This window comes from Boleophthalmus pectinirostris, unplaced genomic scaffold, assembly GCF_026225935.1.
Source record: "Boleophthalmus pectinirostris isolate CB_2022bp ecotype Guang Dong unplaced genomic scaffold, ASM2622593v1 HiC_scaffold_5, whole genome shotgun sequence".
NCBI classification, from domain to species: domain Eukaryota; kingdom Metazoa; phylum Chordata; class Actinopteri; order Gobiiformes; family Gobiidae; genus Boleophthalmus; species Boleophthalmus pectinirostris.
The window spans coordinates 37,077,424-37,144,912 of NW_026571404.1; the positions used below are offsets into that span (position 1 = coordinate 37,077,424).

Genomic DNA, 67,489 nt, shown 5'->3' on the forward strand with positions numbered 1-67,489 from the left:
GGGGGGACGCCGGGACAGTAACATGAGCCAGCAGCAGTCATACTCCCGGAGGTGTGACGTGGATATAAAGAGGCTCGCTCACGTTAGTGGAGCAGACGCAGACTCAGGGGACGAGGGAGAGGATAGAGACAGCGGGCAGAGCCTTGGCAAAGGAACCGAAAAAGAAAGAAAGAAAGACAGAGAGCATCCGGCGCCTGGGACGATGGGACTGCACAGCGTGGAAGAGCTGGTAAGACACGAGAGAATGAAAGAGCATCTGGAGCGGACGGGCAGTTGGACGGGCACATGTCATTGTCTTTATTTAGAGCAGATCTGTTTATTCCTGGTTGAAGCGGCGTCAGCTCAAGTTTGCTTTAATATTTTATTTATAATTTACTGCATGACATAAAATGATGGATAGTTTAATTTGGTTCATCAAGTACATATAAAATTTAAACAAGATCTCTTCTTACACTTAATAATCATGATTAATGGGCGACAGTAGCTCAGTTGGTAAGAGCCACTTGAGTAGAAGGTCCAGCTCCCACGGATGAATGTTGTCATTTTGTCCTTGGGCAAGACACTTAACTCACCTTGCCCCCAGTGTCTGTGTAGACTGGTGTGTGACTGTGTGAAGCGCTTTGAGCCTTGAAGGTGGAACAACGCAACATTTTTGTGGGTTGTGAATTTGGTTTAATCCAAATTTAGAGTTACTCTAACCTTTTGACGCACTTATAAGGTATAAGACTTTTGATAACAATTTTATATATATATATATATATATATACATCTATTAGGGTACAAACGGTACAAAAATCAGTTTGGTACGTACTTCGGTTTTGAGGTCACGGTTCGGTTCATTTTCAGTAAAGTATGGGAACAAAAGGCAAAACCATTTAAACCAACAATTTATTTTAACATTATACAAACGGGAAAATAAATGCAAAGTGCTGCTTCGTAATACTAATAAGTTAAATAAAATATTCTCAAATAAGCAAATAAACAAATGTATGAAATGTTATAAAAAACTTAAAATCCTTTCAAAACGTAAAGCGCAGCACTAACAGTTCCAGCAGGAAGTTTTACTCAGTCTTCAGATTTCTTCAGATTTCTGGCCAGAAAAAAACAACTTGTCCAACTATAACTATAAAGTACTGCGGGAAACACTGCCCCCCCAATCACGGATGAGCCGAGTCTTCCATGTAGCTGCACATGTAGTGGCAGAAAGTAAACACACACGAATTGAAACAGTTCGACATGAATACATGAACCGATTCACCTCTAACATCTTTACATTTCTAGATGCACAGTGAATTAACAACAGTGTTCAAGTAGGATTAAGAATACAAATATAAGCATAAATAAATGAGGGTGAATGTGGTTAGAGCGCTTGTTCACCAAGTTCTGTTGTTGTGTCCTTGGGCGTCACACTTCACCCACTTTGCTTAGTTTGAACCAATACTTAGCCATAGAAGTTATTTATTCGACCTTCTGCAGTTCGTCTCTCACCTTATTACATAAAAAAGGCAAAAAATCGCCTCACTATTGTAAAGAAATTGTAAACAAAATAAATAGTGAGCACCATATAGTGAACGATAAGATGATATTGTAATAACCGTGACAGGCCTGTGCCCCAGGGCAGCTGTGGCTACAGTAGAATCTTACACCAAATATGGAGAGAATCAATCCTGACGACAGTGAACCTGCACAGCCCATTATAAGAACCAAACATTCTTGTGACGTGTCAGGTGTGACCCTGGCACTGAGCAGAGACCCTGACAATAACCCACACTTCACTGGAACTCAGACTCAGATGGATGGACAGAGAGAGAAAGAGAGAGAGAGAGAGATGTAGGGCTGTAGAGATAGAGAAATAGGTAGAGAGAAAGAGAGACAGAGAGTGATAAAGCTAGATATATATATATAGAGAGAGAGATCGAGAGTTAGAGAGATTGAGAGAGACAGAAAGAGAGATAGATAGACAGAGAGATGGAGATAGAGATAGAATGAGTGATAGATAGAGAGATCGAGAGACAGACAGAGACAGATAGAGAGATCAAGAGAGAGAGAGATAGATAGGTAGATAGAGAGAGATAAATAGAGTTAAACAGAGATAGATACTTGAGTGATACTGAAGGAAACTGAGTAACAAGTGTAGATCCAGTAGAACTTGTAGGTGAACGTTAGACCCTCATCATCAGAAGACCCACTAGTCAGAAAATCACTCCCTCTTCTATTGGTTTGTCAGCAACATTTCTCTTGAACAATTGAATGTATATTTGATGAAAGCAACAGGGAATAACCCCTGGATATCAGGGAAGAATTAGTAAACTTTTGGATGTTTACCAATTAAAAATGGCTGCAACATCAACATTTTTAGAGATATTGACAGGAAAACACATAATCATGCATCAGCATTAGCTAAGGCCAGAATTACTTAATTAGTTGGTTTACAAACCCACCAATGCTATATTAAAAGAAAAAGATTTAACATAAAATTGAAATGAAGGTTGTAGAGCTCGAATTACTGAACATTTTGCAAGTTGTTGCCTGAAAATCAGACAATTCTTAACCCTGTTCCACTTAAGATGCCATTTCCACACAAATCATTATTTCCTCAAACATTTTTGCTGTATTTTAAGGGTTTAATATATTTATAACTTTTAATATTCACTTTTTAAAATATTTAAAACTTGAAATACAATTTCATTTGTAACAATTTGTAACAAACATGGATTTTCTGACTAGAGGCTCTTCTGATGATAAGGCTGACCCCAGGTGAACACACAAGTCATGTTACAGTCACTTCCTGTCACATGGTCTCCTGATGGGCGGAGCTCTGAGTGAGGAGAGCAGGAGGAGGTCAGGGTAATAAGATAAATCCACTGAATATGTTTAATGCAATACTGTGGAACCTTCCAGACAAAGCAGTAACATCTCCATGGAGAAAAGCAAAAGTGACATAGTGCACTGGAGTCTTATCCTGGTTCTGACAGTATACTGGATTGTGAACTCAGGCTTTTTAACAGGCTTCTAACAACAAAAAACACATATTTACTTATATTCAAGTAAGAACATGAGCCTGTGGAGCTCTGTCACAGCTTCAGTGAAAGGCGTTATTAATCAAAACATGACGGAGTTTCTTATTTTTTTGTTTTCCCTCTCACCCTTACCCTCTTACGTCTCTTCTGTTTTATTACTTACCTACACACACACACACACACACGTGCGCACACACACACACACACACACACTTGCCCTCTCGTATAAGAAAAACAGAAGCCATTCTTATCGTCTCATCACCCCTTCATACTTTGATGTACGCACTCAAATCAAAATATCTAATGTTTTTACTGTTTGTTCTGTCTGTAATATCATAAGGGAAAATAATAATAATAATAATAATAATAATAATACGACAGTCTCACAGTGTCAAATTTAGTTTAAGAGCAACACAAACAGCCACAGAGGTGCACAGCTTTATTTTATTTCTACCAGGTATCCCCAGGTTTGACTACCCCAAATTTAAGACCGTTTTAAGACCACTTGAACAAAAATTAAGACCAACATCGCACCCATTCTGCGGATGAAAAACACCAGAACGAATTCAAATAATGACCATTACTCACTGCTTTAAATCACAAAAAATAATTTTATTTTAAAACCTCATTCAGAACTCATTTATAGTAGTATGCGTTGCTTGTAAAATGACCAAAAAATCATTTGGGTCAAGTGGTAACGGAGGGAAACAGGGGCAGATTTTTGACATTCAAATGTCTCTTATTCAGAAACTAGAGGGACTATTGAAATAAGTAAAGTATCAGAATGTAGGAAAGAGTTACACTCCAACAGGGTCAAGTTAAACCTGTGATATTCTTTCAAGATGTTGACAAAAAATTTAAAAACTCATGTCGGTAACGGAGGAAATGAAATATGCAGCACTTTTTGGGCAATAAATCCAAACAGTGATAACTCTTGGTTCTCACTTCCATATCCTTAACAAACTGGTTTGAATATTTGCTTCATATAGTTTTCTACCATATGGTACAAGATTAGGTGGAAAAACCTCTTACTTTTTGAGTCATGAGATTTTTGATTAAGAAAGGTCATGGTAACGGAGGGAAAAGTAACGGAGGGAAAATTGTGCAAACAAGTAGAAGGTGCAGGATTTTACATCATTTGTCGCTTTTTTCTTCCGAATACTTGGAATGGAATAACACAAGATATGATGAAATACATCCATTTATTTACATGATTTGCAGGTCTTTGAAATTTGGGAAATCATTTTTGTTCCATGTTTCATACATGGTCTGTTTAAAATGTATGGAACTTTAGAACCAAAAATGGTACAGAAAAAGGTCAACAGTTTCATAAACTAGAGTACATATGTATCTGTTCAATACATTTTTATATCAGATGTATTAACTTGAAGTTTTGGCCTTGCTGTTTACTTCTGCTTGACTTGGCCCTTTTATAACATTCTGACAAGACAAACAAAGTATTGTTTGTTCATACTCCAAATTAGACGTTGATTCCCGGTACAAGATTTCATGTTGTTCTTTTTTTTCCTCCCTTCATTTATCATTGAACTGCAGCCCGGATGAGTTTACAAAAAAATAGGCTAATGAAATTTAAGACCTTGACAACATAATTTAAGACCTTAATTTAGGAACATGAAATTTAAGACCTTTTGAAGACTTTGAAGACTTTGCGGCTTCTCTGTTATAGATATAAACATTATTACTTAAATATCTTGGTAGAATTTGAGTCGTTTTGAGGAAGTTGACACTCTTACTAGATCTGTCACTTGAGTTCACACAGGCTCAGTAAGACCTCTGCGGTGAGAAATCAGGATACTGCATCTACAGGCCTCAGAATCCTGGACAGAATCAGAAAACGCCCAGTGAGAGTCTTCTGGTTTCTCATAACCGTGATAACTCGCTTTTCCGGGAGACTGAAACCAGAACACTGCGTCTACACGGACACGCACATAACCAGGATAGTCCAAAAACCTGATCATAACGGGGATAGTGGAGCACATGGTTACACGCTCATTATCTCCATCATCAGTGTCTCGTTATAAAGCCGCTAATCCGAGCTCTCGTTGTGGTAGAGGAGTGTTTTGGTGTTGCTGGCAGGATCCGTGCTCATAAAACCAGATTAAGGTTTATTGCCTTGGGAGAGTTGTTAAACAGGAGTTTGTTGGTGATTAGTGTCAGTGAGAGTGAATGATGGGCGAGGCTGCGTGCAGATCGGGCACGAGGCAGCTGTCAGGCCCCTGCTGTGCTAATGCGGGAGCTGTTAGTCTGTGTACATTCTCCACACGGCTCCTCATCGCAGCTCGTGGTCAAACGTCAAGACCCCCTCACCGCCATCTCAGCTCGAACTGGAGAGTTTGCTGTTTTTATTTAAACTGTACACAGCAAAAACTGGAGGGTTAAAACTTCAGGGTAAAATATTTCACTCAGTGTTTCAATCTAGCTAAGTTAAGATGACTTGAATTGTTGAAAAGTTGAAGATTTATCATGATTTGAGTAAAATGATCTGCCAGTGGAATAAGACGTTTTGTACTTAAGATATGAAAATGCATCTTGTTACACTTAAAATAAGAAAAACAACAACTTTTTGCACTTAAAATAAGACAAACAAAAAAAAAATGTTGCTTGAACAATAATAATAATTTTTAAAAAAAACACACATTTATTATTCTTTATTATTTTTTTGGTAGATCATTTTGCTTTTCAAGTTGAATCGACTCAAATAAAGTCAAACGTTCTTAATTTAAGTCATTTTAACTTACCTAGATATTGTTTTTTTCCAGTGCTCAGAGTTGTTTTTAACACAAAAAGTGTTATTTTATATTTTATTTGAAAGTTAAATGAGGGTTCAAGTTGCGGTTATTTGTTATTTCTGACTTGATATGGTTGAAGTTCCCCTAGTGTTCTCCTATTGTTCTCTCAACTCCCATTAGTGTTAATTTGGCTCCTCCCACCCACCACTTCAAACTCCCGTGAGAGAAGACCAATTTGAACCAGTTTTGTTCATAATTTCATCTTAAATTAACTAAAATAAAGTGTAAAAATAAAACACCTCTGTGTGTTGTTTAGTTAAATTAGGATAACCCCACAAGGTGTTATCCATTTACTCTCAAAACATTAATATAACTCTTCATTTCGGGGTTAAACAGGAAATATGGTCCCGTGTTACTTAATTAACATTTCCAAAAAATGTGAAATTAACTCTAGAACAGATTGGACTCATATAAACCCTGAGAAAATGTTCAAATTTATCCCGTGAGAGTCAATTTTAACACTCCACTTTTTGCCGTGATATTCACAAAGATTACGTGAAGGTGCGTTGTGTGACTTTTCTGGTGGAGGATCTGTCAAATTGTCTGGAATGTTTCACAGTATGGCGTTAATCCTTTCTATCTTCACTGAGACCAAACCAGAGCAAGTCACAGGTCAGATCTGTGGAGAGGCGACCCCGCTCACAGTCAGAACGCCTGATTTCCTTGGCATTTTTGAGCTGTAAAACCACCTGTAACTGAATAAATGTAAGGTAGAGCTGTTTAATGCCATACTGTGGAACATTCTAAACAGAGTAATGACATCTCCATGGAAACAAGAAGGCGACAGACCCCCATCTAAAAGGTTATCTTGCATTTCCTCAAGAGCACGAGTTTGTATTTACTTAAAAACGTGCAGAACTCTTAGTATGAGTTTGCTCGCCTCTCCGCAAATCTGATATGTAACTTGGCACTGTGGCGTCGCCCGCTGTCTCCGTAGAGATAAAAACATGTAATGCCATACTGTGGGACATTTCAGGCAACATCTCTACGAAGAGAAGCAGGTGGCGGACCCTCCATCAGGGCGCCACAGTCATAACTTCATGGTGTCATTTTCAGTTTTAAAGAGTATTTATTTTTATTTGTTTGTAATTATGTTATTTGAATTCACTTTTTTTGTCATTTTCCAATAACAAGGGCATCATATTTGGGATCAAAACAATAACTTTTTATTCACATTGGTGGTTTCCCTTTGTGAGTTTTGAAGTCCACACATGAACCGGAGCCAAACTCGGGCTGTTCAGGAGAATAAAACAGTGTGCACCACCGCCATCTAGTGACCACAATCATACAACGCAGTTTCAACTAAATCTAAATCGGAATCATTGCTTTAACCACAATCAAGCTTTTAAAGGGGCTGTACGTGATTTTTACTTCTTAAAAATGTGAAAAACAAATGTAAATGTGCACCGGGGACTCGATTTGATTGTTTTATGGGAGTGTCAGATGATAAAGTCGATCTGGGATGTAGTGTGTCTCTGTTGTGGGCGGACCTCATCTCCCAGTCCACTGCTTTGTCTTCTGGGGCTACTTGTAAATCTGAAAGCTCTCAGAGATGTCATCCAATTTCTCCTGATGCTGGCTGGAAAAACTATAATGTCAAAATGAGTTGGGAATGATGCCGCTTCTGTCCAAATGCGGAAGAATTTCAGATCTGAGACGGTGACTTTAGAACAGTTAAGATATTGTCTTAGTAAATACATTCTTTTTAAAAAATTGGAAATGCTCTGGACTGTTTGAAAATGAAAAGGATAGTGGTATAATATTTATAAAATTATTATTAAGTTAAAATTGAGTCTCACAGAATCAGTTTGAACATTTTCTCAGGGTTTATATGAGTCCAATCTGTTCTAGAGTTAATTTAACGTTTTTTGGAAATGTTAATCAAGTAACACTGGACCAAAGTGCCTGTTTAACCCCAAAATCAAGAGTTATATTAATATTTTGAGAGTAAACAGATAACACTTGCAGAGTTATTCTGATTTATCTAAACAACACACAGAGGTGTTTTAGTTTTACACTTTATTTTAGTTTAATTAAGATGAAATTATGAACAAAACTGGTTCAAACTGTTCTTCTCTCGCAGGAGTTTGAAGTGGTGGGCAGGAGAAGCCAAATTAACACTAAGGGAAGTTGAATTAACACTAAGAGAAGTTGAATTAACTTCAACCAGATTAACTCTGCCTTTTGTGTTAAAAACAACTCAAATATTTCACCCTGACATTTTATCCCTTCAGTTTTTGCTGTGTAGTTGGTGCATTTGATCTGTCATTTATTTCATCGAATGATTATGCTCTTCATCATGTGCTGTTTCTATAAATACATAATGCACAATAAATATTAAAAAAAGAAAAGTGCTGTGGTGCAAAAACTCAACTCTAGTCAAGTTAAAATGACTTGAATTAAGAACATATCTTTCACTTGATAAATAAAATGATCCACCAATGGGACAAGACTTTTTGTAGTTAAAATATGAAAACACATCTTGCTTCACTTAAGATAAACAACAACTCTTTGCTCTTCAAATAAGACAAAAAAATCCAATATTGCTTGAATTAAGAAGAACACACTTATTCCACTGGTAGATCATCTGACTTGTCAAGTTGAATTTACTCACATCAAGTCAAATGTTCTTAATTTAAGTAATTTTTACTTCCTTATATATTTCTTCTTGCAGTTTATGCATTGGGGCCGTCCTAATAGGCTCTTTTCACTCTTAAGTCTCAAAACGGCCAGACTTTTGGAAACATGCAGATGACGACTTCTTTTGGGCTCTGTTGGTTCTGATAAAATCTGTTAAAACTGAGAAAATGGCCTGGTTTTCTTCATCTAGATGTCTTTTATTCTTTTTTTTTTTCCTTTTATAAATTGTTTATTCATTTGTGTATTCTAATTTGTCTTCAGACTTCATTGTAGCGTTCCGTTATGTTCGGCAGATCAACAGTTACAACCAGCTTAGGGTGATCAGATTTTCAAAATCAAAAACTGGGACAGAACTGGCTTAACTGGAACTACAAAAGGAGAGCTGACTTGTAGTTTTAAAGTCACTCACACATAAAACTCTCATGATTCTGCTCCTGAAAATGTTCTGTTTAAATCCGTTTTGTATTTTTTCTTGAGTTTTCAGACCATCTTAGAACTTTTTTGTCTGTGCGTGTTAACGTTTGCATTGTGTCACGGAAACTGAACATTCCACCAATAGAAATACGCATTATTAGGGTGACCAGACATCTCTATTTACTCGGGACAGTCCCAGGTTTGAGTCCTGTGTCCCCTGTCCCAGCAGATTTATGTAAAACCAGTGATTTGTTTCAGTTTTATACGAAAAATGTCCCTGGTGTCCCTTTTTTTGACCAATTTGACACCTGCCAACGAAAATATGACTTTACTGACTCATGTTATCGTGAATAAGTCATGAATGGGTCAAGTGCAGAACAATTTTCTTGATGTTGAAGATCTGGTCACCCTGTGCTGTAAAGATCACACGCCAAAGTATCCATATCTAACGTAAACATACTGGTGAGACACATGTGGGTGATGTACGGCGCCGTTTTCTCAGCTGGTCACATTCATTTATGGCTGTCGCTCTTCTGTCTCTCTCTGCGCCGGCTCAGGTGACCGGGAAGAGGTCAGAGGGCAAGGAGGCGGAGAACTTCCCGGGAGGCGTGTACGAGGCGGCCGTCAATCAAGAGAAGCAGGATGATCGGAAGTCGCACGGTCCCCTGATGGGCGGGGCTCTGTGCGAGGAGAGTGACAGCGGCGGCGAGCAGGAGGAGGTCAGCGTGGCCGCACTCAATGTAAGAACCACATCTGATCAGAATACAAAATATGTTTTAAAGAGACGATATTTCAACATTTTTTATCCAGGTCATAATGTTGTTTCTTCCACCGACTGTTTTTCTCCATTTGACAGTGATTTTAAATTTGACAAACTAATCAATGCCGTTTTAAAATCTTTTATCCAAAGCTGTGCACATTTTTATTTCATTTTTATTTCATCCTGTAACGCAAAGTGTTTTTAAACTCCATACACCTTCACTAGATTTACTGCCTGACTTGGTGCACCAGCGGATATTAGAGACTTTTTCTTCATTATCTCAACTGAACAAATGGTAAAACAGACATTTGTAAAAAATAAAAAGTAAGAGTAAAAAAGTACCGAAGAGTAAAACTGCACTAGAGGAGACCAAGACGTGTCCAAGACCACAGGGTCCCGAGACCAGGACAAGACCAAGAGCTCTGAGGGCCGAGACCGAGATAAGACCAAGACTTTTAAAGGTCGAGACAGAGACAAGATCAAGACTTTTAAAGACCGAGACCAAGACAAGACCGAGATTTTGAAAGACCTTAGGCCGAGACTTTTAAAGATCAAGCCAAGACCATGACTTTTATAGGTTGAGACTGATACAAGGTTAAAACTTTTAAAGACCGAGACAAGACCAAGATTTTTAAAGACCGAGACCAAGAAAAAGCAAGAGGTTTAAAGACTGAGACAAGATCAAGACTTTAAAAGACCGAGACAAGACTGAGACCACGGCCCATTGAGACCAAATCAATTTTAGATTAGAATTTTAGAAATCTATCTCCATTTTATCTGATTAATGTTAATTTAAGCTTAAAATAAGCCAAGCAAACTGCACTGCACTGAAACACTCTGTGCCCCTTTTTTGGACCCACACTTTGAGAATCCCTCCTTTAATCCCACTTCCATAAGCATTTCACAGAAAACGACTTCAAAGTGAATCAAGTGGGGTTTTTTTTCAAGTTCATAACATTTACAGTTACATATTCTTACTGGTTTTGCAGTGATATTGAGCCTCTGCACATTTACTCACCATAATGAAATATGATCGCACTCGTCGAGTGTCAGACCTCGAGTCCAACACAAGACCAAGAACAAGCACCATCAAGACTGAGACAAGACTGAGTCCAAATATGCTCGAGTCTGAAACGAGAGTAAACACAAGACCAAAACTATAATAAAGACTGGTTGACAAGACCAATTGAGACCAGTTGACAGTAAAAGCTTCCAGTAAATGACATCACGAGGTGGAACAGAGCATCTTGAGCTTTAGAAATGTAGACAGACTAATGTGTGAATGAAACAAAACACAACTCCAAGTCTGTTTTTGAGGAGGAAACAACATTCTAACATGTCTAAAAGTTCACACAAGTCTATTCGGTGTAATACAGGACCTTTAAAAACAGGATTATTACACAATTTTTTGTGTTGCTGTCTAATGATCCATGATCTCAAATACGTGTTTTTTTTAGGATTTAGAAAAGTGCACAATGTACCTTTCACTTTTATTCATGCAAATATCACTGCTTTCTTATTATGCTTTTTATTTTACTGCTCAAAAACACCTTGGAACAACATTAAAAACTGGTTTGTCTCATACTGTGGAGCATTCCAGAAAAAACAATAATGTCTCTGTGGAGAAAATCAGTTGGCGATGTAGAAAAGTTACACAACGCAACATTAAATATCTACTTTTCTATTTCTTTTGTTAATTACAGTATATTTTTAGCAATAGACAAGCTTTAAGTGGATTTAAGTGGGTTAAGTTTCGGTCTATCACGGCCCGGCGTCTGGTTTTAACCTCTTGTGTCTCTATTCCGTCAGACTGATAAAACGGGTCGGCTCAGGCTGGACACTGTGGACGACCTGTTCAACATTCTACAGCTGAGGAAGAGGAGGAGGGAGAGGAAGGCCCCCACCAAGAAGAGGCCACAGCCCGCCGCCGAGACTCTGGTCAGAACTCTACTACTGCTACAGTATTAAAGATTTGCCTTTTTGACTGACAATGCTCCGTCACCTGCTTGTTTCTATGGATACGTCATTGCTCTACCTGGAATTTAGGATTACAGTTGTCATCAGTAAAATCTAGATTTGACCGGAGTCTGTTTTCTTCTTGCAGCCCGTGTATGTGGATGAAGACATGTTTCTGAACGCAGCCATGGAGAACAAACTGCCCGTCGTGGAGAAGTACCTGTCTGATGGAGGAGACCCGAACGTCACTGACAATGTGAGTTTACACTGACCTGTAACTTGGTCAGGTTTGGTCTCCGTGCAGATTGAAAGGTTTAATACAATACCGTGAAACATTCCAGACAAAGTTTACACAATGCACCTTTAATATACAGTGTGAAAAACCTGTGACGCCTTTTGTTCCTCTTAGTTCCAAAGAAGCGCTCTGCACAAAGCCTCCTTCAAAGGTCACACAGAGGTCATGAAGAGGCTGCTGGACGCCGGGGCTGCTCTGGAGAACACAGACAAGGTACTAGTGTCAATCTGAAACAGCCGTGTTTTTATATGTTATTAGTTTCCTTTTCAGACCTAGAGTTTTGTTTCATACCTGACAGTTTCGACTGCTCTAAAACTCTAGGTGTGAAAAAAGAAACTAATAACATAAAATATCTAAAGACCAAATGAATCTCATTGGACTATTACATGTTTTTATATAGTTGAGTTTACTGGTGCCAGAAGGGGGCGCCAAAGGCTGATCATTATCAAGCAACAACTCAAACAAGGCACATACTTTTAAGTTAAACAATGTTAAATATAAGTGTCCAAATATATTTTAAAGAACAAAATACAAACTTGGAGCCTCACTGTGCAAGATTTCAACCAAATAAATCAACTCAAATGTTTTCTCTTCCATAAATACATTTAGTTGGATCTACTTTATTGACTAAATCTGTTCACAGGACGGAGTAAATGGTCACATTTTTCTATAGCACTTTTCCACCTTCCAGGCACTTTACAACAAGGAACCACTCACCCATTCACACACCAGTGTACACAGACACTAGGGGCAAGGTGGGTTAAGTGTCTTGCCCAAGGACACAACGACAGCCTTCATCTGTGGGAGCTGGAATCACACCAGCCAACCTGTGGGTCAGTGGATCTGACCGCTCACCCAATGATGTTTATGTCAAGAGTGGGATTTGAACCACTAACCTTCAGATCAGTGGACACACGCTCTACCAACTGAGCTACTGCTGCCCCTATGTATGACTTAGTGTTTCTGCTCTCAGCTGGATGCCACGGCCGTGCACTGGGCGTGCAGAGGGGGCAGTCTCCCCGCTCTGCAGCTCCTCCTCGACCAGGGCGCCAAGTTCACCTCCAGAGACAAGGTACCACCAGGAGAACACTCACTGGACACAAGCACCATACTGGCCCCTATAACACACACACACACACACACACACACACACACACACACACACACACACACACACACACACACACACACACACACACACACACACACACACACACACACACACACACACACACACACACACACACACACAAACACACACACACACACACACAACACACACACACACACACAACACACACACACACACACAACACACACACACACACACACACACACACAAACACACACACACACACACACACACACACACACACACACACACACACACACACACACACACACACACACACACACACACACACACACACACACACACACACACACACACACACACACACAACACACACACACACACACAACACACACACACACACACACACACACAAACACACACACACACACACACACACACACACACACACACACACACACACACACACACACACACACACACACACACACACACACACACACACACACACACACACACACACACACACACACACACACACACACACACACACACACACACACACAACACACAACACACACACACACACACACACACACACAACACACACACACAACAACACACACACACAAACACACACAAACACACACACACACACACACAAACACAAACACACACACAGGCAGTTTATACAGATTTTATGGGACAGTGCACATCAATTAATCTGTGTTATAAACTTGTAGTCAACTTTGTACTAGCAGAGTTTTTTCTTCTACAAAAAAAATCAGTATCAGTTACTATGAAATAACATGTAATACTGAATGCCATTAAAGGTTGAGTAAAGTACACTGCATGAAGAGTACAGGGGAATAAAGTCACATTTAGGTTAAGTAACATTAATATTATAAATATTGTGAGACTAAGATTTATACTTTTTGATATTTAACAGGTGTTGTGTTCCTTTAATAATTTGCATATTTTCACAGACTAAAAGTAGAAATATCTATGAGTGTATCTGAGTGTTTGTCCTCGTGTTTGTGTCCAGCTGCTCAGTTCTCCTCTGCACGTGGCCGTCAGGACTGGACACAGTGAGTGCGCCGAGCATCTCATCCACTGTGGAGCCGACGTCAACGCCAGAGACAGGGTCAGGACACAACTACTGCAATTCACTGTAGATAGAAATATATATAAATATATACATATGTACATATATGTGCTAAGATGAGTCGGATAAAGAATATCAAACTTAATTAGAGTTGTTTTCACTTGGATAGAGAAAACCTCCTGAATCCTGAGCTTTTACACAATATTATTCTTTAATATATAGTATAAAGGTATGAGGAAACTGCTTTTAAAATAAAAAATATTTTCTTTTTCATTTGATTCACAAGATTTTTAGTATAGATCAAATACTGTAAATGAACCAAAACTCGGAAAAACTATTCAAATCAAAATACATTCTGCATTCAAGTCATTTTCATTTGTTTGGTGACATAATGATGATGATGATGATGATGATGAAGTTTAGATGTCATGTGTGTGTTGTGTGCAGGATGGAGACACGCCCATGCACGACGCCGTGAGGATCAACAGGTTTAAAATGATCAAACTGCTCATGATGTACGGAGCCAGTCTCAACACCAAAAACAGCGTAAGTGTCTGAATGCTCCAAGCTGGAGGCTTTAATGTGACGTCACGTGTCATAGTCTGTGGTTAAACACTGCTGCGTTTCACATCGCTACATTTTATAGGTCAGTATTATTTCATACAGATGAGGGCATCTGAAATGAATATTGTTCAGCTGCAGATTTTTGTTATAATACAGCCTGGTCTTGGGTTTAGTCAATAATAGAAATGATCAGGTTCAATATTAGGAATTTACCTTTCTGTAATTTCATTCAGTCTGTATTGAAAATCCATTCTGTATTTTTTCTTGAGCTTTCAGACTATCTTAAACTTTTTTAGACAATGCTTATGGGTCCGGTCAAGCAGTAACGGAGGGAAACAGAGGCAGATTTTTGACATTCAAATGTCTCTTATTCAGAAACTAGAGGGACTGTTGAAATAAGTAAAGTATCAGAATGTAGGAAAGAGTTACACTCCAACAGGGTCAAGTTAAACCTGTGATATTCTTTCAAGATGTTGACAAAAAATTTAAAAACTCATGTCGGTAACGGAGGGAATGAAATATGCAGCACTTTTTGGGCAATAAATCCAAACAGTGATAACTCTTGGTTCTCACTTCCATATCCTGAACAAACTGGTTTGAATATTTGCTTCATATAGTTTTCTACCATATGGTACAAGATTAGGTTGAAAAACCTTTGACTTTTTGACTCATGAGATTTTTTATTAAGAAAGGTCATGGTAACAGAGGGAAAAGTAACGGAGGGAAAATTGTGCAAACAAGTAGAAGGTGCAGGATTTTACATCATTTGTCAGTTTTTTTTCTTCTGAATACTTAAATATTACTTCAAAATGAAAGGAAACTATTTCTATAAAACATGTCAGTCCTTCCAAGCAAATTTTTATCATTTTAAATACCTTTTTTTTTTTTTAAATCATGTACCTTCATCAACAGTTCAAAGATGGAATAACACAAGATATGATGAAATTCATCCATTTATTGACATGATTTTCAGGTCTTTGAAATTTGGGAAATAATTTTTGTTCCGTGTTTCATACATGGTCTGTTTAAAATGTAACTTTAGAACCAAAAATGGTACAGAAAAAAGGTCAACAGTTTCATAAACTAGAGTACATATGTATCTGTTCAATACATTTTTATATCAGATGCATGAACTTGAATTTTTGGCCTTGTTGTTTACTTCTGCTTGACCGGGCCCTTATGCTAATCTGAGCATTGTGTCTCCATGGTAACTACATGCACAACACCCCCAGCACAATGTCACAGCAAAGTATCAGTTGGAGGTTTTCAGATTGTACAATGACATAGTTAAGCTCACCTCAGTGTTGTGATCCGTGTACTGACTGAGCTGTTGTGATCCCGCAGGACGGAAAAACTCCACTGGAGACGCTTTACTCTTGGCAGAATGGAGCCAAGAGCCTTTTATGCAACGAAGAGAAGCCCAGCGCCTGGATCTGAGCCAGGATCAGAGCCGGAGCTGGAGCGTGCGGGGCCTCCTCACAATCACACAGAATCAACACGTCTTTCTGAAGCCTCGGGTCCGTTCTGTTGTGCTCTCGAGCGCCGCAGAGTCGGGTGAGCCACTTTTATCTGACCAGAGACACTTTTACCAGACCTTTTTTTTTTGTTCAGCGGGGTTAGATCTGTCGCTGTAGGTGAAGCCGACAGCAAAGTGGAGTCAAACAGTGCGTAGAAAACAGTTTTGATTCATAAACGGGAGAAACGACCGACAATTTCACGTGTTCGAGTTCGTTCGCGTCAGTGTGAGGACGTGGGAACTCCAGTGATCTGCTTTATGGAGGTTGTATTTTGACACATGTTTAATGACTAACGGATTAAGGCATGCACATTTTAGTTTGAAAGAATTGTGTCAAAACATTTTTTTAAAATTGTCAGAATTGTCATTGAATATTGCAGCCCAACTTTAACCCCAACTTTAATATCTGGGGAAATGGCAATAACAGTGATTCTTAACCTAAGGGCCACCCAAGAGTTTAATAAATTTAATATGAGACTGGGCCCCAAGTTACTTTTTACAGAAAAAAGTCAGGCCCCAGGGTTAAAATTGTTAAAGAAGCCCTGATTTAGAACATGTGTGTATTATCAGGGCTGAGAACATAAAAGACTGAATCAATATTTAGATCTTTTTCTAGGCATTTATAGAAAGGCTGTGTTCTGTCTGTATTTGCTGAAATCTTATCACACAAAGGACCAGACCAGACCTCAGAGAAGTTGATTTTTCTAAGCACAGATCCATCTTAATTCTGGTACACGTTGCTGGATAATGAACCTTTTCTTTATTTATTTGAAGCTGAGATTAGTCAGCGGTGTTGCTTGACACATTGTCAGATGCCCTCACAGGTTGGATTAAGTGATTCCATGGATTTTTTTTTTTTTCTTAGATTTTAATTTATTTTGTTTATTCGTCAATGATAGACTTATACATTTACAGGGCAATGTCATGTGTTTCATTACCAATGTTTTATTTGATGACCGTGCGTTGTTCTTATATGTTAAGAAATGAAAGAAAGGACAAAGCAAGTTGTATTCTGAATGTTTCTTTTCTTTAAAAAGTCAAGCCAAATTATTTACTCATGATTTTAAAGATACAGTATGTAACATTTACCTAAAAAGACTCAAGTAGAAGCATGAGAATCCAGCGTACTTACTTTGAGCTGGCTTGCATCTCCACAAACCTGATTTGTTTCCATGGAAATGTTGTTCTTTTAGCTGTATGTTCCCCAATATGGTTTTAAAATGTCTGTTTCCATGGAATCAAGCAGGTGACGCACCACCTTCAGAAAGTGACTTACTGTATCTTTAACTGCTTTTAAAAGTCTATATATAGAAGAAACAACAGTTCAAACTAAAAGATGAGCTTGTTGGCTTTGCTGTTAAACACCAAACACTGACAAACACAAATGGGTTGTGTCGATTTATAATAAATAGAGATGAGACAATATCTGAGATCTTGTGAGACAAAAGTGTCTCAAGATTGTGGACATGTGAGAAAAATGATCTTGTGACATTTTTCCACTGTTTTTACATTTGGATTGGACAAAAAGAGTTACGTGTTGCTGAGTTCCATCTCTTTTAGTTACGAACGGCCATACTGGGATGACAACAAAAATATTCCGTCAAATACATCAAAAAATGTAAAATCCCAAAAATGAAAGTGAACCAATCATCTAAATATTTATACAGTATATTAGGTTATATATTGTGTAAAAATCTCTTCTTGTCTCGTTCTCGTGGACACAGTCTCGTATCTCGTCCACAGACTGTAGAAAGAAGTGGACTAAGGGAGTGTGACGTCATCCACTGCGTCCAGCTTCAGTCAAATGAAGCTCAAGAACGTTGGCAGTTATGTGGAGAATTTGGAGCCGAGTTCCAGATCAGAAATAGGGATTTATTTACAGATAAAACTGCAAAATATAAACCACAGGATCATGTAGAGCGGGTTAATACGAACGTTTTAAGACCAAAATATGGAGGCTCGCTGCAGCAGTTACAGAGTTGAGCCGGAAGCACGTCCTTTCCTCAGACTATACGTGACCTTCTGGTTTTTCTGGCTGGTGGTGCACTACGTAACTTTTTGGTTGGGGGTCCGGCACCTGCTTGTTTCTGTGGATATGTCACTGTTCTGCTTGGAATGTTCCACAGTGTGACATGAAACAAAAAATACCCTCCACAAAAAAAGTTAGAAGTTAATGGCAGGATCTCTTTTTCATGGGAATCCAGCTGCCTGACACGATCCCAGACCCGTGATTCTCTGTTATGGTGCAAGTTATAAACATTCGGGAGAAAATAGAGAATTCCGAGGAAAGAAAGGGGTCAGAGTTTAATATCACAGTAGAGACTGAGAAGGCAGAGCTAAAAGTTCAAGCCGTTAAAAAAAGGGAAAAAGAAGCAACTGATGATTTGTGGGTTTAGAGCATGTTTAAAATGGTGGATATTTCAATTGAATTTGTATATCTTCCAATCGATCATTTCTACTTGTATTGTTTAAATGTCATTGTTTATTGTATTCAATGGATTGCTACAATAAATTCAATTTAAACCAGTTTTCATGACTTATGCATATTTATTTAGAATATATTAAAAAGAAAGAAGAAATGGTTACAATAACTTCTGGATGTCGTATATTAAAGATGGACAAAAAATAATTACAGCATTATAAGTCAATCCAGACACATGAGGTACATACATGACTTGAAGTTATAGATTCATGTAAATCAGGGGGGTCAAACTCATTTTGGTCCAGGGGCCGTATCCAACCTACTTTGATCCCAAAGGAGCCGGATCAGAAAACTCAAAAATAACAATAAGTTCAAATATTTGTGCAGAGAAACACAAATCTATTACAGAAATCTTTCTTACTTGATGAACTCTTTCTTTTACAAAATATTATAATTAGTGCTGTCATGCGATTAAAAAAATTGAGAGATTAATTAATTATGATCTGTAATTAATTAATCTAATTAATCTCATTTTAATCTCACCTAAAAATTGCTGAGAAAAGTCTTCAATTTGAGGTATTTTCATTTAAATTCATTATTACATTATTGTGGCAGATCAAAAGACTCATATAGAACCAAAAAAGTGACTTTATAAAGTCATTTATTGTTTAACAAATCTCTCCAAATTGGCTGTTGAGCCCAAGTCTCCATGAATAAGAAACTGTTTGCTGTAAAGTAGCAAAGACGAGGAAATCTGAACATAATAACTTTTGTCTACTTAAAGACAATAAAAAGTCCAGTCTTTCCTTAACCATATTAAAAATATTATCGATAGAGAAATGCTTTATATATGAGATCACTGGTTTTAGTCCTGGTTTTAGTCCTGGTTTAGACCTGCTTTAGTCCTACTTTAGTCCTAGTTTAGTCCTGGAATGGATTAATCCTGGTTTTAGTTCTGGTTTAGTCCTGGTTTAGTTCTGGTTTTAGTTCTAGTTTTAGTTCTGGTTTAGACCTGGTTTAGTCCTGGTTTAAGTCTTGGTGTTAGTTCTGGTTTAGAGGCTCACAGGAGGAAGCGTGGTTTACGCCGTGTACGCGAGAAAACACGATCCACATGCGGCTCACGGGAACACGTCGGTGTCCACGCAGTAACTACGGAAGGAAACGTGGTCCGCGGGTTCTCAGGTTAATGAGGATGATGAAGGTGTGTGTTTGTGTGTGTTTGTGTTTGTGTGTGTTTGTGTTTGTGTGTGTGTTTGTGTGCGTGTCCCCTCATGTGGCAGGTCACTATAGGACAGTAGTGCAGACATCATGAGTCTATGCAGGTTGTTTTCACCAGTGACATTTAAGTTGTAGGCGATATTATATTAGTTATTTTCTTTTATATTTCACGTCGGGAGAAGAATTTCCAAGACACGAATGTGTTTTTACCTGTGCACTGCTGCTCTGTTCTACTGGCTCTTCGACCTCGTCCACTGTGCGACTGACACCGCCAGTGTTAACATGACGTTTACATCGCTCTTACTGCGCGCGTTTTGTGTGGGTTTCCGGCAATGAGAGGAATTACCGAAATAAAAAAATGTATAAATGTGGTTTTTGTGTGTGTGTGTGTGTTATTGTCCCAACAACACATAAAAACAGGTTTTATAATAAAGCAACTCGCATACAGAAACACTAAAGTTAGAGATTAAAAATGAGATTAAAGCGATTAAAAAACATAACGCGCTAAATATGACAGTAATTAATTAATCGCAATTAACGCGATAATTTGACACCCCTAATTATAATATTATGAACAACCTGAAACTTTAAGAAAAATACAATTTCAGCACAATGTTTTAACATGAACTTGTATGTAAATAGGAATAAATAAATTTTTCTTGGAAAATCCTGCACTCGGCTCCACTTTTCTCATGTTGGACATTTTTCTGATGAGGGTGTCACAGTCAACAGTCAAAACGATCGTCCTTTAAGAGCGTTTGGAAAGAGACAAGTCTTCATTTGTGCTGCTCTGGTGGGAGGAGCCACGTACAGAGACGCTGGAGACGCTGCTGTGATAAACACCACAGAAAATTACCAATATTTTAATAGAAAATATAATTAAAATATTTTAGTAGAAAATCAGCCGAGGGCCACATTAAAGGTCTTGGAGGGCCGGATCTGGCCCCCGGGCCTTATGTTTGACACCTGTGAAATAAATGGATGTATTTCATCATATCTTGTGTTATTCAGTCTTTGAACTGTTGATGAAGGTACTTGATTTTTCAAAAAAAAAAAAGTTATTTAAAATGATAAAAATTTGCTTGGAAGGACTGACATATTTTATAGAAATAGTTTCCTTTCATTTTGAAGTAATATTAAAGTATTCAGAAGAAAAAAACTGACAAATGATGTAAAATCCTGCACCTTCTACTTGTTTGCACAATTTTCCCTCCGTTACTTTTTCCTCTGTTACCATGACCTTTCTTAATCAAAAATCTCATGAGTCAAAAAGTAAGAGGTTTTTCAACCTAATCTTGTACCATATGGTAGAAAACTATATGAAGCAAATATTCAAACCAGTTTGTTAAGGATATGGAAGTGAGAACCAAGAGTTATCACCAAAAAGTGCTGCATATTTCATTCCCTCTGTTACTGACATGAGTTTTTCAATTTTTTGTCAACAACTTGAAAGAATATCACAGGTTTAACTTGACCCTGTTGGAGTGTAACTCTTTCCTACATTCTGATACTTTACTTATTTCAATAGTCCCTCTAGTTTCTGAATAAGAGACATTTGAATGTCAAAAATCTGCCCCTGTTTCCCTCCGTTACCACTTGACCAGACTCAGCTGCCTGACACGATCCCAGACACATGATTCTCTGTCATGGTGCAAGTTATAAATAAAAGAGAGAATTCCAAGGAAAGAACTGTGTCAAGGGCCGTTCACACCAAAGCATCAAAAAACGCCATGACGCCTCTATTTGGACGCCTTTGCATTTGAGTTTAGACACCCCCGACCCGCGTCTTTGACGCCGTGGACTAACGGGAGAAAAATACTTGACGCGTGACCTTTGCCCTGGAAACAAGTGCCCGGTCCCAGTCTTTTCCCGAAACAATGTCAGACCAGACTGAAAGAGACTGTGTTTAGTGTTTTTATGACATAAAACATCAGCGGAGGAGATCAGGTCAACAAATGGGGCGTATATATATATATTTATACTCCGCTAATGACACTGGATCAGTCCTGGTTTAGTCCCGGTCTAGTCCTGGTCTAATACCGGTCCGGTGTCATGGTGCAAGTTATAAATAGTCAGGAGAAAACAGAGAATTCCGAGGAAAGAAAGGGGTCAGAGTTTAATATCACAGTAGAGACTGAGAAGGCAGAGCTAAAAGTTCAAGTCCTTAAAAAAAAGGGAAAAAGAAGCAACTGATGATTTGTGGGTTTAGAGCATGTTTAAAATGGTGGATATTTCAATTGAATTTGTATATCTTCCAATCGATCATTTCTACTTGTATTGTTTAAATGTCATTGTTTATTGTATTCAATGGATTGCTACAATAAATTCAATTTAAACCAGTTTTCATGACTTATGCATATTTATTCAGAATATATTAAAAAGAAAGAAGAAATGGTTACAATAACTTCTGGATGTCGTATATTAAAGATGGACAAAAAATAATTACAGCATTATAAGTCAGTCCAGACACATGAGGTACATACATGACTTGAAGTTATAGATTCATGTAAATCAGGGGGGTCAAACTCATTTTGGTCCAGGAGCCGTATCCAACCTACTTTGATCCCAAAGGAGCCGGATCAGAAAACTCAAAAATAACAATAAGTTCAAATATTTGTGCAGAGAAACACAAATCTATTACAGAAATCTTTTTTTAATTGATGAACTCTTTCTTTTACAAAATATTATAATATTATGAACAACCTGAAACTTTAAGAAAAAGACAATTTCAACACAATGTTTTAACATGAACTTGTATGTAAATAGGAATAAATAAATTTTTCTTGGAAAATCCTGCACTCGGCTCCACTTTTCTCATGTTGGACATTTTGTTGATGAGGGTGTCACGGTCAACAGTCAAAACGATCGTCCTTTAAGAGCGTTTGGAAAGAGACAAGTCTTCATTTGTGCTGCTCTGGTGGGAGGGGCCACGTACAGAGACACTGGAGACGCTGCTGTGATAAACACCACAGAAAATTAACAAGATTTTAATAGAAAATATAATTAAAATATTTTAGTAGAAAATCAGCTGAGGGCCACATTAAAGGTCTTGGAGGGCCGGCTCTGGCCCCCGGGCCGTATGTGTGACACCTGTGAAATAAATGGATGTATTTCATCATATCTTGTGTTATTCAATCTTTGAACTGTTGATGAAGGTACTTGATTTTTCAAAAAAAATGTATTTAAAATGATAAAAATTTGCTTGGAAGGACTGACATATTTTATAGAAATAGTTTCCTTTCATTTTGAAGTAATATTAAAGTATTCAGAAGAAAAAAGCGACAAATTATGTAAAATCATGCACCTTCTACTTGCTTGTACAATTTTCCCTCCGTTACTTTTCCCTCCGTTACCATGACCTTTCTTAATCAAAAATCTCATGACTCATGACTTGAAGTTATAGATTAAAGTAAAGGATTAAAATCAATTTGAATCAAATCAGCTCAGATAATTGGAGTACAGGGACAAAATACTACGATTTTTGATACACATTTGAGGCCAGAACGTACTAGTTTGAAACAGAGTTTTAGGGAAATGAAAACTGAGTAGCAGGACCGTCTTTGTTCAATAATCAGAGAACAAGACAGGACACGAGCTCTGTGGATCTGACACAAGAATGTCATCTGCATTCTACAACTGTGTCCTTGTCAATCATCGGTTATTTGAGCTCCTTTCCAAATAGCAACTGCCAACGGTTCAACAGAAAAGACAAAAAGAAGGGGAACAGTGGGGACCCCTGATGAGTTCCTCTCACTAATTCAAATAATGAGTCACTTATACCTTTTGTGAAACTGAAGCTTTTGGGTGTTTGTATCCAGCTGATTAAATCACTAATAGTAATAATATTCCGGGGTTTGACTAACCCAAATTTAAGACTTTTAAAGACCTTTTTAAGACCACTTAAATGAAAATTAAGACCAACATTGCACCCATTATGCTGGTGAAAAACACCAGATTCAATTCTAATAATGATCAACCAACTACCGGTACTATATCTAGAATCTAAGAGCCACTGTGGGTTAAACCGACACGTCCCCATGATCCATCCAACATCTTTCTCCACTCTACTGATTGTTCACTCACCAGTGCCAGAAACCAAAGTATGGTTTGCGCATGTTCCGTGATTTCACTTTTTTTTTTTCCCCTCCATTTAAAACAGCACTGCAGCCTGGTTGAGTTTACAAAAAATAGGCTCATGAAATTTAAGATTTTTAAGACCCAGTGCCTACCCTGATAAAGCATTCTTTTATACACTCTATGTTAGTAACCCCTCCTTGAACCGTCACCTTATCGTGGTGGAGGGGTTTGAGTGCCCGAATGATCTCGGGAGCTATGTTGTCGGGGGCTTCATGCCCCTGGTAGGGTCACCCAAGGCAAACAGGTCCGGGGGGACGGGTCAGACGAAGAATGGTTCAGAAGTCCCATATGATGAGTCACACACAGAGGCCAGTTACGTCGCCCGGATTGGCGTCACCGGGGCCTCACCCTGGAGCCAGGCCTGGGGTGGGAGCTCACCAGCGAGCGCCTGGTGGCCGGGCCTTCCCCCACGGGGCCCGGCCGGGCTCAGCCCGAAGTAGTGACGTGGGGCCGTCCTCACGTGGGCCCACCACCCGCGGGAGGAGCCATATGGGGCTGGTGCAGAGAGATCTGGGCAGCAGTCGAAGGCGGGGGTCTCGACGACCGGATCTCCGGACATGGAGACTAGCTCTGGGGACATGGAATGTCACCTCGCTGGGGGGGAAGGAGCCTGAGCTTGTGCGGGAGGTTGAGCGTTACCGACTAGATATAGTCGGCCTCACCTCCATGCACAGTTTGGGCTCTGGAACCGAACTCCTTGAGAGGGGCTGGACTCTCCATTTCTTTGGCGTTGGCCGCGGGGAGCGGCGGTGAGCTGGTGTGGGCTCATTGCCCACAATCAGCTACTAGTTTTTGTATTGAGTAATGTCTAGTTTTTGATACTTCTGACTTTTAACTTTTAACTTCGTCATCACCTGTACAAATATTTACAGTTTTGCTTGAACGTACTTGCCATTTTTAATTCCTGGATTGCAACAGTTTAGGTATCAAGTCGTAAATTGATTTGGGATAAACAAACTCACTTCAAACATGCAGCATTCTTTCAGTGTTTAAGAAGTAGACCAGGACTAAACCAGAACTAAACCAGAACTAAACCAGGACTAAACCAGAACTAAACCAGAACTAAACCAGACTAAACCAGAACTAAACCAGAACTAAACCAGGACTAAACCAGAACTAAACCAAGACTAAACCAGGACTAAACCAGAACTAAACCAGGACTAAACCAGAACTAAACCAAGACTAAACCAGAACTAAACCAAGAACTAAACCAGAACTAAACCAGGACTAAACCAGAACTAAACCAGAACTAAACCAGGACTAAACCAAGACTAAACCAGAACTAAACCAAGACTAAACCAGGACTAAACCAAGACTAAACCAGAACTAAACCAGACTAAACCAGGACTAAACCAGAACTAAACCAGGACTAAACCAGAACTAAACCAGGACTAAACCAGGACTAAACCAGAAACTAAACAGGACTAAACTGGGACTAAACCAGAACTAAACGAGAACTAAACCAGGACTAAACTAGGAATAAACCAGGATTAAACAAGAACTAAATCAGAACTTAACCAGGACTAAACTAGGACTGAACCAAGACTAAACCAGGACTAAACCAGAACTGAACCAGGACTAAACCAGAACTAAACCAAGACTAAACCAGAACTAACCCAGGACTAAACTAGGACTAAACCAGGACTAAACAAGAACTAAACCAGGACTAAAAAAGAACTAAACCAGGACTAAACTAGAACTAAACCAAGACTAAACCAGGACTAAACTAGGACTGAACCAGGATTAAACCAGGACTAAACCAGAACTAAACCAGGACTAAACAAGAACTAAACCAGAACTAAACCAGGACTAAACCAGAACTAAACCAGGACTAAACAAGAACTAAACCAAGACTAAACAAGAACTAAACCAGGACTAAACCAGGATCCAAAAGAGCACAAACCCTGTCTAAACCAAGTTTAAATCTGGTAAAAACAAAACAAACAAAAATACCAGGTCAAAACTAGGATAAAAGCAACCCAACCAAGAACTCTCCTAAAACTATGTCTAAAGCATTTATATTATGTCTTAAATAGACAAATGTAGGGTGACCAGACGTTCCCTGTGTCAGCAGATTTATCCAAAACCACTGATTTGTCCAAGTTTTGTACAAAAAATGTCCCAGGCTTCCCTTTGATCACTTTAATACCCACCGAGACAGAAATATATTGTCATTTTTTAATCAAAAATACGAAAAATTTAGCTTGAAAATAACCATAAGAAAAAAAAAAAAAGATGATGATGACCCACAAAATACATTGAAGATTTTACATGCTCTTTTCCACATTTTTTATTTTTTTTATACCAACCATCCCAACCTGGATGCATCCCAGTTTTGAGTTTTGAAAATCCGGTCACCCACAAATGCATCATTTAAAAGTAAAATCAAATCAAATGTAGTTTAGTCCTGGTTTAGTGGTTAAAGTCTGTGCTACAACTCAAATAAAACAATACAGTCAAACAGAATGGATTTGGTGGAGCCTCTGTCTCCATGGAGATGTCATGTGTGGTGCTTGTGTCCATGGAGATAGTTTATCAGTTTAATGCCATACTGTGGAACATTCCAGGCACAGCAATAACATTTCAAATAGAAAAGCAGATGGTGGACCAGAAAATGTTTATATTGAAGCTGTGTGAAGCGAACTGAAAGCACTACTCTGTTACTCAAGTTAGACTTTATTCTGAGCTTTATTTTAACACAGTCTAATGAGAAAAGGCTGACTTGGTTGGAACTAAAACAGGTGAGGTTGTGCAGTTAAACAAGTTCCTCTGACTATGAACCGCACTTTGGATTACTTTGTGTACGAACTGTGATCAACTTGCCCTGACTTGCCTCTCAAATAAAATTACAGTCACAATCTAGGTAATCTAATTAATCTTTTCAATCTTTTTCACCTTTTTGTTGGAAATCAAACACCTAAACAGGATCATGAACGCTCGGACTGATCACAGGCTCATGAAAATATGTTGTTTAAATTCATTTGTGTTTTTCCTTGAGTTTTCAGACGATCTTAAAACTTTTTTGTTTGTGTCTGCTAGTGTGTGTATCGTGTTACCATCGAAACTGCAGAACATTCCACCAATAGAAATATGCATCGTAGAACACCCTCAGCCTGATGACACAGCAGAGTATCAGATAGATAGAGAGATAAACAGATACTGTAGATAGATTAATACTTTATTTATCCTGAAGGTAATTCATTTTTCCCGAAGGAAGTTCATACCGTAAAATAACAAATAATAGCCGGATTTGAGTTAACTGCCAGCTCCTCTTTAAACACTTGGTGCAGATGTATATTTTGATAAATAACCAGGACTAAAATCAGGTTTAAACTAGATCTAAACCAGATCTAAACCAGGACTAAAACCAGGTCTAAACCAGGTCCAAACCAGGTTTAAACCAGGACTAAACGAGGATTTAACAGGACCAAACCAGGACTAAATCATGCTGCGTGGATGTGTCTCCTCTTCTATCAATAATATTTTTAATTTGGTTGACTAAAGTCTTGGCTTTTGATTTTCTTTTAGCAAAACATCTTATGTTACGATATTCTAGTCTTTGCTGCTCTACCACAAATCAAGTAATCCAAAGTATTCAGATTACGTTCCTCACTTTAAGTAATTTAATGGATTATGTTACCAACTACATTTTGGGCTATGTAATCTGTAATCTTTAGGGGAATACATTTTAAAAGTAACCTTCCCAACACTGATTGTGGCTGCTGCTCAAACTCCCATTTCCTGTTTTTTGTGCTCGATGGTCAGTGCAGCGACGCCACAGAAAGCCTGATGTTTACAGCTTCTCCTGGAGGCAGCCTGAACAGAGGATCTTAAGAAAGAGGCTTGGAGAGTTAGAACAGTTCTCAGACATGTCTCTTTATTGGTTCAGGCAGGTACAGGTCTCAAATTGATTTTGCATGATTCGCCTACGCGGCGTCTCTATGCGTCGGTCATTCCTCGACAACGCTGTCAGTCGACGTCCCCCAATGTTTTCACGGAAAAACTGGGTGCCTTTTATACTAGCATAACTGTTGAGTTAGCATCTTCAACGGAAATACACACAGCAGTTTCGACCCAACACGTGTCCATCACAGACTGGCATATGCTAAAGGTTGGAGACACACCCCTTATCTGTCCCATATACATTCACAGTCCATATGACATCATATCCCAACCCCACTGACACTCCAATTTCCAGAAACATACACACCATGTCCGGGAAATAAATGACTTTATGGTGAATGGTGAATTAACATGAATGAAACTTTAAAAACACAGGGAATAAGCTCACGCCGACATAGTAGCAGTTTGACTTCAGTTCAGTCCTGCCTTTACAACACTGTCTGTGTGACTTTGAACGGATAGGCTATGTCCTCTGCGCTGTGTCCGATCACGCTCACCTTCACTGAAAGAGTGGAGAAACAGATGACGTTGAAGTGAAATCTCTATTTCGAAGTGACATGAAAAAGAAAGACGGTGCAACATATTCAAACAAATAAGTCTCAGATTACCCAGAATTCATTTCTTCACGTCTTTAAAAACATTTCTGAGAGCAGTCCTGAACATTGAGCTGGAGAAGGTGTAGATGACGGGGTCCAGAGCGCTGTTCAGATACGTCACTCCGATAGAGACCATGAACGCCAATGACATCTTTCGGATGACTTCACAGTCTTGTGGTCTGAACCTTTTTAAAACCAAACTGCCCAATCCCGTGATGATGGCGGGCAAAAAACAAACTGTAAACACCAGATTTATCACTGCAACTGACTGTATGGCTTTCTTAAACTTCTTTTGCTGGATAATTTGTTCCTGCCTTTTTAAATACCAAATGATTCTTGCTGAACAAAACAGTAGCACAAACCATGGAAGGATGAATTCGATGACATAAGCAATGTAGTGGACAGTTATCGCCAGTGGTGGTCGGGGGAAGCCAAAACTTCGACACATTGATCGGTTGCCTTGGTGTTGTAAAAGATCGGTCGTTAGTAACGGAACTCGGCAGATTATGACCACCAACCATATCAAAGGGGACAGCCAGACAGCGTGGCGTGAAGACATCAAGCTAACGCAATTCATAGGGTGGAGAACTTTGAAATAGCGATTTAGGGCCACAACAGTCATGAACGCAATGCTGGCTGAGCGGTTCACGGCTAGCATGAAGAGGTTTATCCTGCAAAATATTTCTCCGTAAATCCAGTGCTCATCTCGCAAATGTGTGTCGATCCGGAAAGGGACGCAAGCCAAAAGCAAGAAGTCGGCGAGCATTAAGTTGAACAGAAAAATGGTGTGAGATTTCCAGATTTTCATGCGGAAACAGAAGATCCACAAGGCCAAAATATTCCCGGGAAGACCGACAGTCACGATCATGACCAGAAAGACGAAGCAGGTCCAGGTCCCCTTGGGGTAGTAGCAGTCGTCGCTCATGGAGACGTTGGACATTTTGAAACACAGAAGTGTCTGAATTCTGAAAGAAAAGAAAAAAACAGGAAAGTAAAATATAAGACAGTACACGGCACAATGGTGAGGTGACTGAGGTTGAGGTTCACATGTTTTCAGTGTAATTTTGAAAATTTGAATTTTTCATTATGACATTTCTCTATTTAGACATGAAGCTTTTCTGACACTTTATAGTATTGTTATTTCAACACGTCATTTTTATTATTTTCTAGGGCCGGGCACATTAAAGCATTCATTTTGTGTTAACTAATTAATTCATTATCGCTGACAATTGTTTTAAAGCCGTTAACGCAGTTCTTATTTATTTATTTATTTACTTATTTATTTAATGTAAACGTTTGTTGCTCACTGGCTTTTATTTTGAAAAGGCCCACCGCGAGCATTTCTTTAAGTTTGATGTCTTTTCTTTACACTTTTTTCACTTTTTTCGGACTACGTGAGATGCAACGTGTCCGAGCCTCCGCTGGCTCAGAGCTTCCACGGGCTCCTAGCTCCAGTGAGGCTTTGTCTCTGCGGTCTTGCTTACATTTGCTATCACAGGGTACTCGCGAAGGCCAGGAACATTTCGTGATATGATCCTGCCCATAACTAAGTGAAATATGATTGGCTAAGACAACTGTCAATCTCAAACTTCGTTCCAGCCACCGAAGGTCCTGCAGGTGCTTCTTTAGTTCAGCGCTGCAGGAGGAGTCACTGATATACCCGGATACCACTGGGAGAAAAATTATGATTGGTCCATTTCCATTCTATTATATTAACCCTTTGTTTCCCAAGAAATATCAGTCCAAGTTTATAACAATAATCTAAAAATTATTATTAGTGTAGTGAAATCTCCTTATGACAAAAAAAAGCCTAAATGGTGGGTAGTATTGTACTGTGATAATGAGTAGATTGATTTATTCATTTGTCAGCAATTATACAGTTTGCAGTTGCATCAGAAGTTGTAATATGAGGACTGGGAATGATCAGCTTTAGTGCAACAATGCCCAGGTCAAAGAGTTCACAAGGATCATATCGACATCAGTTAGCCACAGCCTGGGCTAGTGTGGGTCCAGGTATGAACTGGATTATCTGCACTGGGTGCTTTTGCCTCCCCTTTGAAGCCATGCAAAACACATTGCTCTCTAAACATGGACTCATTGCATGGTTTTCTTGCTTTAGTCCGGGGCACTGAGATGAGACCATCATGGGGACATGTTCTCCATTGCCTGGGGAAAACTGGGATCGAGATCGTGGTGGCTCACACAAACACAGCACTGCGTCGTTACACATTAAGTTGTACACCTCCACGGCTTGGTGGAGTTCTCTGGATTGTGAATGAACTGAGTCGGACCTGGCTTGGACCACACAGAGTCTGGAGCACTCCAACTAAAAACAGTGTCCAGCTGTACCTGAATGTGTAACAGCGCTGTGGCCTGTCTGTGTTTGTGAGTCCACAATGCAATCCCGGTTAAACCCCAGACATCTCACTGTGCCACCACGGAAATATAATAATAAGGGTACATTCACACTAGGACTTTAGAACCGTGCCCAAAGCACGGATCGCCCCTGAAGGTCTGTACGTTTGTCCAGTGTGAGCGCAATCGAACCGTGCTCAGGCACGGCACGGTTGGGACTTTGAACTGATTGGAGGAGGTGGTCCAAAGCACGGCACAGTTGCTCATGTACACACACGCGCATGACGAAGCTCTGTCAGGTGCACTGATGTTACTCACAGGAGGAAAACAGTGTATAAACTCTCGCACTTATCTTCAGTAAGGACAGACAGAAGTTTAGCTGCCTCTCGTCTCCGGCTGTCATCACTGATTTGTGCTGTTTTTATATCTACAAACTCAAGGACGAGTTAAAGGACGCACATGAGTCTCACTATTTAATAGATATTTCTCCAGCTCCAGCTTTTTTTTTCTCTGTTAGCACAAATAGCACCGTGTGATGATATGTCCTACTGAGAGTACACCCTGAAGGTCACTGAACGGTCATACTGGCGTGGGAAGTATCACAGAAACGGTCAATTTGGAATGCTTTTGCAGGACATTAGAAAAGCATTTTCCAGTATAATTAGTCAGTACAGACTTGTAAATGTTCCCTGTTTGTCAAAGTTGTAGTTCATCATGAGATGAAGCACAGACTGCTGAATGAATAATGCTGAATAATGCTGTGTAAAGCGTCTTTGGGGGCAGAAAATGTCTGTAAAAGCGCTATAAATAAAGACTTACTTACAGACAAAAATGTTTCCTATTCCTTTTTTTAAATTCATTGTTCATGCATTCCTCATTGTTGACATTAACTCTTTTTTGTGCTACTCTAACTGTATTCACTGAAGGATTTACTGAGGGTATAAATACTTGAATGCTCTCTAGATGGAGACAGAGATGAGCTACCATTTCTTGATATGGTACGTTTTGAAATGTTCTCAATCATACAAACGTTGATATTTATGTCTACACTGTAAACCCAAATTTTCTTTTACATATTAAGCCAAGCTAATATTACTAATCTTTTTAATATTTTGCAAAAGGCGGGACCATTACTAAACAAAGTGTGAATTGTAAACTATTTTAAACTAGTATTTGGTGTACTAATGGCTCTGAGTGGAGACGGCTCACACTTGTATGTTTTTACCGGTGAAGGGAGAGACTTGGCACCTGAACACGCCCAAACTGCACCAAACCACATTTGACTTCTGCTCGGACTGTTGGCTGCAATTCAGCATCAGTTCGCTTTATCATCGTATGGTAAGTGAATAAATATGGTTTATGTTGAGACTAAATAGTTGGAGACATTGGTTGACGCTTGTAGCCAAATAAGGCTAACGTGAAGTTCACTTGTGGTCACGTTGCGCTCGCTATCATCTGTTAGCCACTAACAGAACAGCTAATGCTAACAGTTAACGCTGTGGGAGCCCGTAGAGATGAACGGAGGGCAAACTCCGCGGCTAAACCGCGGCTTGGGCGGATCACGCGACGAAAAATACAGTTTGAATCAAACTCGGGCGGGTGGCAGTTAACGACGCATGGACCCATAGAAGTCCTCACGGGCGCCGTGTCCTCTCACGTACACCGTGTGCACTGCGCCTCAGAACTAAACCAGGTCTAAAACCAAGACTAAAACAGAATTTTAGAATGAATGTATAGAGTTGGTGGGTTTTTTTGGGTTGTTTTTTTTATCGAGACTCGTTTTCGTTGTTTGCTATATGATTGTTCTAAAATCTAAAACCGTGGGTGCAAATGGAGAGTTTGGAGTTCAAGTTTTTAGATCATCACCACAAAATTGCATATAAGATTTGGTTGGAATTAAACACTAAAACATAGTTTGTGTTTTACAGGTGACTACCCAACATGCTGTGGAGCTGTAAATACTGTGAGTTCAGCTGTGATAAGAGAGGTTACTACCTCAGACACTACAGACCACTAATTTCTTTCTTTTTTTTTTTTTTTTTTTTTTTTTTAGATTTGTCTGAAATTCAAAAGGATTGATAACCACACTACCCATTTTATTGAAAGTTTTAAAGCTAAGAGGGGCAGCGTGGGTGACAGTTGGCACAGCTTTTGCAGCAAATGCAGGTAAAACTTTTGTAACCCGGATAAAATACATGTGCAGTAAAAGCATAAGTTCATAACATAGTTCATCTAAAATGGATAAAAAGATAATAAATTTTTATTAAAATACATAGTTCATGTTAATGGTTAAATGTATATTTACAGAAGTGTTTGCGTCTCTGTATATTTCTTTTAATTTAACATACAGTATCCATTTTCTGTCTTACAGTCACTGGATTCTACTGAAAAAAGGACAGTCACACTAAGAGGGCTTCCTTACTTACTCGGAGACAATCCCACTGAATTCTTCAAATCTAGCTTTGTAAGTGTACATTTTGTTTGTAATGTGAAACTTTTAGAATGTGACATTTATTGTATAATTTGAATATGCCAAAACTGACAAATAGTCTATACATTACGAGCTCCAGCCATTCCATAAATATTATTTATCTTAAAGTCAGATTATTATTGATTTTCAAATATTTGTTTGAACATTTGAAAATGCTTGACCAAATATTTATCATGTCAGCATAACTTGAATTTCATACAATTTATGTTTTGTCATTCTTATTGAGTCTGTTGTAGTTCAGTAATTTCATTCACTAATGGTTATGTTTCTGGCATTAATTGTTTTGTTTTTCTTTAGGATGGTGATGAATCCTTTGGCCAAATGGACATTGGGATCTTGTTAGTAAATCTGAAGGTGTCTCTCTTCCAACACCAGATCTTCACCCAGCTGCCTGAAAATCATCATTGAGGGTGAAATTGTTATGGACAAGCTGACGACCCTTATAACCCCTTGTTTGAATTGTGAAATGTAAAACACAAAAGCAAATGCTGTTACAGGGAACAAACAGAAGACTGCACTTTATTCAGGTTTAAGCATGTTACTGTTGCACTATTTTGCAATAAATTTGTGAGAAAAAAATTGTCATTTTATGTCAATTATTTAAAAAAAATATTATGATTTATAATTTGCATCTAATTATTATAAATAATAAACAATCAATAAATACTCATAAATATGAGAAATACATACTGATAAAAATAAGTAATGATTACTGTAATACACAAGTAATGGTTAGTTAATTACTTGTAAACATTAGTTTTAGAAACTTAAGTTCTTTAGTAATGGGTTATCTCGGACAGAAGACTTTATGTAAACAGAGCTTGATTTGTTTAGTTTTTGATATTGTAAAAACTAGACAACCCAGTGCAATCACTCACCACACGCGGTTTTAGTAATGATTACTAATTTGGGTTTACAGTGTATGTGTTTGATCAGCAGTTAGAGTTTAAATAAAATTGGATATATACAACTACCTATTCATATTTGAACTATTAATGAAATTAAATAATGAAATTAAATTAATTAAAATAACTTAGTATCTTACAAATAAGGAGTAATAAGGAGTGCATTAATAGAAAAGTGTTTGTAAATGTTTAACTAATAGCAGAATAGGCTTACTAATTAGACATTAATAAGGGCTGAATAAATACTAATTAATGAGAAAGTAACCATCTACAACTATGCTAATGAGCAGTTAGTTAGATGTTAATAAGTATACCCTAAAATAAAGTGTTACCAAATTTTCCAACATTTTTTATCTATTTTATTACAAATACATAATTGGTGCGAATGCTATAAACATCCATTTCCAAAAATTCTGTAACATTTCATTTTATTTACATATAAATCTGTAAAAATTTGCAAAATTTGGGGGAAATTTTTGTCAGCAAACAAAAATGTTATTAATTTCTGGGTCTTAGATGACAACACAATATTTTAATAAGATTAATCACATTTAATACAGGTGAGGACAGAGAAAATGAATATTGTTCAAATGTAGATTTTTGTCCAGCGAGTTCTTTGGTCTTGGTGCAAATTTAAAACATCAGGTTGAACAATTGTGAATTTACCTTTTGGAGATTTCATGGCATAGTACAATGTAATTAATATGGGAAAAAAATTAGATATATTTTCAAATCTAAATAGCAAAAGTTGTATTCAGACTCACCTCTTGTGTCTTGTGTGTTGTGTCTGGTGTGTCGTCTCTGTCCTCTGCTCTGCGCTCTGGCTCCACTTGGTTTTATTTATAACATTTCTAAGAATGAGGAAACCCGGGTTTAATGACTCCCTCTCGACTTGTTCAGACGCGCCTTCTTCCAGAGACGTCCTTCATCCTGATGTTGGTCTCAGCACTTGATAAATTCCTTTTTTGTTTGATTGTTTTTTTTAAGACCAAATTTGGTGGTGCATGCAGAGTTTTGGTCCTGTTTTAGTCTGGTCCAGTCCTGCCTTCACACAAACAAAAACAAAAACAGACTCAGCTGGGACTAACTTGAAACTAAACCTGGACTAAACTTGGACTAAACCAGGATTAGAACAGGACCAAACCAATTTTTTTCTAGGATGCTCTTGTCCTGGTCTAGTCCTGGTCTTGTGCCAAATGAATCCTAATCAAGTCCTGGTCTAGTGCTAGTTTAGTCTTGGTCTAGTCCTCATCTAATCTTGGTCTAGTCCTGGTCTAGTGCTGGTCTAGTTCTACTCCAGTGCTGGTCTAACGCTGGTCTATTCCTTGTCTTATCCTAGTCTAGTGCTGGTCTGGTCCTGGTCTACTGCTGGTTGAATTCCAGTTTAGTCCTGGTCTAGTCCTCGTATCAGTCCTGGTTTATTCCCATTTTATATATAATGTATGTGCACGTGTGAACACTCTTGGTTTGGTCCTGTTCTAGTCCTGGTTTAGTTCTGGTCTAGTCCACATTTTTATAGTTCTGCACTTCTCGACTCAATGCGCACTGCTGCCATCGCCTTGTCGCTGTCGTTTTTGATTGATGGATCTGCGTTGAGGTCTACGCACCGCGAAGTAATTCACCGCCAAAACGCTGGGGGGCTAGAATATATTCATTCATATAAATGATCTATGCGACCGGCAGACATATAATCTCTGAAAAGTTTGACATGAACCATCTCCAACATGACAGAGGCACAGAACAGACTCACCGTCAGCAGAACATCCCTCTGTCACAGAAAGAACACTCATATGCATATTTGAGTCGTGTCCTTTAGTCCAACAGAAGCTGAACCGCCTCAGAACACAAGGAGTGAGCTGTTTTTTGAGTGCTTCGTTTATGCCAATTAGCCATACGGTTTTAAGTTTAGTTTCTGTAAAACATAAACAAATATGCGCAAAGCTGCAATAAACACATTATTACTCAATGTATATTGGAAAAAAAGGAAAGCGGAGTACAAGAAATGTGTGTAGAGCAGTGGTAGGGAGGACCAATCAGAGCCCTTATTGTCTGCGTCGCTTCCCCCGCTGTCTGCGTCGTTTCAATGCACAGTTAGAACATTTCGGAGGTGTACGTCGGTCGATGCAAACGCAGACGATTTTGACGTTGGACCGTAAATTGGCTTTCAGTATACGTCAGATTGTAGAGACTCACATCTGTACACACCACAGACTGTATAAAGATGTGGACTAAGTGTGACGTCACCACAGCATTTCGCTCCAGTCAAATGAAGCTCATCGAGGCTGAAGTTATATGGGTGAATTTGGAGCGCCGTATTAGAAATAGAAATTTATTTACAGACAAAATGGTGATATAAAAACACCTGGATGGATCATGTAGAGCGGGTTAATGACGATGCTTACTGCAGAGACAGGGAACCACAATTTCTCAAAGTAAAATCAATTGGAAACAGAGTCGATGGAGCCGGACGTGCGCCAATGTTCACTTCCTATTTGGAACGCAACAACTAGCAGCAGCTTAACTATGTCCATTTATATTTACAGTCTACAGCACACACACTCACATCATGGGGGACAAAAATCAGGTCAAATTCAAGACGTAAATCCTTTATTATTAGATCAAGAACATGCTTTAAAGTTCAAATATGAGATACGTTTGGTTAAGGTTTGGATCATTCTCCAGGAAATAAATGCATGTCAATGTAATATCTCCAGAAAGCATGGAAATTCACCAAAAGTGTGTGTGCGCAAGTCTGAACACAGCTAAAGATGGCACCTATGTTAATGAGCCAGATACAGGAAGAATAACAGATTTATATAAAAAGACCCTGCCCTACCTGGGAAGCGAATCAAGAACCATCTCACCGTGGGTCAGGAGATTAGTTAAAAACAACAGCATGTCCACAGATAAACTTGTACAGATAAAATGAAGGCTTGTTTCTACAGGATATTGTCAGTAATATTTCATATTTTGTAAAGAAGAAAAAAGTATAGTCAATATTTATTTTGTACACACAGACAGTGAGACTGTGCTACTAAATTACCAAAAAATGATTTTTGTGCAATTCAAGACATGCTGAATGTCAAGACAACTGAAAATGTGCATAAAGTTGTTGTTCAAATATCACAATTCAAGACATGCTGGAATGTTGTTACCTCCTCAAAAAGAAGCATAATAGTGGTGTTTAGTTTCATCACCTCCAATTATCAACACCGATGTTCCCTGTTAATGCCACAGGCCGTCCTCATCTCAAGTGTCATCATGAACTCATAAAAGAGCAACATGTACAACTTTGTACAAACACACCGCACATGAGCCTGGAGCAGAAGCTCTGAGCTCGGGTAACAGCAGCAGGCAACAGCGGTAAAGAGGAGCAGTGACCATACCGCGCAGCTCCTCAGGATGGGGCTGGGGTCCTTGGTCTGGTTCTCCGAGCGCGTTGGTCAGATGGTCTGGAGATTCCGTCCTCCATGTGCTGGTTTCAGACGGGGACGAGCAAGACCAGTGCTTGATGGACTGGGTCTGAGTGAGTATGTTCCATCCTCTGCGCACTGGTTCCGTGTGGGGAAAGTGAGAATTTGCTGTGGACTACAGGTCCGGTCGGGCTGCTAAGATCCTCCGTGCTTAAGAACCTGTTTCCGAGGTGGTGCAAAGCATCTGGACAGAGGCGTGAGTCCAGTTTGGTTGGTTTTATGTTGTGCTGAGCGTCCGTCCTCTGCGCTCTTGGTTCTTCCCGGGGAAAGTTCTTCTCAGGCCGAGGCTCCTAACACCACTCCACTCCAGCTCATCTGAGCTGGACTGGAGCTGCTCCCGCTGGTCCAGGACTCTGGTTTGGCTCTAGTCCAATGGTATTTCTCACACTAGGCTAAAAGCAGGACATTTTTTAAGTTGAATCAATTGAATAGGCTCTTGCCTATTGCCATAAAATTATTTGGTTAATTAAAGCCTAAAATAACAAATGCTGGTTGCTACGTGATCACGGGGAACACCAGGACCTCTCTGTGCGTGCAGGTCCTGAACAGGGGTACGCACCCCCAATATTGACTCACTCTGGAGCCACACGTTCACACATTGGTTCTTGCTCTGATCTTCATGTATTACATTCTCTGTATTGGCCATTGTTGGCAAAATAATTCAGAAATGAATCGCTGCTGCGTCTGGAGAACAATCTGTTACTGCGCTGGAGTCGTACAGCGTGAGTCAGCCCATCTGCCGATTACTGCCAAAATGGCGACACCTAGTGCATGACGAGCCGATATAACGTCAGCTCCCGGAGCTCTATGGCTGAAATGATCCAAATGATTTTAGTGAAGGTGTGTGGAGTTTAAAAACACACTGAAGCATTTCCTGTATTATCACATGACATCACAAGGTGGAATGGGGCGTTTTCAATTTGAGAGCCTAAATATGCTGAATTTGTGTGAAAAAAAGTACAACTCCTTTATCTGTTCAATCCCTCTGTCAACCATTCTGCTACTTTTGTTCATTTGACACAATTTAATTTTTCTTTTTAATTTGTTTCTATCTTTTTTTGTTTTATACTATTCACCTCTATAAAAAACTATAACCTTATATAAGCATGTTCACAGCAATCTCTTCCACTCCTCTTCTCTCCTCCCTCTCTTTCTCCTCTTCCACATCTCTCCCTTCCTTCTCTCTCCTCTCCCTCTCTTTTCACCTCCTTTCACCTTCTTTTCCTCTTTTCCACTCCATGTCCCTCCTCTCTCCTTTCTCTCCATTTCCTTCTCACAGCAAAAACTGGACGGTTCAAATTTCGGGGTAAAATATTTCAGAGTTGGGATTATTTACCAGAGTTGATATGGTTAAAGTTAATTCAAATTCCCCTAGTGTTAATTCAACTTTCTCTAGTGTTAATTTAGCTCCTCCCACCCACCACTTCAAACTCCCACGAGAGAAGACCAGTTTGAACCAGTTTTGTACATAATTAACATAACAGAGATGTGGAGATTGTAGAACTATGTGAGATCTGGGCTGGAGTGGTTGCACCACTGAGCAGCTCAGACAAACAACCCACAAGAGTCATTCTGTTTCTCAAGTCAGCTGAAAGAGAGGGCAGAGGTGATGGATGGAGAGATATGGAAGAGGAGAGTAGTGCGAGTTTTAAGATGATCTGAAAACTGAAAAAAACAAACAAAATGGATTTAAACATCACACTTTCAGGAGCCTGTGATCAACACGAGCGTTCATGGTTCTGTTTAGGAGTTAAATTTTCAACAAAAAGGTTACAGTGCCCCTCCTTGAACCACCACCTTAACGTGGTGGAGGGGTTTGAGTGCCTGGATGATCCCAGGAGCTATGTTGTCGGGGGCTTCATGTGCCTGGTAGGGTCACCCAAGGCAAACAGGTCCAAGAGGACGGGTCAGACTACTAGGTCAATTCAAAAGCCTTCCCCCATGGGGCCTGGCCGGGCACAACCTGAAGGAGCGATGTGGGGCCGTTCTCCCGTGGACCCACCACCCTCAGGAGGATCAGTAAGATCTGGGCGGCAGTCGAAGGCAGGGGCCTCCAGCTCTGGGGACATGGAATGTCACATCACTGTGGGGGGGGGGGGGGCTGAGCTTGTGCGGGAGGTTAAGTGTTACTGTTACTATAGTCAGCCTCACCTCCACACGCAGCTCTGGAACCCAACTCCTTGAAAGGGGCTGGACTCTTAATTTCTCTGGCATTGCACACAGAAAGTGTGAAAGCTGGTGTGGACCTGCTCATTGCCCCACAGCTCAACCGCCGATACTTGAACCTCGGATCCAGGAGGAGCAGTGAATCTGGAGAAGGCATTCGACTGGTGCCCTTTGCCAAGGGCTGTCCGGTCCCTGTATGACCGGAGCAGGAGCTGTGTTCACATTGCCAGCAGTAAGTCAGACCTGTTCCCGGTGCATGTTGGACTCCACCAGGTCTGCCCTTTGTCATCGGTTCTGTTCATTGTATTTCTGGACAGAATTTCTAGCGACATTGTGTTAAGTAACAGAGCAGTGCTTTCAGATAGCTTCTCAACCTCACTTTGCTTTTGTCAGAATAACTTGGATGATTCAGCTCAACACCATGGATCACCTGCAGAAGCTCAGATCTGTCCCAAAATAGTTTACCCATGTGTTAAAACTGAACTCCTTTCTCATATAAAGAGTCAGTGCACTGCAGGTCAAAATGCTTAGAGGTCTAACACAATACAATTATGGATAAAACTGAAAAAAGGTTTTTCACAGTAGGAGCAGCCTCCAAAGTTTGACATCACACACACTGTCCTCACACTACCAACGAAACTCTGACCATTTTATTCACACACATAAAGTCACTTCCACACATTAAAGTATGAAAAGAAAATGTATACAGTATTCTGTACATGTACCAAATATAAACACAAACAAAAAAAGAAAACAATGATATCTAGTCTACAGTGCTGTGAATACATTTTCATAGCAACAGTAACATTTTCACTGGTCGCTGTTGTCACCCTTGCTCTCCTGGCCTTCATCCTCATCCTCCTGGACATCCACGTGCTGCTCTCTGTTTGCCCATAGATTTTCGTCCACATCACAGTGGATATTTTCCCTCGTGATGCAGCGATGGAAGAAACGGTGCACTCAACCATCCCCTACACTGATCCTCTGTGATGTCCTCACACACAGCCTCCAGAGCACAGAGCAGGGACCTCTGGTCTTGAGCCTGATGTTCATACACTCTACACCTCCACGCAGAAAAAAATCCTCAGCTGGATTGAGGAAAGGAGTGTACAGAGGTAGTAGCTCCATGAGCATCCTTGGATGGGTGGTGAACCAGGCTCTGATGAGCGGGCTACTGTGGAAATTCACATTATTCCACATGATCACATAGTGTGATAGAGTGATAGGTGAGGCCCTTAGAGACATCTCTCATTTTCTGGGACCAGATCAGTATAAAGATGGTCCAAGAAAATGAGGAGCTTTGAGTGGGCATAAACTGGGGATGTGTGGTGCCTCACTATTCTCAAATAGGGCAGCACACATTTTTATATTGCCCCCTCACTGTCCTGGGACATCCACTGTGGCCCACTGGCCAACGATGTTACAGCCACGTCTGCAGCCCTTGGCGAGGCTGAAACCAGCCTTATCGACAAACACGAGGATGTGAGGTGTTTCATTCCCTTAGAAGGCCATTATTCTCTACAAGAGAGTAAAAAAATCTGATTAGTCATAGAGAGTCATAGAGTCATACACAACAGTAATATGAAATTACACAGGATTATTCTGTGTTCACCACAAGTTCAATATAACCCACTACTCCAGTGGTTCCAAACCCGGGGTACAGGCCTATGCAGAGGTACTGTGGTGAGTATTTGGCACAAAGAGAAGGAAGAAATACTGAAGACAGTTTTCTGTTGCAGTTTTTAGGCAAAATGCTGTAGTCAGATTCTGAAGGTAAAGAGGATAGTGAAAAACAACCAAAAAGTTGAACCACTGCTTACTGTAATTACTGTAAGATTACAATGATAAACAACCAATAACTGACTTACCTGCACATACTGGTGCCACAGCTCTTTCACTCTGTCAGTGTTCTTCAAATGGCACCCTGTAAATCTGCTTCATGTTCATCTGATGCTCTATTGGGGAGATGCTGATAGAGTTGACAGGCACATGAGACTGCTTCAGCGACCTGCCTCTGCTATTGTGAGGCCATGGTTGACAACATGGTCTATAATTGTGGCCCGAATTTCATCCTGGACAGCATGTTGTCTTTGTGCTCCTCAGCCTCTACTCCCTTTTCCACTACCATGCATCCTCACTCCTCTTCTTCTTCTTCTTCTTCCTCCTCCTTCTCTTCCTCGAGCAGGAAGTTTGGTGAGGTGCCTCCATGTTCATACTGTAAATGGTACTGGCCCTGGCCGAGCTCTATATTCACATGTTTGGGAGCATTCACAATCACAGACAGCATCTGTCAGGTAACGACAAACAAACTGATTGGTCGTTTGAGATGTGGGAAACTCCTCCTTTGTTAGTCAAGTTCTAATTTCACCTGACTGTCAATTCATGTCATGAATTTATCAAATGTTCCAAGAAATTCATATATGGTGTTCATGGTGTTATGTTCTTGACTAATTTTGACAGTTGAACAGACTATTGTGCAGATGATGACTTAGACAATGAAATCAGTCTGACATGTTTTGGAGAGAACAAACATTAGACTGAGAATCAACTCATTAGTTTAGATCAGCAAGATCAATTTATTTGGAATATGTGGTAAACTTGGGCTCTTTGTGCAAACTGTAGGCGTCTTGTACAGAACCATGCTCAAAGACGCACTGAGACACTTGACACATGCACTAAGACACTGGCCATTTTGATAAAATCAGTGATAAATGTCATTCTGTTGTGAATGATTGTAAGGTGGTTTGGAGATTTGTCCATGTTGTTTTTAGAATGTCATTTCTGTTTCAAGAAATGAGCCAAACCAATGGAGAAAAACTGTAATATACAGTGTGAAATAGTGCATGAAAAACCTATGAAGCCTTTTGCATTCTGCACAAAGTCTCCTTCAGAGGTCACACAGAGGTCTTGAAGAGGCTGCTGGACGCTGGGGCCATGTTTTTATACAGTTGAGTTTACTGGTGCCAGAAGGGGGCGCCAAAGGCTAATCATTCTCAAGCAACAACTCAAACAAGGCACATACTTTTAAGTTAAACAATGTGAAATATAAGTGTCCACATATATTTTAAGAAAATACAAACTTGGAGCTCAGTGTGCAAGATTTCAACCAAATAAATAAACCGAAGTGTTTTCTCTGGGTCTAGTTTATTGACTAAATCTGTAAATGTGTTCACAGTACAGAGTGTGTATGACTTAGTGTTTCTGCTCTCAGCTGGATGCCACGGCCGTGCACTGGGCGTGCAGAGGGGGCAGTCTCCCCGCTCTGCAGCTCCTCCTCGACCAGGGCGCCAAGTTCACCTCCAGAGACAAGGTACCACCAGGAGAACACTCACTGAACACAAGCACCATACTGGCCCCTATAACACACACACACACACACACACACACACACACACACACACACACACAAACACACAAACACAACACACACACACACACACACACACACACACACACACACACACACACAACACACACACACACACACACACACACACACACACACACACACACACAACACACACACACACAACACACACACACAAACAACACACACAAACACACACACACACACACACACACACACACACACACACACACACACACAACACACACACAAACACACACAAACACACACACAACACACACACACACAAACACACACAGGCAGTTTATACAGATTTTATGGGACAGTGCACATCAATTAATCTGTGTTACAAACTTGTAGTCAACTTTGTACTAGCAGAGTTTTTTCTTCTACAAAAACAATCAGTATCAGTTACTATGAAATAAGGTGTAATACTGAAGGGGTTGAAGTTACACTGGGTTAAATGTTACATTGTTCTTAAGCAGGAAGGTACACTGCATGAAGAGTACAGGGGAATAAAGTCACCTTTAGGTTAACTAACAATAATATTATACATATTTTTAATTAGGATTTATACTTTTTGATATTTAGCAGGTGTAATTTTTAGTATCAGGAAAAATCTGATATTTGGGGAAAATGATCATATGGGGAGGTAATATACAATCCTGACTTTTTTTTGAGAGACCTTCACATCCAGTGTGTTCTGGGATGTTGCAGATTTGCAGCATTGGTCCGGTGTGGTAAATTAACACTGAAGACTGAAAATGATATGAACACTAACTTTATGTGTATATCACTTTTCATAACAATGAAAACATAAAGCAGAGTGTAACAGCTTTACAGTGGCAGAACAACATCACTTTTTCATGTGGTTCTCCAAGAAACAATTTTTATGCTTTGTAAAGCACAAAAGTACTTTACACTTCTGGCAGGCCGTTTGTGTGTAGCCATTCTTGTACAGTCTGCATCATCCACGTTTATCAGCATGGATGTGAAAAAAGGCTCCTGAGTAAAAAAAGCTCATAAAATATGGATGTGGAGTAAGTAGGTAACTAGCATTTAGCTGTTGCAAATCTGCAACACCTGTCTGGAGAGGGTTAATAATTTGCATATTTTCACAGACTAAAAGTAGAAATATCTATGAGTGTATCTGAGTGTTTGTCCTCGTGCTTGTGTCCAGCTGCTAAGTGCTACTCTGCACGTGGCCGTCAGGACTGGACTCATCTCATCCACTGTGGAGCCGACGTCAACTACTGCAATTCACTGTAGATGGATTCTCATGCTTATGTTTTAGTCTTTTTATGTAAATGTTACACACTGTAGCTTTAAAATTATGGCTAAATAATTTTGAATGACTTTTTTTTCTTTCTTTTTTTTTTTAAGAAACATTCAGAATACAACTTGCTTTGTCCTTTCTTTCATTTCTTAACATGTAAGAACAACGCACGGTCATCAAATAAAACATTGGTAATGAAACAGATGGCATTGCCCTGTAAATGTATAAGTCTATCATTGACGAATAAACAAAATAAATTAAAATCTAAGAAAAAAAAAATCCAATCTGTGAGGGCATCTGACAATGTGTCAAGCAACACCGCTGACTAATCTCAGCTTCAAATAAATAAAGAAAAGGTTCATTATCCAGCAACGTGTACCAGAATTAAGATGGATCTGTGCTTAGAAAAATCAACTTCACTGAGGTCTGGTCTGGTCCTTTGTGTGATAAGATTTCAGCAAATACAGACAGAACACAGCCTTTTTATAAATGCCTAGAAAAAGATCTAAACATTGATTCAGTCTTTTATGTTCTCAATTAAATCAAATGAGTTAAATGTTAGTAGCAGTCCGACACCTGGAGAGGGGTGATCAGGAAGAACTTTGTGAATTGAACTTCGGTGGTGTTCTGGTATTGGACTTCTGTTCTAGCCACAGTTTGTCCAGAGCGAACACCATGTTCAAGCACAAGGATGTTCCTCAGTGCATGGAGCACCAGGACCACCAGACCAGAGGTCCTTGATCAACTTTATTGTTGTGTCATCTGATTTTCAGCAGCATTTCTTGGACCCTCAGGTGAAGAGACTCATCCATCACCCTGGCTGAAGTCACTGACGTGGCTCCTCAGTGGCAAGGTTCTGGAAGTGGATGAGATCAGAGTATTTTAAACCTTTGGATGTTGTGGGGTTGTGTTGGCTGACACGCCTTTGCACCATCACGTGGTAGTCGGGGCAGTATCTCTGGTTTGACAGACCAGGGTGGTGGTCCCTTTCTACTGGAGGGTGTGTTCCAACTACAGGGGAATCACAGGGGAATCACACTCCTCAGCCTCCCCAGTAAAGTCTATTCCACAGATTGGAGAGGAGAACTGACCCATACTCAAACCTCTAATTCAGGAAGAGCAGTGTGGGTTTTATCACGGTCACAGAACACTGGACCAGCTCTATACTCTTCAGCAGATGCTCAAGGGTTCATTTCCCAACCAGTCCACATGTGCTTTGTGGATCTGGAGATGACATTCCACCATGTCCCTTGTGGTGTCCTTTGCGTGGTGCTTCCGGAGGATGGGGACAGGGGCCCTTTGCTAAGAGCTGTGTGGTCCTTGTATGACTGGAGTAGGAGCTGTGTTCACAATGCCACGCTGCAGCTCTCAGGGCTGAGAAATGAGTGTGAAATGGTTCTAATAGGGTTTAGACTTAAACTGGGTATGGACAGATAGAGTGGGTCTACAAGGCTCTGTGTACTTTTGGACTGGTTCTGACTGCGTTTAGACTGGTCCAAACAGTGCCCGGGCACCAGCCTTCTGGAGGCTAGAGGTAAGAGGACATTTTGGATTTGATCATGTGACATGTCAGAGTACTGATGCAGGGAGAGTGCAGAGTGTTGTTCATCAGTGTTCCACTGATGTTCACAGAGTGAGGCCTAATCAGCACAAATAGAACCCAGATCTCCACAAAACACAAGGGACCAGTCACAGCTGCATCATGTTGGACACTTTTTCACAGTTTTGAACTTCTTTGAACTTTGCACATATTACATCTTACATTTCCAAACATTTTAGGTTTAATCCAAAAACATTCATTTTGTTTTCTTATGTACATCAACTTCTTGGGTGGTTTTTAAAGACAATAGGAGATGAATTTACCTTGTTCACAGGTTTCAGCTGCTGCCTCTTTATCTTCAGAAAAAAATCCAAAATTCAGAATAACCACTGTTGCTGTTTATTTATATCCATGAAAACATTACCACAAAGGCAATAAAAACATTCTTCCTTTAGACAATAGAATGTGTTTTTTCAACATTAAATAGTAATACTTTCTTTTCTATTCCCATGTGGTTTTATATGTGTGTAATCCTCAGTGTTCCAGTAGGTTCCATATTGGTCCATGTGTGTACACTAGTCTATGTGCTCTTATAATTGTTCTGATCCAGCTCAACATCATCCTAAAGACATTCAGGAAAGCTTCATTTCTGTCCTGTGAATGTATTTTTTTTTTATATATCTGCTCAAATGAGTATCTAGTTTCATTACTAGTTTTTGTATTGAGTACTGTGTATTTTCTGATACTTTTGACTCTTAAACTTCTAACAGATTTGTCATCACTTGTACAAATATTTACAATTTTGCTTGAATGCATTTCCCATTTTGATTTCCTGGATTGCAACAGTTTAGGAATCAAGTCTCAAACTTTTTTTTAGAATAAGCAAACTCACTTCAAACATGTAAGCATTCTTTCAGTGTTTAAGGAGTAGACCAGTATTAAACCAGGACCACTGTTGGGCAAGTTACTTTGAAACTGTAATGCGTTATTTATGACCTATTACTGTCATTTCAAAGTAATTCGTTACATTACAATATTACTGCATTTAAAATGTAAGGCATTACATTACTATTGCATTACTTTAAGTTACTCTCACCAAAATAACTTTTGCACTGTATATGGACTGAACCAGGACTAAACCAGGTCTAAACCAGGACTAAACCAGAGCTGAACCAGGACTAAACCAGAACTGAACTAGGACTAAAACAGGACTCACTGTAGGGACGGGCTCGAAGGTGACCGCAGGAGAAAGGAGCGGCTCTGCTCCGCACCTCACGGAGGTAAGAGCGGCTGTCACCCTGCTGCTCGGGCTCGCGGCCCTGATTTCAGCAACTATTTGCAGGGACCCGAGCCGGTGCAAGAGTCTGTTACAGCGCGTAACTTCTACCTTCCTTCAGCGTGTCCAGAAGTCCAACTTTTTGTGTGATGGTTAGATCTTCCTCTGTCTTTTGGGTGCGAGTGCAGGAGCCTTTGTCGGTGCAGAACGTTTCGTCGACGTTGTGGGTTTCGTCGGGGAGAAAACTTGCAGACATACAGCACTTCAGAATCACACTGCTAGAGATTAAACATGTATTTAAATTTGGCAGCTGAACACATTCTGTACTGTACTGTACAGGAGACAGGAGTCCCTTGGCCAGTCAGGACGCAGCAGGAGGAACGCAATACGCATTCATACAATGTAAAAAAAAAAGGCATACAAAATTGCACACAAAAAAAAAATCTGCGAGACCGCGAAAAGTGAACTGCGATAGAGGGAGGGACGAGTGTAAACCAGGTCTAAACCAGAACTGACCCAGGTCTAAACCAGGTTTTAGCAAATTTGTATGAAGAAAAAAACACCACTTCAATCCAATCCAAAAAAAACATTGTAATTCGTTACTTTTATAACGCGTTACTCCCAACACTGACCAGGACTAAACCAAGACTAAACAAAGACTAAACAAGGATTAAAACAGGACTGAACTAGGACTAAACTAGGACTAAACCAGGACTGACCCAGGATCCAAAACAGCACAAACCCTGTCTAAACCCAATTTAAATCCATCTGGTAAAAACAAAACAAACAAAAATACCAGGTCAAAACTAGGATAAAAGCAACCCAACCAAGAACTATCCTAAAACTATGTCTAAAGCATTTATATTATGTCTTAAATAGACAAATGTAGGGTGACCAGATGTCCCTGTTTACCAGGGACAGTCCCAGTTTTGAACCCTGTGTTCCCTGTGTCAGCAGATTTATCCAAAACAACTGATTTGTCCAAGTTTTGTACAAAAAATGTTCCAGGTGTCCCTTTGACCACTTTAATACCCACCGAGAGAGAAATATATTGTCATTTGTTTAGCAAATTACTGAAAATTAAGCTTGAAAATAACCATAAGAAGAAAAAAAAGATGACGATGATCCACAAATTACATTGAAGATTTTACACACTCTTTTTCACAATCTTATTTACATCAACCATCCCAACCTGGATGCATCCCAGTTTTGAGTTTTGAAAATCCGGTCACCCACAAATGCATCATTTAAAAGTAAAATCAAATCAAATGTAGTTTAGTCCTGGTTTAGTGGTTAAAGTCTGTGCTACAACTCAAATAAAACAATACAGTCAAACAGAATGGATTTGGTGGAGCCTCTGTCTCCATGGAGATGTCATGTGTGGTGCTTGTGTCCATGGAGATAGTTTATCAGTTTAATGCCATACTGTGGAACATTCCAGGCACAACAGTAACATTGCAAGTAGAAAAGCAGATGGTGGACCAGAAAATGTTTATATTGAAGCTGTGTGAAGCGAACTGAAAGCACTACTCTGTTACTCAAGTTAGACTTTATTCTGAGCTTTATTTTAACACAGTCTAATGAGAAAAGGCTGACTTGGTTGGAACTAAAACAGGTGAGGTTGTGCAGTTAAACAAGTTCCTCTGACTTTGAATTACTTTGTGTACGAACTGTGATCAACTTGCCTTAGCTTGCCTCTCAAATAAAATTACAGTCACAATCTAGTTAATCTTTTTAGCTAAGCCTAATTTATCGTCGTGTGTCAAATCGTCTCAGAAGCAGAGAGTCTGCATCGCCGTGAACCCCCTCCACAAAGCATCTGCGTCAACCGATGTACACCTCTTATATTTTATAACTACGCATTAAAACGGCACAGACAGCACTGGAAAGGCCTGTGATTCGTCCTCTCTGCCACCGCTTTACATACATTTTTTTCTGTGAATTACTTCACGGCCATACATTTCAAAGCAGATCCATAAATCAAAAACGATGGCGACAAGTGTGGTAGTGTGCGTTGAGTCAACACAGAACTATAGTTCAGCCTTTAGTCACCTTTTTGTTTGAAATCAAACACCTCAACAAGATCATGAACACTTGAACTGATCACAGGCTCCTGAAAATTTGTTGTTGGTTTTTTTTGGAGTTTTCAGACGATCTTAAACCTTTTTTGTTTGTGTCTGCTAGTCTGTGCATCGTGTTACCATGGAAAGTGCCCATCATTCCACCAATAGAAATACGCATTGTAGAACACCCCCAGCCTGATGACACAGCAGAGAATCAGATAAATAGATAAATACTTTATTTATCCTGAAGGAAATTCATTTTTCCCAAAGGAAGCTCATTTTCAGTTATTATATCATATTCATTCAATCACATACTCACATTCAAACAAATAAATCACAGATTATCCAGAATTCATTTCCTCATATCTCTGAAAACATTTCTGAGAGCAGTCCTGAACACTGAGCTGGAGAAGGTGTAGATGACGGGGTCCAGAGCGCTGTTCAGATACGTCACTCCGATAGAGACCATGAACGCCAGCACTATCTTTCGGAAGCCTTCACAGTCTTGTGGTCTGAACCTTTTTAATGCCAAACTGCCCAATCCCGTGACGATGGCGGGCAAAAAACAAACTGTAAACACCAGATTTATCACGGCAAGCGTTCGTATGGCTTTCTTAAACTTCTTTTGCTGGATAATTTGTTCCTGCCTTTTTAAATACCAAATGATTCTTGCTGAACAAAACAGTAGCACAAACCATGGAAGGATGAATTCGATGACATAAGCAATGTAGTGGACAGTTATCGCTAATGGTGGATTCTGGTAAGAGCTAAAACTTCGACACATTGATCGGTTGCCTTGGTGTTGTAAAAGATTGGTCGTTAGCAACGGAACTCGGCAGATTATGACCACCAACCATATCAAAGAGGACAGCCAGACAGCGTGGCGTGAAGACATCAAGCTAACGCAATTCATAGGGTGGAGAACTTTGAAATAGCGATTTAGGGCCACAACAGTCATGAACGCAATGCTGGCTGAGCGGTTCACGGCTAGCATGAAGAGGTTTACCCTGCAAAACATCTCTCCGTAAATCCAGTGGTCGCCTCGCAAATGTGTGTCGATCCGGAAAGGGACGCAAGCCAAAAGCAAGAAGTCGGCGAGCATTAAGTTGAACAGAAAAATGGCGTGAGATTTCCAGATTTTCATGCGGAAACAGAAGATCCACAAGGCCAAAATATTCCCGGGAAGACCGACAGCCACTTCCACGATCATGACCAGGAAGAGGAAGGACGTCCTGGTCTCCTTGGTGTAGGCGCAGTGCATGGGCACAGCGGAGAAGTTGGACATGTTGAGACGTAGACGTGTCTGAATTCTGAAAAAAAAAAAAAAGGAAAGTAAAATATGAGACAGTACACGGGATGATGGTTGTGGTGACTCGGAGTGTCGCCTAATAGCAAGGAGGTCCCCGGTTTGATTCGCTTGTTTTCAGTGTAACTTTGAATGTTTTCCATGTGTCAAAGTTAGTTTCCTATAAACAATTTGGTCATTAATATTCCTTGGGGATGTGATGCTAACTGTAGGCTCTGCTCTGTCTCAAGCTCTGTTACACAAATTGGACTTTAATCTTATTTTAACACAATCTGACCAGAAGCTCCGTGACTACTGGAGCCTCAGGTGCTCATCTAAATGCAATGATAACGCCACACTTTTTTTACCGCATAACACGTTGGTCATAGGCTTGTAATTTCAGCTCTGAGGACTCTCGAATCATTATATAAAAGTGCTCTCAGGACCCATGACAAGAAAAGTGGGCTGTTCCTCCACGAAAACACAGCATTTTAAGTTTCTATAAACCTGATCATGTTTGCAAATGTTTGTCATTCATGATACTGCTGCTCCGCTAAAACTGTTTGTTTCTCTGAGCTCTGAAACCACCTCCTGAGCCTCTCGATCCACTGTGCGCGGTGACTGCAGGATCCACAATCGCAGGATCTACAAATGCAGGATCTACAATCGCGGGATCTACAAACGCAGGATCTACAAACGCGGGATCTACAAACGCAGGATCTACAAATGCAGGATGCAGGATCTACAAACGCAGGATCTACAAACGCAGGATCCACAAATGCAGGATCTACAAACGCAGGATCTACAAATACAGGATCCACAATCGCAGGATCCACAATCTCAGGCTAGACAACCGCAGGATCTACAAATGCAGGATCCACAAACGAGTGCAGGATTCACAAGCACAGGATCTACAAATACAGGCTCCACAAATGCAGGATCTACAAATCTACAAATGCAGGATCTACAAACGGGATCTACAAACGCAGGATCCACAAACGCAGGATCCACAACCGCAGGATCTACAAACGCAGGATTCACAAATGCAAGATCTACAGACAAGTGCAGGATCTACAAACGCAGGAAGGCATTTTCATATCCGGATGTCCGTCAGTGGAACATGTTACCAACAGAACTGATCACATGTACAAACTAAAGGATGTGTCGACTGATGCGTGTCTGGAGAGAGTGTGATGTTCTGGAGTGAATTAATTGAATGATGATTTTGATAAAGGATGATATTTTAAAATGCTGAGAAAACTGGGTGTGAATGATGATGATATTATGAACTATAACATCAACCTGCCCAGGGACGACAGGTGGAAATTAGCACTGGCGCTACAACCTGGTACAAACATCTCTTCTGTTAAGGTTCATGTAGACTGTCCACTGTCCCTGTCTCATTAAATAAATAAACAGTTATTTTAATAGGTCCATGAGTAAATGTGAAGAAACTGACAATAAAGCTAACTTTGAACTTTGAACTTTAACAACAGCCAACAGTTTTTCAGTCTCTCTCACCTTTTTGTTGAAAATCAAACTCCTAAACAGGACCATGAACACTTTTACTGATTACAGATGTGCAAATGTGTTATTAAATCCACTTTGTATTTGAGTGTTCAAACAATCGTAAAATGTTCTGGTAGTTATTACTGTTGTATGCAGTGTGTCTCCATTGTAAGAGCTGAACATTCCAACGCAGACAGACAAAACACACACCAGCGTGATGTCAACAGGGACATTTATTCTCTTATCCTTGAATTAACCCCAGTGTGGTTAAATCTGTCAGGGGTTCAGGCCCAGGGACCCAGCTCCAGATATTGAGCTAGGCTTGGTCAGGACTACTTAAGGAGTCTAATATTTTCATGCTTTAGATAAATGAGGGGAGCATACGAAACCCACACAAACACAGACAGAACACACAAACTCCAAAATGTCTCCACATGGACCGAATCCAAGAGGTTCCTGCTGTGCATCAAGAGTTCTAACTACCAGACCTCTACTAAAGAACAGATCAAACCCAGAAGTAAAACAGGATTAAACCAGAACTAAACCACAACTGAACTAGTACTAAACTAGGAGTAGAGCAGGAAAACAAAGGTTAGACCAGGATTAAACCAGGACTAAACCAGAAGTAAACCAGGACCTAAACCAAACTAAAACAGGATTAAATCTGAAATAGGTCTAGACCGTGATTAACTTTGAACAAGACTAAACCGGGACTAAAACAGGATTAACCAGGAGTAAACCAAAAGTAAACAGGACTAAAACAGGACTGAACCAGACCTAAACCAGGACTAATCCAAAACTAAAACAGGATTAAAACAGGACGAAACCACAACTGATCCAGGACTGAACCAAGACTAAACCAGGACTGACCCAGGAGCAACAGTTCAGCCCCAGGGACCCACACAGACACAGGCAGAACACGCAAACTCCAAAACGTCTCCACATGGACAATCAAATCCAAGATCTTCCTGTTGTGCATCAAGATCTTTATCCACTGTTCCACTACAGACTTTAACCCTGATGTCGGCCTATTTCAAGTTTTCATAATCAAACACAATCATACAAACATGCATCCGGTATTAACGCCGATTAGTGAGCACATCCAAAACAAACAACATCTTTTTTGCACGACATCTGCATCAGTTTGTTACACAACCTGCTGCACAGGTCACTTTAGGACATAAAAGAAAAAAAAAGATTTTATTTGAGGAGAAGCGTCGCAAATGAAATAGAGACAAAAGTAATTACAAAACAAACAGATTTTTGCCTTGTTTTGTGCATTTGCGTTTGTTCATTTAAAGTGCACTGCGGAACATTTCTAGGGGAGGGTCAAATGTTCTTGCTTTGTCTAGAATGTTCTACAGTGTACATTAAATATATCTGTCACAAGGCAAACAAGCAGGTTACAGCACTACTACTACAAATTTGTTAGTCCTGGTCTAGTCCTGGTCTAGTCATGGTCTAATGTTGGTCTAGTCCTGGTCTAGTGCTGGTTTAGTCCTGGTCTAGTCCTGGTCTAGTCCTAATCTAGTACTGTCTACTGCTGATCTAGTCCAGGTCTAGTCCCGGTGGGGTTCTTGTCTAGTACTGGTCTAGTCCGGGTCTAGACCTAGTCTAGTGTTGGTCCTGGTCTAGTCCTGGTCTAGTCCTAGTCTAGTCCTAGTCTAGTGTTGGTCCTGGTCTAGTCCTGGTCTAGTCCTGGTCTAAGTGCTGGTCTAGTCCTGGTCTAGTTCTAGTCTAGTGCTGGTTTAGTCCTGGTCAAATCCTAGTCCTGGTATAGTTCTAGTTTTGTGCTGGTCTAGTGATGATTTATTCCTGGTCTAGTGTTGGTCTTTTGCTGATCTAGTCCTGGTCTAGTCCTGGTCTAGTCCTAATCTAGTACTGTCTACTGCTGGTCTAGACCTGGTCTAGTCCTGGTGTGGTTCTTGTCTAGTACTGGTCTAGTCCGGGTCTAGGCCTGGTCTAGTGTTGGTCCTGGTCTAGTCCTGGTCTAGTCATGGTCTAGTCCTAGTCTAGTGCTGGTTTAGTCCTCTTCAAATCCTAGTCCTAGTCTAGTCCTGGTATAGTTCTAGTTTAGTGCTAGTCTAGTGGTGATTTGGTCCTGGTCTAATCCTAGTCTAATGCTGGTCTAGTTCTAGTCTAGTTCTAGTCTATTGCTGGTCTTGGTCTAGTCCTAGTCTAGTCATGATCTTGTCCTAGTCTAATGGCGGTCTAGTCCTGGTTTAGTGTTGGTCTCGTTCTTGTCTAGTCCTGGTCCAGTCCTGGTTTCATGTTGGTCCTGGTCTAATGCTGGCCTAGTCATGGTCTAGTCCTAGTCTAATGGTGGTCTAGTCCTGGTTTTGTGTTAGTCTCGTTTTTGTCTAGTCCTAGTCTAGTGTTGGTCTAGTCCTGGTGTGGTTCTTGTCTAGTACTGGTCTAGTCCTGTTCTAGTCCTAGTCTAGTGTTGGTCCTGGTCTAGTCCTGGTCTAGTCCTAGTCTAGTCCTAGTCTAGTGTTGGTCCTGGTCTAGTCCTGATCTAGTCCTGGTCTAATGCTGGTCTAGTCCTGGTCTAGTTCTAGTCTAGTGCTGGTTTAGTCCTTGTCAAATCCTAGTCCTGGTATAGTTCTAGTTTTGTGCTGGTCAAGATTTTATTTGAGGAGAAGCGTCGCAAATGAAATAGAGACAAAAGTAATTACAAAACAAACAGATTTTTGCCTTGTTTTGTGCATTTGCGTTTGTTCATTTAAAGTGCACTGCGGAACATTTCTAGGGGAGGGTCAAATGTTCTTGCTTTGTCTAGAATGTTCTACAGTGTACATTAAATATATCTGTCACAAGGCAACAAGCAGGTTACAGCACTACTACTACAAATTTGTTAGTCCTGGTCTAGTCCTGGTCTAGTGCTAATCTAGTACTGTCTACTGCTGGTCTAGACCTGGTCTAGTCCTGGTGTGGTTCTTGTCTAGTACTGTTCTAGTCCGGGTCTAGGCCTGGTCTAGTGTTGGTCCTGGTCTAGTCCTGGTCTAGTCATGGTCTAGTCCTCTTCAAATCCTAGTCCTGGTCTAGTCCTGGTATAGTTCTAGTTTAGTGCTAGTCTAGTGGTGATTTGGTCCTGGTCTAATCCTAGTCTAATGCTGGTCTAGTTCTATTCTAGTCCTAGTCTATTGCTGGTCTTGGTCTAGTCCTAGTCTAGTCATGATCTTGTCCTAGTCTAATGGTGGTCTAGTCCTGGTTTTGTGTTAGTCTCATTTTTGTCTAGTCCTGGTCTAGTGGTGATTTAGTCCTGGTCTAATCCTGGTCTAATGCTGGTCTAGTTTTGGTCTAGTCCTAGTCTAGTGCTGGTCCTGGTCTAGTCCTGGTCTAGTCCTGGTCTAGTCCTGGTCTAATGGTAGTCTAGTGCTAGTCTAGTCCTGGTCTAGTCCTAGTTTAGTGCATTAGTACATTACAGGTCAGATCTGTGGAGAAGCGTCCTTATTCACTGAAGGAATTACTGCGTTTTTGAGCGAAAGAAACAAACAAAATGAATGAATAATAAGTGGAAATGTTTAAAGTCATACCATGGAACATTCCAGGCAATGCAATAACATCTCCATGGCAACCCTTTAAAGCTATACATTTATCACTATAGCTGTAAAAAAATAAATAAATAAAAAAAAATCACTAAAAAATAGAGTTGTTTGTACAGTCCAGCTTGAATAAAATTATTAGATTAATTTGTTTCAGAGCAAATTACAATATTACAAATTACAATCAACAAAAAACTTCCAACATTTTTAATTAGTTCATGACAAATGTTAAACATAAAAACAAATATAAAAAATCCTAAAATCCTGTAACGTTTCATTTTATTTACATATAAATCTGCTGAAATTGCAAACTTTTGTGGTGGAAATTTTAGTCAACAAAAATGTAATTCATTTCTGGGTCTTAAATTACTTACTTACTTACTACAACATCTAATAAATTGAAAACAGATAGGAGTCACTGCAAATTTAAAACATCAGGGTGAACAATTGTGAATTTAAGTACAATGTGATCGGAAGTGAAAAAAAATTGATATATTTTTAAATCCAAATTGCAGAAGTTGTATTTAGACTCACCTCTTGTGTCTTGTGTGTTGTGTCTGGTGTGTCGTCTCTGTCCTCTGCTCTGCGCTCTGGCTTCACTTGGTTTTATTTATAACATTTATAAGAATGAGAAAACTCGGGTTTAAATACAGATGTCGTTGCCCTGTTTTCCCTCTCGACTTGTTCAAGCACGACTTCTTCTAGAGAAGTCCTTCATCCTGACGTTGGCTTCAGCACTTGATAAATTCCCTTTGTTTTGTTTTGTTTTTCGTGCCAAGTTTGGTGATGCGTGCAGAGTACTTTTGGTCCTGTTTGAGTCTGGTGCAGTCCTGCCTTCACACAAACACAATCACCACAGCAGAAACACACTCAACTAGGTAAAACCTGAAGCTAAACCTGGACTAAATCAGGACTGGAAACTGGACCAAACCAAATTTATAATAGTCCTGGTCAAATCCTGGTCAAGTCCTGGTCAAGTTCTTGTTTACTCCTTTGTTAGTCCTGGTTTAGCCCTTGTCTATTTTTGGTCAAATCCTCATCCTGGTTTAGTCCTGGTCTAGTCCTGGTCTAGTCCTAGTCTAGTACTGGTCTGTTCTAGTCCTGGTCTAGTCCTGGTCTAGTCCTGGTCTAATCCTAGTCTAATACTGATCTGGTCTAGTCCTGGTCTAGTCCTGGTCTAATCCTAGTCTAATACTGATCTGGTCTAGTCCTGGTCTAGTGCTGGTCAAATCCTAGTAAAGTCCTAGTCTAGTGTTGGTCTAGTTCTGGTTAAATCCTGGTCTAGTCCTGTTCTTGTCCTGGTCTAGCCCTTGTCTAGTCCTGGTCTAGTCCTGGTCTAGTCATGGTCTAGTCCTAGTCTAGTCCTAGTCAAGTCCTAGTCAAATCCTAGTCTAGTCTTGGTCTAGTCCTGGTCTAGCCCTGCCCTAGTCCTGGTCTAGTCCTGGTCTAATCCCGGTCAAGTCTGAATCCTGGTTAAATCCTGGTCGAGTGCTGTTCTAGTCCTGGTCTAGTCCTAGTCTAGTTCTAGTCTAGTTCTAGTCTAGTCCTAGTCTAGTATTGGTCTGGTCTAGTCCTGGTCTAGTCCTGGTCTAGTCCTGGTCTAGTGCTGGTCTAGTCCTGGTCTAGTCCTGGTCTAGTGCTGGTCTAGTGCTGGTCTAGTGCTGGTCTAGTCCTGGTCTAGTCCTGGTCTAGTCCTGGTCTAGTGCTGGTCTAGTGCTGGTCTAGTGCTGGTTGAATCTTAGTCGAGTCCTAGTCTAGTGTTGGACTAGTTCTGGTTTAGTCCTGCTCTAAATCCTGGTCTAGTCCTTGTCTAGTCCTAGTCTAGTGCTGGTGTGGTCTAGTTCTGATCTAGTCTAGTCCTGGTCTAGTCCTAGTCTAGTCTTGATTTAGTAATGGACTAGTCCTGGTTTGTTCCCTTTTTAAATATAATGTATGTGCACGTGTGAACACACTCTTGGTTTGGTCCTGTTCGAGTCCTGGTCTAGTCTAGTCCTGGTTTAGTTCTGGTCTAGTCCACATGTGTGTGTGCTGTAGAGACACATCTGTACACACCGCACACTATATAAAGACGTGGACTAAGTGAGTGTGACGTCACCACAGCGTTTGGCTGCAGTCAAATGAAGCTCATCGAGGCTGCAGTTATAGTGGTGAATTTGGAGCTCCGTATTAGAAATTGAAATTTATTTACAGATCAAATGGTGATATAAAAACACCAGGATGGATCATGTAGACTCACACACTCATATCATGACCTGTATCACTTATGGAAATAAAAATCAGGTCAGATTCAAAACATAAATCTTTTATTATTCAATCAAGAACATGGTTTAAAGTTCAAATATGAGATAACATTAGGGTGACTATGGTTAAAGTTTGGATCAGTCTCCAGGAAATAAGGACTGTGTGTGTGTGTGTGTGTGTGTGTGTGTGTCTATGTCGGTAAGCCAGACACAAAGATAAATGGCAGATTTCGATCCAAGAATGATCTCACCTTGGCCCAGGAGATTAGTTCCAGAAGACTGAAATCCAAACAATGTGTAAAATGTGTACAGATAAAATGAGGGCGTGTTTCTACAGGATATTGTCAGTAATATTTGTTAGTCATATTTTCTAAAGAAGACAAAAGTACAGACAACAATTACAGTCCCTGACAAAAGTCTTGTCGCTTATCCATTTTGTAGAAACAAAAGCTTATAACCTGACTTTAAATTAATCGATTGGTTTTAGAAATGTCTCATATGAAGCTAAAACCCTCCCAAATTATGCTCAATATACTAAAAAAAATTTGCTTCACTGAAAAATTATCATTTAAAAAAAAATAATTTAATGAACACAGAAAGGTCAGATTTTGGCAAGACAAAAGTCTTGTCGTCTTGTCATATGATGCACCCAATCCTAGATTACAGCCTCACCTGTGATCAGTTACTGATCAATCAGTTAGTGGGTGTGTATAAATAGAAGCCCAGCACACCAGACCTTCACATCAACTGCAACTTGACCTCTGACAACATGCCTAAGATCCACCCTGAGACCAAAGCGTTAATTATCAAGAGGCTGAAGACCAGATCCACTGCTGAGGTGGTGACACCTTCAATGTGTCTCAGCGTCAAGTACAAAGAATAAGAAAAAGATCTGAAATGACTGGAGATGTTTTTGACAAGCCCAGGTCCAGTAGACCCCGCAAGACAACTGCTCGGGAGGACAGTTTGTTGATTCAAAAATCCAAGGCCCCTTTTCCACTGCAGCAGACTCCACCAGGCCTGGTCACCTCAAGTCCCTGTGTCAACCACAACAGTTTGTAGAATTCTGTCTCGAAATGGCCTCCATGGTCGAATCAGTGCACAGAAACCAGCACTAAACAAAAGGCAATTAAAAAACCGTGTGGCATTTGCCAAGGCTCACAGCCTGCTAAAAGGATGGACACTGGAAAAGTGGCAGAAGGTGGATTTCTCAGATGAATCCAGCCGCCACAAATATTGCAGGAGACCTACTGGAGCCCGCATGGATCCAAGATTCACCCAGAAAACAGTTAAGTTTGGTGGCGGAAAAATCATGGTCTGTGGTTCCATCCAGTCTGGGGGTGTGCGAGACATTTACAGGGTGGAAGACAATATCAACAACCTAAAATATCAAGAAGTATTAGCTCCTCTTACATTCCCAACCATAAAAGGGGTCAAATTTTGCAGCAGGATGGTGCTCCATCACATACTTCTATCTCTACATCAAAGTTTCTCAAGGCGAAGAAGATCAAGGTGCTCCAGGACTGGCCAGCCCAGTCACCAGACATGAACATCATTGAGCATGTCTGGGGTAGAATGAAAGAGGAAGCATGGAAGGCAAAACCAAAGAATCTTGATGAACTCTGGGAGGCATGTAAGACGCTTTCTTTGCTCTACCCGATGACTTCATCAACAAATTGTATGAATCATTGTGGAACCGCATGGATGTGTCCTTCAAGCTCATGGAGTCATACAAGATATTAAATATGGATCTCACAGCACCACTACTTCATTCACTGACGTTATGCAACATATTTTTGTATTTGAAGTAAATTATTTGTTCAATTTTCTGTAGGTGACAAAACTTTTGTCTTGCCAAAATCTGACCTTTCTGTGTTCATTAAATGATCAATCTTTCTTCAGTGAAGCAAATTTATTTTAGTTTATTGAGCATAATTTGGGAGGGTTTTAGCTTCATATGAGACATTTCTAAAACCAATCGATTCATTTAAAGTCAGGTTATAAGCTTTTGTTTCTACAAAATGGATAAGCGACAAGACTTTTGTCAGGGACTGTATCTTAGATAATTATCACAGAGCTAAAGACTGAATGTTTATAAAAGGTCCCGTATCACCAATAGAGACTCTTGTGAGGTTTTGTTCACTCCACAAAAACAGACCTGGAGGTGTGTTTTGTTTCATTCACATGTTTACGGAATCCTTTATTATTAGTTTGTCTACATCTGCTCTGTTCCACCTTGTGATGTCATGAAGAGGTAGTTTTCAAGTGATCAAGATCCTTTGAATTTTTTATTTTTTATTTAGTTTCTATCTCTCTCTTTTTTGTTGTTGTTGTTTTTGTTTTTTTGTTGTTTCATTGTATACTAAATGCTATACACCTTCCATATCCCCCAGAAATCCGGCCCCGCCTTTAACTGTCTCCCAGATCTCTGTGCACTGGTCCTTTATGGATCCTCCTGCAGGTGGTGGGTCCATGGGAGGACGGCCCCACGTCGCTCCTTTGGGCTGTACTCGGCCAGGCCCCGTGGGGGGTGGCCCAGCCACCAGGCGCTCAATGTCAAGCACCCACCCCAGGCCTGGCTCCAGGATGGGGCCCCGGTACCACAAATCTGGGCAGTGTAACTGGCCTCTGTGTGGTGTTCATCATAGGGGGCTTCTGAAGTGGAGAGGAGCAGTTGAGGCTCGGGCATCTGCTCTGATGCCTCCTGGGCACCTCCCTCAGGAGGTGTTCTGGGCATCTCCCACGGGGAGGAGACCTCGGGGAAGACCCAGGACACACTGGAGGGACTATTTCTCTGGGCTGGCCTGAGAACACCTCGGGGTCCCCCCGGAGGAGCTGGAGGAAGTGTCCGGGGCGAGGGAAGTCCGGAAGTCCCTGCTTAGACTGCTGCCCCCGCGACCCAGCCCCGGATAAGAGGAAGAAAATGGATGATGGATGGACTATACCCCTTACTTATATAAACATGCTTACAGCAATCTGTCCCACTCCTCTTCTCTCCTTCTGTCCCTCTCTCTCTCTCTCTTTTTCCTCTTCCACATCTCTCCCTTTCTTCTCTCTCTCTCTTTCCTCCTCTCTTCTCTCCCACTCTTTTCATCTCCTTTCCCTTCTCTTCCTTTTTTCCACTCCACCTCCCTCCTCTCCATCTCCTCCTCCATCTCCTCACTCTTTACCTCCCTTCTCTTCCCCCTCCTCTCATCATCTCCTCTTTCTCACACTCTCTCTCCTCTTCCTCCCCTTTCTTTTGCTCTCTTTCTCTCCTCACCTCCCTTCCTCTCCTACTCCTCTTTCTCTCCCCCTCTGTCTCTACTCCCTCTCCCCTCCTTGGTCTCTCCTCTGTCCATCTCCTCTTCCTCTCTTCTCCTCCTCCTCTCCCTCGTTCTTAGGTAAACTGAAGAGAAGACAGAGATGTTGAGATTGTAGAACTATGTGAGATCTGGGCTGGATTGGTTGCACCATTGAGCATCTCTGACAAACAACACACAAGAGTCATTCTGTTTCTCAAACCAGCTGAAAGAGAGGGCAGAGGTGACAGATGGAGAGATATGGAAGAGGAGAGCAGGGCAAGTTTAAGCAGTGGAGAAATTGGCTCCTTTAAATCTGAAAACTCAAGAAAAAATACAAAATGGATTGAAACAGAACATTTTCAGGAGCCTGTGATCAACACAAGTGTTCATGGTTCTGTTTAGGAGTTTGATTTTCAACAAAAAGGTTAAAGTGACTAACTCAAAAACTGTTGGCCAATGCATGTATGTGTGAGAGCTCAGCTGATGTGGAAATGTTGCAGCAACATCAGCTGAAACAGTCTGGTGCAGCAAAACTTGAATTTCCCTCAGGATTAATAAACTGTCTGTCTGATGTTGTTCCAACCATGGCAGCTGTTTCTAGTGACATTGTGTTAAGTAACAGAGCAGTGTTTTCAGTTAGCTTCACCACCTCTGGGGTCCAAAGGTTAATAATATTAAAATAACATTAAAATAAGTTTGGGCAATGTGGTCAAAAATATCACAATGAACTTGGAGCCAGATCATGATTTCAATCTGAACACACTTCAGGTAACGTCTCATTCCTTTGAAGAGGGAACTAACACTACTTAAGTAAGAGTAACGTTACTTCAAAATAACTACAAATACAAAGTACCCAAGTACAAAGTACAAAGAAGTGGAAGTAAGAGTAAAAGTTATTTGGGAAAACTTGGCCTAGTACACAACTCTGGAAAAAAGACGAGCTGTACAATCCCTGAGAGTTCCTGAAGTGATGAAATCTCTGTGAAATGGGTCACGGCTTCATTATTTCACAGTATTTTAAACTCTTCCATTCACTCCATGACATTGTCAGTCAAACTAAGACGACAGTGCACAGTGAGGAGGACCAGATCACGTCTGAGATTTGTTGCTCCAGCAGTATCTTTCAATCCAGCTCTTCACTGAGCAGGTCGGGATGTGGTCAAGGTACCTGTGGCATCTTTGGTAGGGATGCACCGATATCACTTTTTTGAAAACCCATACAAGTACGAGTATAATCATTTCTGTACTAGCCGATACTGAGTACCAATACGATACTTTAACCCCGTCCCAGCTGGTGTGGTGGCCTCAAAATGTCTTTGTGTGGAGTATAACTTGATGACGAGTAAACACCTCATCTATCCACTGGGCTGTCAAATTAAAAAGGGACACTGGGCAGAGGCTGTTACTCCAAGTATCAGTCGTGAAGCTTATTGACTCGATGTCATGAACCACTGATCGATCGTGAGTTTTCACACCATCGAACACTTTAGGCAACATCACATCTGTGTTTATAGCGACGACTGGGCAGCTTGTTCTGGGCTTTAGAACATCTACAAGACGCTGAAACCCAATAACGCAAACAACTGAACGTGGCTGGTCCAGCGCAGTGGAGTGGGTCAGTGCCTCAGTTATTTTTGTTGCTCGAGTGTTATCTTTGGGCATTTTCTCTCGCTTCTTGAAAACTTCGGTTAAAGTTATCCGTTGACGGCTCGTGCTGCTTTGGTGAACTCGGCGTATTTATCACCGCGCTGTGTCTTCATGTTTGATTCAATTGTTCGTATTAAATGAGGTGTTTTCCTTCCACCTCTCCACACCTTGGCACCACATCATTTGCAAACCGCCTTACTCCTGTCGTCCTCCCTAATACTAAAATACTTCCAAACTGCTGACGACATGATTGAGCATTATCTGCACATACTTCTTCTGACTCTCTGTCTCCTCCTGGACAGTAGAACGTCAAATGGCCTCCTGAACGTGACCAGTGATGTTGTGTAGTGTCGTGTAATCGTGGTATCGGTGCGTGGTATTGACAAATGTTTAACAAGTAAAATGTGAGTCAAGTAAATGTTAAATCCTCCATCGTCAGAGCATCGCTGGGGTTGACCAACAGGAGGAACGGGAGATAAAGTCTTGGTCTGAGTATTGCGCTTCTTTACACGAGAATCGAGTGAATCACGATCTGTCAATTTTTACCAGAATAATGAATGAGAATGAGACTCATTTTTAATCATTATTGTGTAACTAAAGATGCATATGACCCATTACTGCCTCTTTGTTCACTCTGTTTGTTTAACGTCATGATCACACACACCCCTCTCTCTCTCTTTCTCTCCCTTTCCTCTTTTTTCTTTCTCCACCCAATCGTCATTTGTCTGTTCTTCTTTTCTCTCCCTCTCTTTTCTTTTTTTTTCTGTGTTGTTTATTTATGTGTGGACTCTGGTCTGAAACCTGAGCTTCGTTTGACCGTTTTATCAGAGCAAACTCACTGAACAAGGAGCTTCCCTTCCACATTAACTGTAATACACTAATGCACACACTCCTTCTCTGTCCATCTCTCTCCCTCTCTCTTCCTCTCTCCTTTCTCTCTCTCTCTCAAAGCACAGCAAATACACTGAACAAGGAGCTTCTCTTCCAGATTAACTGTAATACACACACTCTCTCTCCGTTTCTCTCTCTCTCTTTCCCTTTACAGTCATGGACAAAATTGTTGGTTCTCTCTGGTAAGGAAAGAAAAATCAACAATGGTCACTGAAATAACTTGAAATTTAGAAAAGCAATAATAAATAAAAATTTCCTGACAAATAGCCAGTGAAAATCAGACACTGTTTTTGAATTGGTGTTCAACAAAATTTTTTAACCCTCACACTCTCATATAGACCCGAAGAAACTTTTTTTTTTTCCTTCCCGCTCTCTTGGGGCGGGTCAGTCAGACTCAAAAATGTATTTTCTTGCCTGGCGAGAAAATAAATGAAAATAAATGTTTGGGTCTGATTGACCCATTGTTTCTTCGGGTCTATGTGACACCGAGGAGAGCTAACTAATGAAACTGACCTGGACAAAAATGATGGTACCTCTAGAAAAGATTGTAAGTAACTGAACAATAGGGACATGTTAAACTTCGGTGTGTCTCTAATCTGCATCACAGATTCTTCAAACTTGTCCTCAGTCAGTCTGTGTGTTTAAAGGGAGACATGTGTCATTGTGCTGTAGAGACATGATGGACACAACACTGAACATGGACCAGAGAAAGAGAAGAAGAGAACTGTGTCAGGAGACTAGAAAGAAAATTATAGACAAGCAGGATAAAGATAAAGACAATAAGATCTTCTCCAAGCAGTGTGATGTTCCTGTGATTACAGTTACAAATGTTCTTCAGAAGTTTAAGGTCCACAAGACTGAAGACAACCTCCCTGGACACGGCTGTAAGAGGAAAATTGATGACAAATTGAAGAGATGGATCATATGAATGAAACCAAAGAGCCCAGAACAACCTCCAAACAAATTAAATGTGAACTTGAAGGGCAAAGTTCATCAGTGTCAGATCACACCATCCATCACTGTTTGAGCCAAAGTGGACTTCATGTGAGGACACCACTGCTGAGAGAAAATCATAAAAAAGTGAGAATGGAATTTGTCACAGTGCATATTGGCAAACCACAAAGCTTCTGGGAGAATGTCTCTCTGGAGCTCTTTGGCAAGACACATCAAGTCTATGTTCACAGATGCAAAAATGAAGCAGACCAAGAAAGAACCCTGTCCCTACTGTGAAGCACGGAGGAGGCTTGGTTTTGTTCTGGGGCTGTTTTTCTGCATCTGGCACAGGGTGTCTTGAATCTGTGTAAAATACAACGAAATCTCAAAACTATCAAGGTATTTTGGACCAAAATGTGTCACCTAGTGTCAGAAAGCTTGGTCTCGGTTGTAGGTCATGGGTCTTCCAACAGGATAATGACCCAAAACACACAGCTAAAAACACACAAGAATGGCTAAGAACAAAATATTGGACTGTTCTGGAGTGTTCTTCTGTGAGCCCAGATCTCTTGAACATCTGTGAAAGGAGCTGAAACTTGCGTCTGGAGAACGAACCCTTCAAACCTGAGACAACAAGAACAGTTTGCTCACGAGAAATGGGTCAAAATACCAGTTGATCAGAGTAGAAGTCTCACTGACACTTACAGAAACGTTTGATTGCAGAGTTTGCCTCAAAAGGTTGTGCAACAAAATATTAAGTTAAGGGTGCCATCATTTTTGTCCAGGCCAGTTTCATTTTTTTGTTTTTTCTAATATTTCTGTTGAACCACAAGTGAAAAACAATGTTTGATTTTTGTTGGACAATTTTCAGTAATTTTTTATTTATTATTGCTTTTCTCAATTTCAAGTTATTTCATTCATTATTGTTGATTTTTCTTTCATTGCCAGAGGGCTACCGACAATTTTGTTCACGTCTGTACTTCATCTTCCTCCTCCCCTCCCTCTCTTTCTCCCTCCTTCCTCTCTCTTTTCTCTCTCTCTCTATCAGAGCAAAACAAACTCATTGAACAAGATGCTTCTCTTCCACATTAACACATCTTCTCCCACCTTCCTCCCTCCATTTGTCTCTTTCTCTGTTTCTCTTTTTCTTCCTTTCTCGCTCCCTTTTCTCTCCCTCTTTCTCTATCCTCTTTTCTCCTTCTCCTTCTCTTTTTGCTCTCTCCCCCTCCCTCTTTTTCTCTCTCTCTCAGAGAAAAACAAACACACTGAACAAGGAGCTTCTCTTCCACATTAACTGTAATAAACGCTCTCTCTCTCTTTCTCCATCCCTCTCTATCCCTCCTTCTGTCCTTCTCTCTTCTCTCTCTCTCTCTCTCTCGAGCAGGACAAACTCATTGAACATGGAGCTTCTCTTCCACATTAACACATCTTCTCCCCGTTCCTCTCTCTATTTGTCTCTTTCTCTTCTTCTCTTTTTCTTCCTTTCTCTCTCCGTTTTCTCTCCCTCTTTCTCTATCCCCTTCTCTCCCTCTCTCTCCCTTTTCTCTCTTTTTCTCCCTCTTTCTCTCCCTCCCTCAGAGCAGAACAAACTCATTGAACAAGGAGCGTCTCTTCCACATTAACTTTAATAAAACGCTCTTTCTCTCTCTTCTTCCATCTCTCTCACCTCCATTTCTCTCTCTCTTTACTTTATCCCTCTCTCCCCTTGCTCTCTATCTCTTTCTCTTACTCTCTTTCCTCTCTCTCCCTCTCTCATCTTCTCTCTTTTCTCTCTCTCTCCCTCAGAACAAAACAAACAATCTGAAGAAGGAGCTTCTCTTCCACATTAACTGTAATAATGCACACACTATTTCTCCGTCCATCTCTCCCCCTTCTCTCTCCCTTTACTCTATCCCTCTCTCGCCTCCCTCTCTACCTTTCTCTTCCTCTCTCCTTTCTCTCTTTATCAGAGCAAAACAAACTCATTGAACAAGTAGCTTCTCTTTGACATTAAAGGTTGTATAGAGGATTTTCCAAGGAACGAGAAATCCAGCGACTGTTTGTCCTTTTTGAAATGTTGCGCATGTGTGAATGTCAGAGAAGAAGTGAGGAGCAGGGAGAAGAGCAAAACGGGGAGCAGGGAGAGGAGCAGGAAGGGGTGCAGAGAAGGAGATTCAGTGTGAATGAAGCTACTACTACAACACGCAGCAGCAAGCGGACTCTTTCTTTGCCTTGAAAATTACATTTTCAGACATAGGATATCGCATTCGTGTCCTGAAAAACGTTTGTCTAGCTCTTGGAAATAAAGTACGTTTTCATAATAAGCAGAAATGACCTGTCCAGAAGTAATTTGGCGACCAGTGCGTCAGTCTTTAGACCCTTCGTCTGCTTCAGTCGCGCCATCGCTGGAATGAATCTCCAAGAATCACCTTAGTTTGGCTTCGCTGCTTTTCCCCTTGTCTTCTTCTTTCAGCGACCTCAAAAACGGACTTTCTTTTGCGGTGAACTGCTCCTGGATTCTTGTCTGTCATTGCAACAAACTTTGTGCAAACTGCGAGGAAAATATAGGTCAAAAAAAGCCGCTAAGAACTGTTGCGTTTGTGGAGTAAACAGCGTCTGTGGACTGCGTGACAGACGTACGTAAACCACGTAACGGCAGCGCGCAGGCAAGTCAGTTACGCTAGAAACGTAGGGAGATTGATTGACAGCCTGTCAGCTCACAGATAACGAGGCAGTGTCGTTATCTATTGGCAAATGTTTAGCCCCACCACGTCCAGAGTTGATGAATTTTTATTCTCTTTTTTTTTGGTCATCA

General features: G+C 40.4%; 3 protein-coding genes across 4 annotated transcripts; 1 reads left to right on the forward strand and 2 right to left on the reverse strand.

The window, feature by feature from the left end:
* Window positions 1-23: 23 nt before the first annotated feature.
* Window positions 24-18,618, forward strand: LOC110154516 (ankyrin repeat domain-containing protein 1). The gene is made up of 9 exons (XM_020918509.2): window positions 24-229; window positions 9,442-9,624; window positions 11,454-11,582; window positions 11,749-11,856; window positions 12,010-12,108; window positions 12,869-12,967; window positions 14,034-14,132; window positions 14,541-14,639; window positions 16,002-18,618. Exons 1-9 carry the CDS (start codon window positions 203-205, stop codon window positions 16,092-16,094), a joined length of 936 nt encoding a protein of 311 aa, XP_020774168.1. The 5' UTR covers window positions 24-202; the 3' UTR covers window positions 16,095-18,618.
* Window positions 18,619-27,805: 9,187 nt separating this feature from the next.
* On the reverse strand, window positions 27,806-35,031 carry LOC110154518 (hydroxycarboxylic acid receptor 2-like). Of its 2 annotated transcripts, XM_055162702.1 has the most exons (3): window positions 34,965-35,031; window positions 28,462-29,414; window positions 27,806-28,355 (listed from the first exon to the last, which is right to left on the reverse strand). In XM_055162702.1, the coding sequence occupies exon 2, from the start codon at window positions 29,387-29,389 to the stop codon at window positions 28,469-28,471; it is 921 nt and encodes a 306-aa protein (XP_055018677.1). In that variant the 5' UTR covers window positions 29,390-29,414; window positions 34,965-35,031; the 3' UTR covers window positions 27,806-28,355; window positions 28,462-28,468. The 2 variants fall into 2 exon arrangements, with proteins under 2 accessions (XP_055018677.1, XP_020774171.2); XM_020918512.2 differs by having other exon boundaries at window positions 27,806-29,414.
* Window positions 35,032-49,713: 14,682 nt separating this feature from the next.
* On the reverse strand, window positions 49,714-56,375 carry LOC110154528 (hydroxycarboxylic acid receptor 2-like). Its single transcript, XM_020918520.2, has 2 exons — window positions 56,235-56,375; window positions 49,714-50,671 (listed from the first exon to the last, which is right to left on the reverse strand). The coding sequence occupies exon 2, from the start codon at window positions 50,644-50,646 to the stop codon at window positions 49,714-49,716; it is 933 nt and encodes a 310-aa protein (XP_020774179.2). The 5' UTR covers window positions 50,647-50,671; window positions 56,235-56,375.
* Between the last annotated feature and the right edge of the window lie 11,114 nt (window positions 56,376-67,489).

Excerpts from the sequence above, each read along its gene's own strand:
- LOC110154516 (XM_020918509.2), top strand. The coding sequence starts at position 203 with ATGGGACTGCACAGCGTGGAAGAGCTG. Across the intron at positions 9,625-11,453 it reads TCAGCGTGGCCGCACTCAAT|ACTGATAAAACGGGTCGGCT; the intron begins GTAAGAACCACA and ends CTATTCCGTCAG. Across the intron at positions 11,583-11,748 it reads AGCCCGCCGCCGAGACTCTG|CCCGTGTATGTGGATGAAGA; the intron begins GTCAGAACTCTA and ends TTCTTCTTGCAG.
- LOC110154518 (XM_055162702.1), bottom strand. The coding sequence starts at position 29,389 with ATGTCCAACGTCTCCATGAGCGACGACTGCTACTACCCCAAGGGGACC.
- LOC110154528 (XM_020918520.2), bottom strand. The coding sequence starts at position 50,646 with ATGTCCAACTTCTCCGCTGTGCCCATGCACTGCGCCTACACCAAGGAG.